Source organism: Lichenostomus cassidix, chromosome 3 (genome assembly GCF_008360975.1).
Source record: "Lichenostomus cassidix isolate B80296 chromosome 3, HeHo_3.0, whole genome shotgun sequence".
NCBI lineage: Eukaryota > Metazoa > Chordata > Aves > Passeriformes > Meliphagidae > Lichenostomus > Lichenostomus cassidix.
In genome coordinates, this window is record NC_139483.1 from 89,122,250 (window position 1) to 89,194,121 (window position 71,872).

The 71,872-nt window shown below is 42.0% G+C and overlaps 1 protein-coding gene across 4 annotated transcripts; it reads left to right on the forward strand.

The window, feature by feature from the left end:
- The first annotated feature begins 14,233 nt into the window (after window positions 1-14,233).
- Window positions 14,234-48,971, forward strand: GCLC (glutamate-cysteine ligase catalytic subunit). Of its 4 annotated transcripts, XM_085056654.1 has the most exons (17): window positions 16,341-16,378; window positions 16,489-16,540; window positions 28,377-28,489; window positions 29,323-29,505; window positions 32,054-32,194; window positions 32,939-32,997; window positions 33,088-33,224; window positions 36,838-36,912; window positions 37,783-37,899; window positions 38,726-38,864; window positions 39,429-39,541; window positions 40,221-40,313; window positions 41,035-41,139; window positions 43,233-43,314; window positions 43,412-43,515; window positions 43,608-43,728; window positions 47,290-48,971. In XM_085056654.1, exons 1-17 carry the CDS (start codon window positions 16,356-16,358, stop codon window positions 47,493-47,495), a joined length of 1,863 nt encoding a protein of 620 aa, XP_084912780.1. In that variant the 5' UTR covers window positions 16,341-16,355; the 3' UTR covers window positions 47,496-48,971. The 4 variants fall into 4 exon arrangements, with proteins under 4 accessions (XP_084912778.1, XP_084912781.1, XP_084912779.1 ...); XM_085056652.1 differs by lacking the exons at window positions 16,341-16,378; window positions 16,489-16,540 and adding an exon at window positions 14,234-14,532; XM_085056653.1 differs by lacking the exons at window positions 16,341-16,378; window positions 16,489-16,540 and adding an exon at window positions 14,240-14,532 and having other exon boundaries at window positions 32,081-32,194.
- Window positions 48,972-71,872: the final 22,901 nt, after the last annotated feature.

The window sequence follows — 71,872 nt, forward strand, 5'->3', positions numbered from 1 at the left end:
CTCAGATGCAGCAATTTGCTTCCTTCACAAGTATAAGTATAATATGCTACTGAATAGCAGCTATTGCCTTTATTTTATAGTAGGGAAAATTAGGTGGTATTACTTAGGGAATGATTAAATCAGGAAAGAAATTAATAATTTAGTGTTTTCTGATTGGTACCATATACAAATCTGGCAGCAGTGTTTACAGGAAGAAGTGTCCAGCAGTTCTCACCTGAAGTTCTTTATTTGACTTTGCAAGACTTGCACACAGCTGAAAATTTTCGCCCTTGGTAACACTAAGAGTGCCCATCATTAGAAAATGTTGACAAAAATAGCTGTCATTACTGAGAACAGGAAAAGACATTAAATACATATTCTTTTTGGAGGGGTTCAGTCACTGTTGAGAACATGATTGGATGGGAAACATGCTGTGTCCTAGGTTGACAAGACTACAATTGGTCCCTCAGGAAGCTCTTTGGTAGCAATGAATTTGATGAAGAATTTCCCATTTGGAAAGTTGAGGGCTGCACAATGTGAGAGACTCCTCAAATTCCAAGGACACAACAAATATGGGTTGGAAGTGCTCAGGAGGACCTATTCCTCCAGTCTGTGGAGGTTTCTCAACCAAGCAGAGACTGACAGATGTGCCAACCCCATGCAACAAAGCTGCAGCTGCTCTGCCTGGGCCAGCCTCATGCTCTTGTGAACGCTCCAAGGCAAGGATCAGAAGATGGAGCCAATGGATCAGCACAAGATGCACTTTTATCACAAAGAAATTATGAAAAGCAAGTAGCCAGATAGTTCTGTGCTCAGTTAATCTCAATTTCTTCTGGAGCTGGAAATAAACAAGTTCCATTAATCAGCATATCATGTGTTAAAGGCAATGAGAACACAGGTGTCTTAGCATCATTTTGGCACTGACTCCCGGGGAAGGACAGCCTGTCTCAGTGCAGTTCAAAGGGAGGAGGATGGTGTTATGAATCAAAAACATCCTAACTTGCTGATGAATGCATAAATGGCAACATGAGTGGTGTATACATAGGAGGCCTGCATTTTCACCTCCCCAGTTTTGTGAATCTTTGAGGATATTCAAACACATCACCCAAGCAAAAATAGCCCTGCCCCGAAAGAAAATTATTATTGGAAAGTCAATCCCTTTAATGTCATGAAATGCCAGAATTAAGCTTGCCTTTAATGTGACATCCTGTTGTGTACACATTATGATACACTTTTTTAATACAACGGTATTTTTAATACAACGGCATTTTTGATGCAACGGCATTGTGCTCCTTTCAAGATATTCCTACTTCATTCAGTACACAGGAACAGATGAGATTTCTTTATGAGATTCTAGGCAGGGCTTTTATTAGCACTGATCTTCTGCACCCTCTTTTGTTTACTGAACTCACTCCCAATACAGCTCTGAACAGGAAATTAAAACCATAATATTTTATGTAATTATTCTCAAAGTTCAAGTCAACTGCAGCTGAGTTCTGTGACTCAGTAATGCAAGACAGTAAACTAACAAATACAGATGAAGCAAGCTGTGAAAACCTAGTTTTCAGGTCTTGTGTCCCCAGGCTGTGTGACAAAGCCATGTCCAGCTGCATTTACTGTGGCAGTACTCCTACCCTCGTTGAAAGTTCTCAATGCTAAAAGCTGACCTTTCAGAGAGCAGCATATTTCAGCTCAACCCCAGAAAATAGACAATTTTTTACTCTCACTGGGCACAGTTACACCAATGTCCTCAGGCTGACTGACTGAACGTAGGATATGTTTGCACAGTACAGAATACTACAAAGAGTATCTGAACGTATCATGGGGAAATTTGAAATTAAAAGCTTGAAATTCCTTCTGATCTGTCCCAGGACTGACCACTGTATCCAATGCCTACATGCATGCATGAAGAAGAACAGACTCCTTGCTTCAAAGGAGATCTGTCCACCTGAAGGACAGATTTGTCCTTGAGTTTTGGTTAATCTGTCCACTTGAAGGTGAACCATTCCTCCAGTTTTCCAGGAGACAAAACATGAGTTATGCATCTGTGCAACCAGAAGCACCAGGCTGAGAGCTGCTTGTAAGGCTGTGGCAACTGCAACATGAGAACCTTGACCTTCTGTCTGCCAAGAGGTCCAACATGCTATACCAAAGGAAGAAAGCAGCACAAATAGCCCATTTGTTAAAAAATGAAGGGCAAACCATAATCCATTTAAGGGTTTCAGAGGAGAATCTGTTCAGGAAAACCAGCATGTACACTCTCTGTGTGGGTTAGCTCTTTCACCCATGACTTCTTAACATACCAGCTCTAGGGGAACTTCAAAAAACATGCAGGTTTTCACACGTAGATGCCCTCTTGAGTGCTCTGGCATATCCCACTGAGCCTCCAGCCATCACTGTAGAGGCCAAGGAGGTCCAGTAATTCCTAGGTTGTATCTTCAGCCCGGTGTGGATGTCTTGGCCACCCTCTGCAGTTTACGTCCAGGCATCTGCCTTGCTCCCCACTCCCACGGCTGTCGGAGGTTTGGCATGAGTTGCCCATGTGCTGCCATGCACCCGATGCTCCCACATGCCTGCCACTGCACCTGCCTGGCCAAAGCAGGGTGCCAGAGGCAACAGTGAGTCATTGCCATGTGTCACCCCAAGACATCGTTGCGTGAGGAACGTGAATTCTTGCTGTGTGTTGTTTATAATAGGGCTGAAGCTGTACTTCCCACAGAGCTTAAAAAGTGAGAAAGAAAGCCTCAGATGACATTTCAAGGGAGGATAGCTTGGGAGGTGCCTTTTCTTTTAAACTAACATTAGCAGAAGAATGAGGATACAAGCAGATAAGTGTCAAATTAATGATGAATCCACACATCAGATAACTGACCCAGTTTTGAAAGAAAATTGTACTCTATTGTTTTAGATTGAAAAACAGGACTGTTCAAAATTTAAGGGATTAAAACTGCCCCTACTGCAGCCAATGGAAATATTGTCTTTGACTTTAACAAAAACAGAAAATATTTTCAGTTCATCTGGAAAAAACTTTGAAATGCTGGAATGATTACTAGTTGCTGCCAACCTTCAGCTTTCCTCCTTTTCCTCCAACTGAATGATGTTAAATCTTTCATGGGCAGTATATTTCAATGCCATTTATTTATTTGCTGCCTTGTTTTCTACAGATTTTTGAGAGGAAGATGGAAAGCTGATCTGCTTCCAGAATTTATGATAGGGAAACAAAAGCTAAAAAAACAAACTGAAAAAAAAAAGAGAGAGAAGGAAAGCCTACCTAGGTTCCGTGGAACTGGCAAGAGAGAGTGATATCTCCTGGAGAGAGCTGAGAGGCAAGCTTACAAAATATGCCAATATTATTGACCACCCTCCCTCAAATCAAAGCCTTGTTGCTGGTGTCTCACTGACTGATCTGTGATACTGCAATCCCAGCTTTATTTACTTATACCCACACTGTGTAAGACAAATCCATAATGACAAAGATAACATCTACATGCAGGATGATGCTGGACTCTGCATGAACAGAATTTGGCATTTGTTACTCAGGAGTAGTGGCACTTTGCCACAAAGAACATTAACTAGATTTCCATTGCTATAAAGTTCTTGTTTACATTTTCTCCTCTTCCTTTCCCTAGACCCAGATCCAGTCACATCTTTTGCATTAGCTTTGGGCTCATCAGTGCATCATCTTTTGCATTAGCTTTGGGCTCATCAGTACATCCATGCTTTGAGTCAACTCCATGTGCCATCACAAATGATTCACCTTTACTCCAGTTTAATATTCCTCTCAATTCCAGAAAATTGAATTGGCTTGGTGTAGGGTCAGAAAACACAAGCCAGTGCAGGTAATGGGAGGTGGGCCAAGGCGGAAGGAGGACAGGGAGAAGGGCACAGAACCTCTTTATGTGGAAATGAGCTGTTAGAGAAACTCAAGCCCAAACGTGTAACTTCACCTGTGCAGCTTTGCTGCAGACACTTTAATTCTTTGTTATGTGTCCTGCAGGCTTCTCCTAATAGCCATCTGCAGCCTGACAATAATTATACAGCCTGGCTCATAGCACTGAGCAATAATGCAATAAGGTGAACATAAAGAACGCCAAAAGAAAGCTACCTTTTCAATATGTCTAGAGGCCTAAAATGTCCAGTAGTATCTACTGAGGTGTTTCCAAAGCACTTCGCTATCCCTTGAGAGCTGCACATGTCTCTTTGGTTGTAGCATCTTTGTCTTTAAGAATCTATCCCTCACCTCTCAACAATCTCCTCAGTCAACATATTTCTTTCTGCAACACAGACTGAGAAACAAGTGTGGAAACACCACCATAGACCCTGCAACCCATGATCCATGGCTACTTCCAACAATGGTGTTTATGCAGTGTGTGGATGCAGCAGTGAGACAGCAGCTGGGAGCTGTTCCCTCATATAACACAGTCTCTCACTGGGAAAAGGTAGAGCTATTCAGCTTGTATTCCACACATTTCTCAGTACCTGAAGCTCTACCCAAAAATACAAGCTGACAAAGAAATATTAAAATGGAATGTAAAACTATTCAAATACCTGAACTATTCAAAGGATGGCCAATGTCATCTTTCTTGATATAGCTGGTCTATTTGCAAACTGGCATTTCAGCCTCACAATTATTTGCTGAGCTAGCTAACAGCATGTTTTACTTGAGATGCCTGGAACATGTTTAGGCTTATTAATAAATTCAATCTTCTGTTACATGTAGTAATGCACAGGTTTCTACTTGGGATTTTGAACAACTGTGTCATGATATAGTTAAAGCCTTTTCCTTGGTGGAGTGCCACAGAATTATACAACTCTTATGAAAAGGAAGATAAGAGCAGACTGGAGTCATGGGAAATTTGAGAAGAACAAAAGTTTCTCAAGGGTGATCCATATGACCAAAACCTGCACACATACATACACTAAAAGATAGGTTATAACTAGCATTAGACTGAATTATTTTAAGCATGGAATCTTTTGGCTGTATCTGCTGTTCTTCCCTCTTGCTCTGCTGATGTGTGCCCCAAACAGCCTGCACTTAGGGGACCTTGCAGCCTTCTCTGCCCCTGTGCACCATGCATGGATTCGTGCAGGGCAAAACCCAACAATGCTGCCTTGGTGCTGCTACCCAAGAGCCGCAGCTTTGGAAAGAAACAGCTGGCAGCAGCTAATCCAACAGGCAAAAGCTGGGAATCCTGGTGTAAGCGCCATGGAGCGTGGGAGCGCTGCAGGTTTGGCGGGCAGGTGGTTGCTCTTTTACACAACTGTGCAAAGTACAGTTCTCGTGATAAAACATTACAGTTCATGACAGGTTATTTGGGGCAAGGGTTACATTTCCCTGAGTCTTATCTTAGTGCCTAATGCATTCTTTGGCACAAATGGAATTTGGACAAACATTAAAGAAGTTACGGATGTGAACAACTGGGTTACCACATGGAGGCTGTATTGCTGTTACTGGCAGTATCAGGAGAGGTTGGAAATGTGAAGCGTATAATCATTTACAGGCCTAGGAGAGAAACCAGGCAGTTATTTTCTATAAACGTCAAATCGTAAAACAATGGAACCTTGAGGGATTTGGTAATGCAAAGCATGGTTTGGGTTCCAGCTCTTACCTCACCTGCTCAGGTTTAACTATTTCTTCATACCTGAAGCAAAAATCTTCCTGAATGCATATATATATTATTATGCATATATATATATATTATCATGCATATATATATTATTATGCATATGTATATTAGAGAGCTTGAGCCAAAACAGGGAATATAAACAACTGAAACATGAACTTTGTGGAAAGCAAAGTGAGAAATACATACATGATTATATGAAGGTGTATCACTATTTCAAAAGGTTTTTACATATACAGCTTACTTTATCCTTATAGGTTTAATATCAGCTGGTGAATGGCCAAGAGAATATGGTTTGTCAGCCCTCCCAAGACAATAAGTCTAAGAAGAGGTGAGGACACAGCACACACTTCATCTACCTGTTCCTCTGACCTGCACAGGGAAATAAGTAGGTCACCATCTGAGTCTGACATCAGGGGTTTCCCAGGCAATATACAGCTGTGGCCAACGTATCCCTCAGCAGTCCTGATCTTTCCAACAGTCCTCTTTGACCCAGTGCTCTCCCTTCCACTTCTCAGCCATGTATTAAATGCCTTTTGGGGTTGCAGCCCACCAATTACGCAGTTTCATGAGTGCTTAAAGGCTGCCATAGGGCAGGGATGGCACTAACCAGTTCCTGGTTCCTGTTAGGTACATAGATGAATGCAGTCAGATGAGAGAGAGCAGGAGAAGAACTGTATCTAACATACCACTGGCCAGTTCACTGCCTGGGGGCCCTGCTGGAAGGGGGACAAGGCAGTGGGGCACAGCTTGAAGGGGATCTGTGTGCCTGCCTGCAAAGCCCTCTGCTAACCCACAGGCTGCCTCTCCTCACAGGCAGGCTTGTCACTCTCCACTGCCAGCATCCCTGGCAGGCTGTCCCTAGTGTTTCTTATGCAGTAATTCCATGGCAGACTTTATGGGAAACTGAGGCTCTTGCTCAAAGAAAACTGCATCAACCCCTAGAGCTGGGGGCCTACAGGTAAGATCAGCAATAGTTACTTCAGGTATTTAAATTAAGCCTTCTGTATCCCCCACAAAGCAGCCTGACACCTCTGCTCCTCTGCTTGTCTACATGTACACAAGACCACTTGCCAGTTCCTTGGCGGTGCTACGAATAACAGCAATATACTACAAAGTGCTGTAACTCTAAGTACTAGGCCAACTTTTAAAATGGTATCAATTAGTCCACCTAGAGAAATTCCACAAGAGGTATTTTCAGTATCTTATGTTTAATTTCTCTTTGAAACGGAGTCTCCAAAACATTTGTAACTTGCCTCTGGAAGAGAGACCCTGAGAAGTACTGACCAGGTGGAAAACACCTAGGCGGTACGAATGCTGTTAAGAGTAACCTTCAAAGAGTATGTCATAGCAAATTCTGAGTTTCTCTCTAAATGCTCTCTTTTGCCAAGGTTTCTTCTTACTGTTTTTTTTTTGGCACTCGTCTCTGTCTAAATTCTTTTAAAAATCACCAAACAACCAATTTCATTCACAGAGACGAGGGGAATGAATTTCTGATAATTTTCAAGTTTTCAATGTAACTTTATACACCATATAAAATCAAATATACAAGATGAAGTAGAAGAAATGAAAATACTTTGTAATTAAAGATTTGGAGATAAACTTGCAGCTGAGGAAGGCATAATTGATTTCTGGAGACTATTCCATGTGTGCTTACTACTGGACTATTTTCTCCACTCTGGTTACTTAATGTATCCTGTTTTTTCACTACATCCCCCCAAAACTACTTTGGGGTCTACAAATAGATTAGTCTACATTAGCTATCAAAAGCCAGAGCAACTAAGGTGTGGTTTTCAATAGAAGTTTGAGATTGCTTTTCAATTGTTTTGTAATGGCCATTACTAAATTATACTGTTAAAGACCTGTAAGTTATTATTTTTCTTGCCATGTGAAGTGTTGTGTTAGTTATTAAGGAAAATGATGTAGTAGTTATTAGAAAAATACCAAAAGCTATTTGCTCACTGCCTCAGGCTTTCTAACTAGGTACAGTTCTTAAGACTGAGCTATGCCTGAGACTCTGTATTTCAGACAAAAAAGTCAATAGAAGGAAGCTTACTTGTAATCTTTTTGTGACCATCACTGCTTCAAATTGACAAAAAGATTAGGTGTTCAAATCAAGTAAGTTTTTGAGCTTTATTCTGGATTTATTAGGAGGTTGAAAAGTTTTCACTACAAGAGTTTTTAAAACTCTTACCAAATCCAACTCTGCCATCTCGTTTTCTTCCAGAAGGCCAGGTTGTTAGCTGCTACTGTTTTAGCTAAGGTACAAACAACCTGTATGTATGGCGCTTTAAAACACAAGAGGATTATTCCCATTCGGTTCATTGTTACCTGACCAAAAGCCTACACAATGAGCAGTCTTGTAAATATTGACTGCTCCCACCAGGAACCATAACTTACACTGCAGTAACAATATTGAAGGATGAAAGGAGACAGAACTGCAACACACAAGCTGCCAGACAACGAACAAATACACCAAGAGAGGGGGAAAACCATATCTGGTCTTGGGAAATTTGTGGTATTTCCAGTTTTGCACATTTATTACTGTGGCAGTTTAGAATCTTGAGCTGGATCTGACCTGAAGGAATGTGGGTATGGAAGAATCAAATTCATACTAGGTATCTACACAGCTCTCAGATGTCTGTTTTCACTGGCAGGGAGACTTTCCTACATTAAGGCAGATAAAACTGCTCCCAAGATGGGAAAAGCTTGTGGCTCTAGGTTGCTGCCTGGCAGAGGAATATGCCTCCAAGTAGGACCACCGAGCCCAGGCCACCTGCCCTGGCACACTGCAAGACAAGAACACCAGACAGTGCTACAGCCCCTCTGCCTTTCAGTGGCATGGGGTGTACATGGCAGCGCAGCTCACTGGCTCTGCTTTTATTTCCCAGCCTGTAAAAAACTGAAAGCTGAAAACTGGTGTTAAAATAGATATAAAAGCTGCTACTAATGCATCTTACTCAGGAATTCTACTATTTTTTTCACTAAGGATCAGTACCTTATTCTTAGCTGCTAAACTTCTCTATGTAAAAAATATGCTACAGCTTGAGTGTGGCAAGAAAGATTAGACAGTTGCTAAAGAGAAAAATGTGACTTCTTTATTCTTCTTTTCAACCAACTTTTAAATGCTCCAACCCATATTCAACTAATATTTCTGTGTTTGTGTATTCTTTTCAGGAGATGTTGATGATGGAGTTAGGACTTTTTGGTGTATCCTCCTTCAAGAGGATACGTGTGCAAGAAAAGCGCACACACCTACACTCCTGCCTGTGGTGGGAATTCAAGTAACCAAGGAAAACAATCACTTTGCTAAGTTGCACACTCTGAATTTAGGCTTTTGTAAAGCTTAATCATCAACAAATTCTTTGGAAGGACTTTGCACTCAGCCCCAGTTTAAGGTAGTGTCTCTACTGGTTTTTTTATGTCTAAAAAAGCATTTCACTGCTTCCGATACAACGAATGAAGTGATGCATTAAAGACAACTTGGCATGCAGAGAGGATGAGAAGGTAGTCAGTCTCCAGCTTTGCTATTGCGCACCTGACATTCTTTTATTTTATTTTACACACTTATCTAGTAAGAAAAAAACCCCACTGATCAGCCTGTGGTAAAGAATAGAAAGACTATAAAGAATATAAAAGAATAGAAATAATATAAAGGGTCTCCATCTTAGAAACATTGGGAAGAAAATAAACTGGAAAATAATTGGGAAGTTCTTGCTTTCTTTGGAATCCTTTGTATCTTGTGGACATGATCAAAGAGCCTTTCTCTTTTGGAGAGATTTGGACACAGAACTGGTAGGAGAGTGCACCTCCAAGGGAACTGGTAGTGGCAGGAGAAAAGGTGAACAGGATGCAAGAGGCATCAGTCACCACACCAGACCACCCTGACAGGAGCAGCTCAGCAATTTGCACACAGAATAATTCACACACTACAACTGCTATTACTACCAACAACATTCATGGCATGATTAGATATGTCCAACTCAGTCAAGGCACCATAATCATGTCCTGCACACAGACACAGCAAAAGAATATGTGGGCTACTCACAAATTAGAAATTTGAGTTCCTTGAAAAAGGAACATGCTAATACAAACCAAAGTGGTGAAAAAATGTGATTATAGTCACTTTTTACATAAATGCATGAAACTTTATAGACTGAAATACACAATTTATCCTTACTGAAGTAAAAAACTCCAACCCTCAAAACCAATTGTTATCAATGAAAATTCACCTAAAAAATCCTAGAAAGGCACCACTTACACTCATGACATAACTTAATGGTACTACAGTAATTTCTACATCAGGCAACAGCAAGGAAAAAAAATTTAAAGCAATAATGATAAGCCACAACAGAGTCCTTCATACATTAATTGAGAAGATAGCTCGGAGAGAAATCAGCATTATAAGTTAGACCAGAATAAGTCCCCATTAGGCATATTCCTCAACGCAAAGCAGGAAGACTTTAGCTGGAAGATACATCAAAAGATGCTTCACTTGAATCTTTTCAGTGTCCTGACTTCCTTCTCCTCCCAGATAGATAATTCAATCCAAGTTGCTAGTCAGCAAGACTTTCTTCATGAAGAAATAATTGCCTGAGCACAAATCTTTCCAGTGCCTCAGGAAATATCTGGAAGCCTCTTCACTCAAAAGAAAGTAGTTATTGCATCTGCTGCTCACCTGAGTCAATTTTACTGGGCACAAGTGCACATCATAAATTATAGACCTGGAAGCATAAAAATTAGATTAATTTTTTTTCTACCAAACATACCATTCCAAAACTTTGAAAGTGGATTGTTTCATCTGAAGTCTTTTCATTTTACTCAGAGAATAACACAATATACAGTAATGCCAGCTCAACAATCACCTTGAACAAAGCTGCTTTAAAATTTTTTTTGCAGATGATTCATGAAGTAAAACAAATCTTTCTTTATTCCTTCTAATAACAGCCTCATCACAAGATGTCTGCTTGTTACTTATTACTTTTAATGACAGCCAGTAAAAGAAAGGATTCTGTAGGAGTGGCCTCATCTATGAGTCTACATATCTTTCATCTCTCCCAGAGGGTATATTCTCAGAGAGCCAAGCTACTCTATTTAGATTTAGTGGCAGCTGATGTGAATAGCTTTGCAGCTATACAAAATACAAAGTGAGTTATCCTCTATGGAGAAAGGCAGGAACACGTGAAACAGCTCCTTGCTGTGCAGGTTGCAAGTCACATACTCTGACCAACTTAGCATCTCTAAATTTCAGGCACAGCAGCATTTTCCCTCAACAATCCCAACTGTAAAGCATTTCCAGATCCCTACTGATCTTCCGCTAAATTCTAACAGTTCATGTCTTTCTAATGATTTTCAAAGCAAGGATAAATGAGGTTTCCTATGATTTTGTACCTTTAGTACATCTTTATTTCTTAAAGTATTTTTGTTTGCTAGCATAGACATTTCTGGGTGCTGTCATGCTACGTCAGCACTATCCTAAACAAATAGCTGAATCTCACCTGGAAACAATTTCTCCATCTCTGTAAAAAAAATTAAGTTTGCTTTTTACAACTTGATGCAGACAGTTTGTGTTCCTTGTCATACAAGGCAAGGCTTCTCCATTAAGTTTCTGTTCTAAAACAGAGCAGTCAGGAGAACAGAATAGAAAGGCTGAGTTTTCCTCTGGATGTACAGAAAAACTAGCCAAGTGTTGGGGCTAGGGATATAAGTATGGAGTAAACTAACAACATCATCCAAAGTACAGCCTCTATGTTTAGAGAAGCTTTTTTTCATATTAAGTGTCTTGGAAGTAATTATACATGATACTCAGTGTACTGGAAATAATTATACAACATTGTGTGTGTAGGCAGATATTATACAATGGTGGTTTGTCTTGAAGTCATGTTTTAAGTAATGTGCAAATGAACATTTCTGCATGTGATGCTGTCAACTTTAGAATGGCTTAGTCCTCCACTGTGGATCACCCCACACTGCCAGAAAACATACATTAGAACTGGAGGGGAAAAAGCTTCAGCTGAAGGTGGTGAACACCTCATAAACAGAGCTGACTTGTCACACTGTTATGCTAGAGGTTATTGTGTGAGAAAAGAGTTTACATCTTTATCAGTTTTACTGGTGCAGAAGGAAAGTATCTTGAATTTTTGTTATAAGCAATGTATCAGCTCTATAGCTGATAAGACTAAGCACACAGGACTGGAAGTAGAGCAGATACTGCTCTATTGCTACTTCCAGTGTCCACTAATGTTAATCTAATATATCTGTGGCTAGCACAGGTCTTTCTCGTGAGAACATTCCGCTGTGTTTTATAAACAAAGATAAAGTTTGGATGTTTTTTAAACAGTATCTCGAGATTTGGACAGTTCAGGCCTGGCCAGTCAGGCCTAGGGGGAGGCTTCTGGCTGACCAATCTGGGCGACCTCTGAAAAGTCTATAAATATTGAAATCAAAATAATAAACTTCCTCTTTCTTGCCTGAAACTGAAAACTTTCTTGCCTGAAACACTGAGAACTTGGGTCCTTTTTTCTGTTAGCGGCTAAACAGCGACATATATCCACTAATATATCTCTATTGCTACTTCCAGTATCCACTAAAATAGCACAAAAATGAGCTGAGTTCAAATATTGAGAAAGACAAGACACAGAAAATGTGCTCTTGAATTGCAGGTCAAAGAGTAGCATTAGTGGTCAGTTTAAGAGTACAGACTGCATAATAGCAGCCTGCAATATAATAAAGCTGATCTTAATTTCAAAATAATGTGTATGTTGCTGGAAATGTCCATTATACACCAGCACACTTAAAGCAGCTGGGATCATACCAAATACCCAATTCTTCCAGAAAAGTTTCTCAGCAACACAGTGTTCTTGCTGTCAACCAAGTGAACTGAGAGCATGGATCCTAAACAATACAGTCAGGTTGGCCCAGATTCATGAGACAATGCTCACTTTGATACAAGGTTTGCTCCAGACCCAGACTCACTGCCCCAAGAGCCGGAAAGGGGCTAAAACAGCTGTTGGTTATCAGGTGCTACTTGTCACTGCCAGGACTCCTCAGGTGCTTCAGCTCCAGCTGAAAGCTGTGGAAAAACTGAAGCTGGGGGGCAGGATGGTGGCACCAACATGGAATCTCAGTATTTTGGTGCAATTGCCCTCAAACATTCAGGGCAGTGCATGAAGGCCCTTTGTCCCTTCAGATCTGAAATAAAGTACAACTTGGCTTTCACATGAGGCATGTGCCTCATCAGATTCCCATTGCCAAGTGTGAGACTTTTGGCCTCTTAATGTTTCAAAAATAGAAAAGGCTGTGGAATTGTTTTAGCTAGAAGGAAAGATTGTTTTCTTGTCCCTCTAACTCAACCAGCCATCTCCAGTATAATAGTACCAACACCAGCATTGCTTTCCATCAGGTCAGCCTTTACAATGTCAGCCAAAAACATGAGCTTTTAAAAAAAAATCTTGAGCTCCTAATTTTAATTACTGCTTGTTTTTCTTCTGTCAGTGCTGCCCTTTGTATAGAAACTTACGTCATTAAAATACTTTGAGTTGTTTTACTTTAATATTTGATATTTTCCACTAACGCATTTTAGTTTTGTTCTTGTAATATCTTGGGGGCTTTTTCTATCCTTTAGGCACCTCATATGTTGGAATAAAGACAATTGAGCAATTCTTGTCAGTGTACTCATCCAGTTAATCAAATATCTAATTTCAGTTCCTCCATTAGTGGGCTATATGGCAATTTAAATACCTTACTAATTCTCAAAACCTTAGCTTCTCCTACTCCATACCAGCCCTGTTTGTCCCTGAAGCCTACAAGTTCTGTGCATGTAACAATCAGAGTCCAGGACTAATGAATTTCTGCTTCTCAGCAATGACACTTTCACATTAATGTTCAGTGCCTTCTGTCTCTTCATTTAGTAAACACCTACCACTAACAGGCCTTCCTTCTACCTTTTATCAAATGTAAAACACAGGCCTTGACATGCCCCTGCATCCTCTTTCCTGAAACCATGCTGTTCCAATTCCCTCCAGAACAATTCCCAGGTAACAAACTAGTTTTTAACCTCTTCAATAGCTGGGCCTGTGCTGGGACCACAAGATATAGGCTCCGCAGCCGGAGAGATGCAGAGGAGGTGGTCTCTGTGGGATGAGGTGTGACCTCTCTGCATCACTCTGCCCACTCCAAGCATCATTTTTTTCCCCGTGCTCTGATCTGTAAAATACACAGCCGCGTTCCCACACGGTCCGCGCTTTGGGGCCTTTCAGTCGGGACCTTTATTTCAGCGCTTTCAGGCCCACAAGGGTCCCTTCGCAGCAGCAGCACCCGCGCGGCCGGACGTGCCCGTCCTGCCCCGGCCGCCCGAGTGACACCGTGCCGCCGCCATGTCGCCTCGCGCAGGCGAGCGACACCTCCTCCCCCGTGCCCGGGGCGTGCGCCGCCCGTGCGGAGCAGCGGCGCTCCCCGGCGCTCCCGGCTCCGCGGCTCCGCTGGGGCTCTGCTTCCCGGGGGACGCTCCCTCCCCTCCTTGCTCCGCGGCCCCGCGCAGAAGGCGGCCGGAGCCGCCAGGCCGCGCTCAGCTCAGCTCAGCTCAGCTCAGCTCCGCGCTCGGCGGGGCGGGGCGGCGCCTGCCGGCGGAAAGTGCTGAGTCACGGCCTGACGCGCGGCCGCCGTCACGTGCGGCGCCGGGCTCGGTCCCGCCGCGGCACCGAGCGCACCAGCGGCACCGAGCGCACCCGCTCTGCTCCGGCTCCGCTCGCCTCCCCGGCCTCCCTCTCTCCCGGCCGGCATGGGGCTGCTGTCGCAGGGCTCGCCGCTGAGCTGGGAGGAGACGCGGCGGTACGCGGAGCACGTGCGGCGGCACGGCATCCTCCAGTTCCTCCACATTTACCGCGCCCTGCGCGACCGCCACAAGGACGTGCTCAAGTGGGGCGACGAGGTGGGTGAGACCCTGGCTGGCGCGGCCTCCGCCGCGGCCTCCGCGGACCCCTGGGGCGGGCGCAGGTGCCGCTGCGGTGCGGGCCGTGCCGTGCCGTGCCGTGCCGTGCCGTGCCGTACCGGCCGTGATGCCCCGGAGCGGGCCCTGCCGCTCGGCCGCGGTCGCCGGGCGGGAGGGGACATTGCGGGCTGCCCGGCGGGGCTTTGTTTACCTCGCGCACACACACGCGCTCGCCGCGTTTCGTTGCGCAGCACGGCTGCCCCGCTATTGTCCGCGGTTCTGAAACGCTACAACTTTCAGTGTTTCCGCCTGGCACCGGTCGGTTGCCCGGGCAGCCCCTCGGGAGTTGTATTCCCGGGGCGGTGATGCTAGGCAGCACTCGCTCCTTTCCCGGAGTTTGTTTATGCTCTCCGGATGAGTCTGAGCGAAGCATGTTTATGCCTTTAGTCCAGGGCAGTGCCTACTCAGGCTCGGTTTTTGGGAGGAAAGCGAGGGAAGCAGGACCGGGAATGGGCGGGCAGCTCTGCAGTGGCAGTTTTCTCCCCGCGCACCGTGTTCGTCCTGTATCCCTGTGGAAAGGAACCTGCCGGGCTCTGCTTTATCCCGGAGTTTCCTGGGGGTTTGATACGTGTCAGCCTGTCTCCTGAACAAGGATCAGGGTGATCGCTCGGGTCATGACTTGAACTTTGTTACAGGTGCTTTGTGCCCGAGGATCGTAACTTGGTCACAGGTCTTAGGTGTGTTGCCTTGTAAACCTGCGCGCAGCTGTGCCACAGCCTGACAGCACTGTGCACGGAGCAAAGGCTGCCTCCTCTGTTGATCAGTTCCCCAGGAGACAGGCAGCAGCTTCACGTGTGCTGCACTGGAAGCTGTCCTTTTCCGTTGGTGAGGTCCAGTGTTGGTCACTTGGAGGTGTCATAGATGTGGCTGCAGGGAATTTGGAAGAGCAGAGTAGGGTATGAGCAATGTGGGGACTTGGCCATTTCATCTCTCTCTCATGCACAGTTTGCTTTCTGAGCGGCAAAGGCATTTGTGAGAAAACTTTATTTAGGTAACAGCAGCTGTTCACAGATGCTCTTTGTCAGGGGAAAATGCTGTTCACCATGTGCACCTTGAGAGAACTTGTCTTTTCAAGTCTGTTCTTTAAATGAACCCCTGTCGAAATTCACTTAACAGCAGGGCAGGTGTCAGCACACAGGAGCTGCTTCCGTGAGTGACTGGGGGCTTGGTACTAAAATCTGTTCTATTAAAGTATATGTAGGCTACACCACAGGATTTTGGACCTAGAGTGGTGTGGACTCCGGAAGTTTAAATAGATCATCTATCCCTGTCTGATGTTTGTGTTCCCACGTGTCTTGTATGACTGAAGTGACACTGACAAAAGCACCTCACAGTCTTGAGTCCAAGAATAGAGACAGAGTCTTCCTGTTGCTCTGAGACTTAGCTTGAGGGTTTGCTCATTAATCTTTAAGAGATGGTACTCATTTTCCTATGGGTGTTAGATTTTAGTTGTCCTTGCCTTCTCAGAGTGAGATTTCACAAGATAGCTAAGGCTGATCCACTAGCAAGCTTCTCTCCCTGTTTCCCAGGCTCATATTTCTGCTGCCTGCCTTGTGTTGATACTGGCCATCTGAGTTCAAAAAGCAGCAAACTCCCAGCAGAAAACTCTTCTTCCATTCAATTTTTAGGGCAGTTAGTTTTCTCAGCACAGCTTCCTTCAGCTCCTTCACTGGTAGACCCAACAAGCTTTGCTTAATGTGAGGAAAGTAGCAGGAGTGTGCAGAGGAAAGGATCAAATACAACCCGCAGCTTAGTAATCTTAGATGTATGGTGAGACTGGACTCAGGTAGCCTCATTCTTGCTTTGGCCTAGGGACCATACTTAAGAAAGTGTTTATGCTCAGAAAACAGTTATATTAAACGAGATTCAGTGTTCTTCTATGCTCCATCATGGCAGGAGGCAGGATTTTAAGAGCAGTATCATTTACAGACATGATTTTGATAAGGAGGTAAGAGCTGTATTAGAAATGTCTGTGACCTGTGAAAGGTCAGGTAACCTGGTTCATTTTCTACTTCTTCATTTTAGTAAGTGCTAGTCAACTCAAATGTGGCAACTTTGTTCTACTGTGTTATGCAATTATATATTTTTATGTAACACAGCATTTAGGAGTGTGTTAATGGACCAGGTACTTGTAGCCAGTCTGCTCTTTTGCAAACACAAAACCATACCTCTGTCCGTAACTTACTTGAGCTGTGCTGTAGACAGACTAATGCAGAGGGCAGTACATTTATTTTCCATTTTTCCTCTCAGATATCTAGTCATTAGAAAGTGGCGCCACATTTATATGCAGCAGATGAATCAACTAATTGGACAGTTTTCATAAAAAGCCTTTTGAGCACTTTGACCTTCATGTGTGAAGTCGTAGCCTGAGGGTGTTTAATTGTTTTAAAAACCTCTTGAAGATAGAAATCAAGAATGAAGATGACAGCCCTCATGTAACAGTAGAGATAAAATCAGAATAAACAAAATTACTTTTGTGTTCAAGAGATGTTTCTGCAACTGTGTTTAGTGAAAAATGTATTTTGTAATTTTTTAAAAATTGTTTATGGGAAAAAAACCAACTTTAGTAGCACGTATTGAGTTTGTCTTTCAGGGCATGTGTGAATGCTTTAAAGGTTGTTCGCCATCTAGGTGATGCCATCGTGAAAAGGAAATACTGTGTTTGCTCATTAGTGTGGATGCCAGCCTTCCCTTTGGTTTTGTTTACTGCAGGATTCCAGTTTCCCGTGCATGTTGTAAGACTTGTTACAGAACTATAGGGGTCCTTTGGGGTGCTTGTAGCCTCCTAGGGTCTCCATTGCCTGGGATTGCAAGGGAATGAAACTCTAGGGAATCGTGCTGTTGCTTGGGTGCCAGACAGAAGTGTTAAGGCTAAGTGCTACCAGAGCACGGTGGTGGCATCTGTTTTGAAGGGAGTGAGACAGCCTCACAGCTTACGTTGCAGGGTAACATTCTCTAGTGCTCCCATCCTCTCTCCTGGGTAAGGAGCTGGAAAGGTCAAAACACTGGTTCTGCTGCCTTTTGAAAAGTCAGCTCTTTTATTGCTTGCAGGGTTAATAGAACCAAAAGTTGTTGTCTTTTTTGGGGTAAGTTACTTCTGCACTGTTTTCCGCAACTGTGAAGCCTTTGCAGTGGTAAAAAACAAAAGCCTATAAAATACAAGCGTAACAGAATAAGACTTGCTGTAAAAAAAGTCTCCTTCAATCTGCAGTTGCAGGTAGAGGTCCTCTGCCTCTTCATCATGCTTCTACCTCATTTAAAACTGACACTTGACCTCCCTGTTAATGCTTGACTTCTCCTGACTGCGGAGAATACAAAACAGTGAACTATCTTATTATCCCTCATCAAACCCCCCCCCTTACTATCCTTGAGTTAATGCACACAAAGTTTGGGCAACAATTACATCTGCTGGTGAGATCCTGTCAGGCAGACAAGTACGATCTCCTTGTGTTCTTGTCTTCCATCCAATAATGTATGCTTAACTTTGGGGTTGCATCATTGTTTATTTTTTATTTTTATGCAGCAGAATCAAAAACCTGCAGCTTTTCAGTACTGTGTTTCAGAACTCCAGAAGAGTTAGCAGATACTGTGTGAAACAATTCCTTTGTGCAGCTTGGCAGATACTAGCCTGTTCTGCTGCTTCCCGGCTTTTGTCCCAAAAAAGCTCTCTTCTGTGCCAGTGCATTGTTGGTCTCCTGTGCTGTTCAGTGCCTCTTGCCTGCTGATTGCATTCCTCTGACAGACATTGCTTAAATTTCACTTTGGAGCTCTATGCAGACACTGGGATCAGACAAGTGGAATGGCTGGCCCTTGGCAAGGCTCACTGCTGCTGCTTTGTGCTGGGCATGCACACAAGTGTACGAGTCACAGCATTTCACACTGAACTACAGATACATATGTGTTCATACATGCATGTAACACTTGTCTTCCATGGTCTGTAAAGACTAAGGAAGAGCTGTTTCAGTATAAGAAAATTTTGAGAAAAGCATGCCAGAGGGAGATCCCATCAGAAGGAAGGGATGTAGAAAGCAAGCATCGGCAAAACATGACAGTTTTGTTTTAAAGTACATGTGAATGAAATAGGAATCTGACTTGCTCAGCCTTGTTTAATGAAATTGGACATAATGACCCTTTTGTTGTGTGTGAGTCTTGTTCCCATCAGTGTAGGGACCTAACTCACAATAAGCATCTTCAACTTTTTAAAAGTTGTTTTCTTAATGGAAACTTGAAGTGAAATTTGGAGGCCTTTAAATCAATTTGATAATGCTGTGTATGAGGCAGCATGAAAAATGTACCACTGCACTGCGTGCAAGTTGAAATCTGACTGAATTAATTCTAGTTTGGTTTTAGTTGTTTGTTTTCTTTCCTTCCTTTTCTTTCTCAGTAGTTTTTAAATGTCTTTTGATCTTTCTCCTGTGCACTCAATTAATTGCCCTCCTTATCCTTTAGTTTGTTAATGATACCTTGTAAATAACTTGAATGAGGACTCAATTGAACATGGCTAATCAGCACTTGCTCGTGCAAAAAGCAGAGCAGCCCTTCTCACGTGCTATGAGAGGCCACAGGTTTCTTACCAGAATGTCCCAAAGGTGTTTCTTCTGACTAGAAGATACGTGAATCTCTTGAAAGCTTTCTTCTTTTCCTTAATGAAATGCTAGGCTGTGAAAAGAGCTGCATTTCCTTTTGAGTGATTTTTCCCACGGAACTAGCTATCGCATTAATGTCTTGTTACAGTTTATAGCCTGTTATATTTTTGGGTTTTTCCAGGGCAGTAGCAATGTGTAAATCATATGATCAGAGATGTTACATTACCGCAGCAGTTCAGATTGGTAAAATTATTGCTGCATGCTAAGGAAATGGATTCGGATTCAGATGCACACAGTTTGAGGCTCCAGTTTGTCTCTCACCCATTTAAAACCAGGAACAAAATCTAGGGCACTTTTTAGCAGTGGTGAATGTAGCTCACCAGCTGCATAAAGTAAGTACAGGTACGGTCCCTGAAGTATACAGATAACGTTTTTGTCATTTCTTTGCTAAAATACTACCAGGGAGGCTTGGTGAGAGATAGATACATGTGCACAAAAATGTTCAAAAACAGATAAGAAAGAACCAGTACTGATGAAGGAGTAGGTTCAGAGAGCATCATGGTGTGCAGAAAACGTAGTGTTCTTTCCTCATTTTACAAGAAACTTGGCTAACCTAATGGACCAGAAAAACAGATGTCCTTTTAAGATGATTACTTACTTTACAAAGCCTAGATGCCCTGTGGAACAAGATGCCACATGATAGCTTTGAAGCCAAGATAGACATTGACTTGAATGGACAACAAAAACAGACTGTTTATTACAGTTTCTTTAAACTTCACATGCTGCAAGATGTTTGTCCATCTATCCAAACTACTTAGATAATTGTACAGTGAGTTGTGGGGTTTTTTTAATGTTATCTGAAACTTTCTAGCTAGCTTTTTGTTTTATATGTTATAAAGAAATGGAATCACAAAAAATAGCTGCTATGTTTTCCAGAGTGTCAGTAATACGTGGTCTTTTAAAAAAATTAATCCAAGTCATTATTCAGATTCATCATCAGTACTATGACAATCTCACTTTGTACAAACTACTGCAATATACCAGTGCGCAGAAATTGCTTTTTTTAAAAGCTTTTCTTGGTAATCTTGTGCCTATAATAAAGCTATGGTAGCCTGGAGCCTTCCAAATTTTTTTGCATTCTTGTCATTTTAAGACAAATGCTTTTAGTCTCCCCCTCCCCCAGCAAAATTCCCCAAACAGAATGGGTTTTTGAATTTTTTTCATGCAGAAATTCCTCATGATGGCCTCTGCCAAATGTGGCATGTGCGGATGCATCTCAATGGGAGCTGTCTTAATCGATGTGCTCACCCGCTGGCTGCTTGGGGGGAGGCAGCACTCGTGAGTTATTTGGTTATTTGTCACGTGTCTTCTTGTTCACCCTTTCTCTCTGAGCTTTGTTTGGCTAAGTAAAGGGGCAGTGGAATTATTTGTTTGGAAACAGATTTAATGCTTCCTTAATACTTTTTATATGGATACCTGCTGTTTCAAATAGTGTTGTTTCTGAGGCTGGGTCTGAAGGTATGATGTTAGTGCATCAGCTTATGCTGCTTGACAGCCATGAGCTTGTATATATGCAGCCTCTAAAATGAATACACTAATGCATGGAAATACAACTCTTTAAATCTTGACTTGAGCAAGATAGGTTCCTTTGAAGACTCTTTGTGTTTATTCCTTCCTTGGATACTTTGACTGACTGCCATGAAAGTACTTTTTCTGCTCGGTTTTAGTCCTGGCATCAGGGAAAATCTAAACTAAACCCTCTAGCTCTCGAAACATGCGCAATGTGTTAACCCCATGATGGCTGGTAATTTTGCTTCATCTCCCTCTGCTCAGCTCTCCCATGGCTGGGTGGTAAGATGTGTATAGGTAGTAGTGCAGCACCAGTGACCTACCTGAGAGCTTTACTGCCAGATGCACTGTGCATGTGACAGTGCAAGACTCAGTTTATACTGAGATGCTCTTTGAAAATTTAATTTTGTAGTTAATGAACACTAGTTTGGAAGTTTTGGGGTTTTCTGTTGTGTGGGATTTTGTTTGGGTTTTTATTTAGTTTTTTCTCTGTTTGTGTTTGGTTGGTTGGGTTTTTTTAAGGGCTGTTTTGTTGGGTGTTTTTTTAGGGTTTTCTTTTTTTTAGGAGGTTTTTCTCCACAGCAAGGTGAAGCTGGTCATAACTATTGACCCACCCCCCAATAAACATTGATGTCCTCCTTCCCAATCTCAGATTTTAATAAGAGAAGCTTAAATTACCTACTGTTTGTATATTTCTTATAACAAAATATTCTGTTCACAGTTGTCAAGTGGATTGCTGTGGTTTTTATCATGGGATATTTTCTATTGTAATTCCTCTTTTCCCTCAGGACCTCTTCTTGCTGTGCAGATGCCTTACTTTAGTTAACAGTATGAAAAAGGGTGAGTCAGAAGGATGAGTACAAGAAAGATTTTCTTGTTGGTGTTGCATATTTGGTTGTTCAGGTTTTGTATTTTTGTTTATGAAAAGGTGAATTAGAAGCTTGCAGCATTTTGTTTCACAGGTGAATAAAGTTGTCTTTGCTGTAGAAATCTAAAGTTAACAATATCAGTCTTTTTAATAATATTAATCTCAGGTATTACAAAGCACAGAAGTCAAAGATAAGACTTTTTTTCTGTAATTTCTTTAGAATCGTGCAAATGATTATAACGTTTTGACTTTCATTTTCAATAACCCAGCTTCCTTTTAATTTTCAGTAACCCAGCTTCCTGGTCTGTGGTGTGTGCAGAAGGTTCTCTAGTCACGTATCATATGCTCAAAAAGATCTGCAGCCCTGATGTTGTCACATGGGAGGGGGAACAGGCAAGAGCACTTAGCTGGGGCTGGTTGTGTTGACTGAGATGAGAGCCTCTGCATCCTGTTTGTGTTCTTTATCTGTGGTAATATTTAATGTGGCGTAGAAGTTCTTTTTTATAATTGTCAATGTAATGTAAAACATGTGCTTCTGGGACATGCTTTCTGTGAGTTAATTTTATTTAGAGCTGGTGCTTTTTTCATTGGATTGCCACTTCCAATCTGCTTGATCAAATTTAAGGATTTTGGGAATTACATATGAATGTTGGTTCTCCTGTTGCAGATTTTGGAAATTAGTTCTGTGGCAAAGAACATCCATGGTAATGTCATGAGTGTGGAAATGCCTTGCCTCATGCCAGTGCGCACTTCAGGGGTTTGCTGGCTAGAAACAGGTTAACCAGCCTCTGTGGCACTTCCAGACTTGTTTTCCTCTGAAATTTGCTCCCTCGGGGCTCAGACTTACTGTAAGACAGTAAACCTTTCATTAAAGGTACATTAGCAGCTGGTTATTTCTGTGGCTCCATGTTTTATCACAGCAGTGGTGAGAAGATAAATGCATTAAAAAAACCCACCTTGGGTGTTACGCTCTACATCCATCAGAAGTATTTGTACCTACAGAAAATAATCTGCTTTTTCCATCTAACACTGAAAACTTGTGGCAGAGGTTCTTTAATGAACAGTCAGATTATTAAAACTTTGTTCTCTAGACTGTCATTTAAAGATAATGGTATTTTAATGATGCATTAACTGACGAATAAATATATGGAAGAACTACTGTTTTTTCCACAAGTGAGCTTAATAACTACTGAAAAGGGTAGTTTTCTGCTGTGTACATAAGTATATGAGGCATACTGCATGAAAATACTTCAGTATTGGTAGTGGCTTTTGTTAACAGTAAACAAAAGCCATGAGACCTCATTGGATGTTCAGGAAATATTTTCAATTTCTCTTAAAGCTCCAGGCCTGAAGGAAGGTTCATATGAGAAGACTGCTAACAATTGCTCCAGGCATGTGTAGTAATAGCTGTCCAGTGGAAGGAGAAAGAAGCTGTCATTAAGATTGTTCTTGAGAAACGGCAGTTGTCCGTGAGTCACCTGTGATCAGGTTTATTTAGAATCACAGAATGGTTTGCGTTGTAAGGGACCTTTGGATATCATCTTGTCAAACTCCATGCTGTGGGCAAGGACATCTTCCATTACACCAGGCTGCTCAAAGTTCTATCCAAACTGGCCTTGAACATTTCCAGGGGTGGGTACTCTGCATCTGAGATGGATGGTCAGGAGTGGGGTTCAAGGCTAATGCATGTTACTGTTTCTCACAGGTAGAAAGTGTGCAAACTTTGTTGCTCTTCTCTCAAAAAATACTTCTCTTCAAATCATTCTTCTAAACTGTTTTCTTCTATTATATAATCTTGGCACCTTACTTCTGAGCTTACTAAAGTCCAGACTCTATGTTTGCATAGGCAGAAGTGCCTATTTGTGTCAAATATGTTGCATATTAAAAGGATTTTAACATTTAATGCTACAGCAGAGGCTTTATGCTCAACTATTAGATAGGTTTTGTTCCCTGGTAGTTAGCGTGATGGTCTTAAATTGAGTGTGCAAGGACAGGTTTTCACATTGGGAAGCAGACCACTACCAAAGCAAGGATTTGGATGATGATAGGATGTTGATATCCAGGTATTAGAAGGATAAATTACTTGTCAGTAGAATTGCCATGTTAAAGTTTAGGGCTTCATATGCTTCAGTGATCTTAGATCTAGGGGGAGAGGCTAGCATAGCTTGGGGAGAAGGATAACTGATAGTGGGCACAAAGGACACAGAATTTACAGGCTACAAGGACATTTGGCAGAACTCCCAAGATAAGTGAGAAACTAACAATGCCAACTCAGCAACTCTGCTGAGATCAGTCCCAACTGGGTAAAAGGTAATTCCAGCAGGGAGAAATTCCCATCACCACGGTCCACTGACTCCAGAAACCCACCAACTCAAAAGAAGAGAAGGACTGAACATGCAGATTAATTAGTGTGAGAAGCAAGAGAATCATTTAACCAATAGAAGGTAGAATTAGTAAGAGAGCTACATAACTTGTAGTCAATGAACCATGATTTCTTTGCTAAAAGGTACACATGGTGCAAACTTTTGATGACAGAGGAGCTAGCAGCCTTTTGTGGGTTATCACCTAGCTCCTCGCTTTGCACAAATTAGAATAAAGAAATATTCAGCCTTAAGCTGAGACAGGGGTGATTCAGATAAGACATGAGAAAAAATTTCACCATTAGGGTGGTCAGGCATTGGAATAGGTTACCCAGGGAGGTTGTAGAGTCACCATCCCTAGAGGTGTTGAAGAGGCATCTGGATCTTTCTCTGGGTGATGTGGTTTAGTGATTTAGGGCACTGTTGGGTTGACAGTTAGACTTGCTGATCCTAAAGGTCTCTCTAACCTTGACAATTCCATGATTAAATAGAAATACCCCATCTTGGTGTGTAAATTGGCACTGCACACTGGGCACCAAGCCCACATTTGGGGCATGTGTGGCAACTTTGGTTCTCCTTGTTTCTCAGAATTACTACTAATGGGCTGTTTTGCTGATAAACCTTCATTTTTAAGAAGCATGCTTTATGCAGAAAAGGTATGTGTAATTATGGTCAAATAACTCAGGGATTCAAATGCAATTTCAGACACGTTTACCCATTTCCAGAGAGCTGTCATCTTTCACTTTGCCACCAGACAAGTCCAGCACAACTGTTTGAGTTAATGGAGAGTGGTTGCAGTTCTCTGCAGTTGAGAGGCTTCAAGGTCTCACTTGTATTTACAAAAGACATAAAAGAATTTTCAAAAGCTTGAAATTTTCTTGGTAGCCAGCTGTGAGTAAAGGTCGTAGTGAGTGAAGTAACACCAATTCTGGGTGTTGTTCTGCTAGCAAGCTAATGGAGCATACTGCTTCCTGAGAAGATTCAGCAATGGAGTGGAATGGAGCTGGCATGGAAGATGGAGTTACATCTGTAGATGCAGTTACACTGCAAGGCAGTAGTTAAGAAGAAGGAAGCCTCTAAAGAAGTTTTCCCTTGTGTTGGCTCATGGTAGTTCTGTTATACTCAGAGTATTTGCTTTAACTAAGAATGTATTTTCTTTTTTAATGCATTTAACTGTGAGCAGTAATTTGTTATAGGCTTGGTTGGGGGCGGGGGAAGGGATTTTCAGTTTTTGCTTTGCAACCTTGCTGGCCAAACTAATGTTCCTTTGCCTCATAAGGTACCACAGAGCTCCTGCGAGCCAGGCAGACCAGAGCTGGTCAGAGAGATTCCCCCACTGAGATTGCGCCGAGCATGTGTGCAGGGAGAAGCTGGGAGGCCACGTCTTGTCTTCAGCAGCCTTGCAGCATGTGCCTGCCAGAGGACAGAGATGTGTAGGGTTTGCTGCAGGATGAGAGCACTGACTGGAAACTTGGGTCCAAAGTGGCCACCTTCCTTACCATGACAGGGTGAACTGTCCTCTCCTGGCTCTTAGCAAAGCTGCTGGTCAGCCATCTGCACCAGCAGTTTGATCTGATGTGTATTTTGCTTCTTGCTAAGGAACCTAGTTAAAATTACAGAGAAAAGTGAACTTTACAGAGCTCAGCAAAATAATGGATTATGAATGTTGGGTGAAATCCCTCATATTTGGCCTTTGGACTGGAATCTCTGCCAGGCATGCTGATTCTTCCAGCTTGGCTGCATTTCTCTGAACTTTGTTGTGGATAGAAAACATGTGAGAGGTCTGTGAATGATGACCTGAAGTTGAATGTAAAAATGTGTGAACTCTGAATTTGTTTCTTTCTTCGTAGCTGTAGGCTAAATCTTTTGATGAGCCTAAATTACATTCTTTAAGGATGCCCATTCAGTCAGTCCCTCTGTTGTCAAGATACTCTGTGGGTTACTTGGAACTGTTGGCAGCTGTCTGAAGTTTTTTCTTTTCTCATTAAAATTAATAGCAGATCATCTGTGTGTTAAGACAGCTTTGAAGATTTAGTCAATGTTTCTGGAGGCAAAAGTAATAGTTGCTTCTAAAGCTAGATGTATAAAAGCAATATATTCACTACTGTACTTGAATTATGAAACACTTTGATTTCTTTGGGTTTGCCTTCTTGGCTTAGTGTTTCTTTAGACTTTTGGCTTATTTTCTTTTGTGAAACTTACAGTTCGGTTAATAGAGAAGTACAGTGCTCTCCCTACCCACTCATTACAGCTACATTTGGAGGGGGATTTCTAGGACAGGAGGCCAGTCACAATAGCATACTCATGTAAAGGTGGACAAATGTTCAACTTTGGGGTCTCTCAAAGGCAGCTGCATTTCCTGTGCTCTCCCTTCTGCTACCCACTCCCACAGGCACTGTGGGGAGAGCCCAGGCATGGGGTGAACTTGATGGCCGTTCTTTGTCCATCTGTGTAACTCACACCTGTGGACTCATATATCCCCTCTAGTTAGGCCAGCTCCTAGTGAGAATGATGCTTTTTCAAAGCAAGAAATGATGTTGAATGTGGTAAGAAACTGGAAGTCCCTTTTTCTTTCCAATAATCAGGGCCAAGTGGCACTGGAGAGAGTGGTGCTGGGTAATAATTAAATCCGTGCTCAACTGTGTTGTAGTTGACTGTAGTCTGTAGTTATCTCAAGTAGATTATTGTGGGTAATACACGCCAGTGACAAAATATACTATGCAAGGAAGTGCAGTCTTGCACAGAAACAAGAAATAATTATTTTCTTCTCTAGGAGATTAAAATGTGATCTTAGAAAACATACAGCAAATGTATATGATTCTGGATGAGTCCCTCCAGAGTGTCTCTGATCAGATTCTGTAGAATTACAAGCACTCTTGGATAATACTGCTTGTGATTTAATCACAGAGGATTTCTTTTTTGTCACAGTAGCAAGCAATAACTCTTCTATGGACATTGAAGCAGCCAAAAAACATGAAGACCACAAATCTATTTACAGTGTGCTGTAAAACATGGCACAAGTTCCCTGTATTTTGGCAAGCTGTTTTCCTATATTCATCAGACTTCTGTACAAAATAGAAATTGCCATGAGTTGGTATGCTGCAACTTTAACATGAGCATCTTGCATTAATCTGAGCTCCTGGGAGTGGAGCAGCCATGTTTGTTAAATACAGAGGGATGTGGCTCTAGACAGTGTTGGAAAATGAAACTGAGGAGAATATTGCGCCTCTGACAAGCTCCAGTTGAGAAATTGCAACCTGAATTTTTAAATACAAGTTGATATTTGAACTAGATGACTTATGGAAGTCTTGGAGGCAGCAGTTCAAGAGCCTCCAACAAAAGGTACTGCCTGTCACCACTGGTCCAGCTGGGGTCTGAAAACCACTACCCTGGTAATGCATTTCCATGTATGACTTCTCTTCTTACATGGTAGGCAATGCATGGCACCTGGGGGCTGCTTTGTCTTACACTTCCCAAAACATTGCTAAGCATCCTCTGACAAATTGGTGTAAGGAAATAGAGTGTGTCTATAAGTAATAAAGGTCCAAGCAGCTCTTAGGTTACTGTGCTGTGCTGGGTAGCACTCTGAAAGTCTTTAGGGCTACTTTGATGACACGTGTGCATGGAGATTAGAAAGTTTGAGATGAGGGTGTTCCAGGTTTGGCTGCTTTCAGATAACATCTGCTAGGGGATGCAGCACTGCTGTCACAAGTGGCTTATTGGATTTAGTGTGGGTTGCAGCCTGGGGTAGGGACAGGGGCAAGGAGGCAGAGCTCTGGGGGCAAGGTATGCTGCTGGGCAGGAGGGGAAGAAACCGGCAGCAAAGATGGATCAAACGGGTGAACACCACTGTGCTATGCCAAGAGCTGGAGTGTCTGAATGACAGGACTCATGCTGTCTCCAACAGCTGTGGGCTTTCTGTGGTGTAAATGAGACAGAGTGCTAGTCTTTAATAGCTCCAACAAGTGATTGGTGTAAATGGATGTCTTCTGGAATGACTTCTGGTTTTTTGTTTGTTTGGGGTTTTTTTGTCAGCAGCAGAGACTGTAACTGATGGGATGACAGTGAAATGTTTGTGGCTTGCATATAGTTTGCATGGGGTTTTAATTTTTTCTTGTCTAAAAAGAATATGGAAGCAAATAAAAATTCAGGATTTTTTTGTGAAATATCTCCAATTAGAAATGGAGGGAAAGAAGTTTCAAGGAATTTCAACTCTTTATTCAAGATGAAATAAGCCTGCAGCCATCTTTGCCAGTATTGCTTACTGCATTTATAATTAGTGATGGTTTTTAAACTTACGTAAAGTTCAGTGTGACATTTTTTTTTCACTTGATGCTTAAAATTGCATGCCAATGTGTTTGTGTCTGTTTAATTGTTTGTTTTGTTTTTATTATTTACAAGGTGGAATATATGTTGGTAAAATTTGACCATGAAAATAAGAAAGTGCGCTTGATACTCTGTGGAGAAGAAGTTCTTCAAACACTGCAAGACAAGGGGGAGAAGGTAAACCCCAAGTGAGTAGCTGTTTCCATTTTCCTTTTTTTTTTTTTTTTTTTTTGTTTATCCTCCTGTAATGATACTGTGCAAAATCTTGTAAACCTGTCTTAACATTGAAGTCTGCTGTTGGTAAAACTGTAAACCGTAGATACCGATATTTTCAGATAAATCTGGAGTTCAGGAAGTGAAAGATTTTGAGCACACTTGCAGGCAGTCCATGCACTTTTTGTATTATGCTTTGAGATAAAGGAGGATGTAATGGTGAGCCCACAGAAGTTGCAGTTTGGGTACTTTTTTTGCCTTGCACTTATTTTGTGTCTGTGTGTACACAGTAATCCATGTCCTATAACATATACATGTGTGTGCACTTGCTCCCGTATCTCTTGACTACAGGAGCAGGTGAGGTCTGTATAGGGAAAGCTTGCTGTCTGTAGGAGCACTCTCCCATTTTTGGAAGAACTAGGAATGTAGATGTAAGAATGGTAGGGAAGCTTTTCCCTATCCTCTCCTATGGAAAAGCAGCAGTGATCTGTATTTTCCAGTTTCAGTTAAAACCCCAAGAAACAAAGCTTGAGACAGATACTAAGGGTGATTGCAATTTGGTGTAGGCAAATCCTGCTTATTGTGCTACACAGCAGCAACAGCACTATTACTGCCAAATTGTGTCTTGCTTTCTTTTGACTTCTTCCTGATGCTGAGGTACATTGGAAGGGACTTTGTGTTTCTCTATCAAATAATCAACTATAGGAGATTTTTCTTGCACATGGTATTAATTTCTGAAATTCTCACAAATAATTCATCTTTTTTGAAGTTGCAGAAATATTTAAATGTTGCTATTCTTTTATTATAGCCACCCAACACTCTGGAGACCAGAATATGGAAGTTACATGATCGAAGGGACTCCTGGACAGCCATATGGGGGAACCATGTCTGAATTCAACACTGTGCAAGACAACATGAGGAAAAGACGGCAAGAGGCTGCTTCTGTACTCAAAGAAAATGAGGCTGTTTGCACAGTGACATCATTTCCAAGGTGAGATGGTCGTTGAAATGTAAGGCCATGATTCCCATTCTCCTTATACACTTTTTCTCCCTTTTACCTATAGCTAAACTGCTCAATGAAATAGAGAAAAATATGATTCAATTGAAGTTATTTGACTTGATGTTCCAGTCATGTTTCCTAAAATTTTTATTGCAACAAGACAAGCAAATAATCATCTTTTATATTTTTAGAATGCTTCTAACCTGTGATGATTTTGTATTAGGTGAGAATACTGAATATTTGTAACATGAAGTGCTACGTGTAGAGTAGTCTGCCTTCTTGAATAGATTCAGAAAATTATATAGAAAAGCTTTCTCTTTACCTATTTTGCAAGCTTTGATGTTTATAAGTAGCAGTTTTGCAAAACATGGCTTACCTGATGTATTTTTAATACTACCTTTTCACTAAAGTACAGGCAGGCTTCTGGTAGTTTGGACTATCTGGACTTAATACTCCTCTAATACAATACTTAATGGATCTAGAAAGGAGAGCATCTCTCCTGGGTTAATAATACCCTTATAAGGCATAGATTTCATCCTTTTTTATTGTTGTAAAGAAATTCTTGAAGAAATTAAATTTAGGATGTACTTCATTACCTAGGAGAAACTCTATTTTGTGACATTCCTTTCAAATGTAGTTCTAGACCAAGATTTATTATGTTCATTCTAACTAGCCTGGTTAGTGAAGTGAATGAAGATAGTTATGCTTATAATGGTAAAAAAGTTGCTCTGCAGTAGAAGAGAAGCAGCTGGCCTTACTGGCTAGTTTCTTGTGTAGTACAGAATGCAGTGGCCCAAAATTCTTGCTGAGAGCAGCAGAGGTGCCAAAATATGACTTAGCAGCAAAGCTGCCAAAATGCCTGCGTAATGCCCTGTGAATGCTGTTTTAAGAGCACTCTGTTGACAAAATGTGCTTTCACTTCATTGGAGTTATACTAGATGTAATAAGAGCTTGTTTAAAGTCCAGTGGTTAAGTAGTTCTCAGTGTATTACAGAATTGGATTTTTTCCCCTGCATCCTTACAAGTACATTATGTCATTTAATAAGTTTTATGTACAAACATTTTGGACCTGGTCTTACGGGGAATAAAGGGAGAGGAGTTCTTCATCACTTTAACACTGATGAATACTTTTTATATCACTGTAGGAACAGTGAATTGTACTTCACTGAAAGCCAGTAAATAGTAAAATGTAGTTTGTAGTCATTCCAAACATACTTGCATCCCTCAGAGATTGCTCTCCCTAGGCTAGCCTAATTTAGCTTATTATTTCTACCTTTTGCTATATTGCCATTCAAGTCCCTGTTGGTTTGACTGGAGTTTCACTAGCATGTATTTCTGAGGTTTCATGGGGTTGAAGTTTTTTGCCACATTGTCTCTACAATAGCATTTATATATGCCTGTATGCATCTGTGCATGTACACATGTATATAATAAAACCTGGGCATTTGAAAAGACAAAAAAACTTGTTACAGTGCTGACAGAAGAAAGGTGAAGAAGTAAGCTTATTCAAAGTAAATAACTCAGTTAAAAATTAACAGTTTGAAAATGCTTATATATTAAAAAATTCTAGCTTAGATGCTAAATGAGTGTCCCTAGTTTCTAAATTTGTGAGACCTCACTGCTGAACTTTCTTGAGGACTGGAGGGATGCAGGTTACAGCTTAGCACTTAGGTAAGTAATAAAGCTGGGTTTACAAATTGTCCTACAACTTATACAATGAAACCAGCAAGACGAAGCAATATTGAAATACGTGTTGAGCATATATAATATTCTTGGAAATTTGAGTGTTTTGATATTTTGAGTAGTTTGTAATTTTATCACCTAACTTTTTTTATCCATCCAAACAGTGGAGCCTCTCAAGATAACGCAGTATTTGCCCTTTTTACTGTGCAACATGGAAAAACTAATCTGCTACTTTACCTGAATCTTGTCAAATGTTCCTTTGTCTCAGCTGTAGTGAAAGTTTATTCTTGTTTCAGGTGACCCTGAAACTTAAAATGGAGTTTCCCAAAAGGGAGGGGTATATTCTGATTAGCTTGCATATCTCTCAGCATTTTTCACCTAATGGCTGCAATTTTTCTTTGCTTGTGACATTCCTCTCAAAGGGGTTTTCAGAGTTCTAGAAGTGTTACAAGACGTAGGATATGTGTACCACTTGAAACTACCTCTAATTCTTGTGGAATTCATTAGGTATATATTTTAAAAGGGGTAGATTGTTGAGAACAGAGCTGGATAAAGTACTTCGGTAGTCAACCTGTAGCCTCTAGATAAACTTTAAAGCACAGAATGCAGCTGCATGTCAGTATTAATAACAAGCACTAACACACTAAAATGTGTGTGTACCTCACATAGTATTGAAGCTTCCTGCTTCAGCCAATGAAAATACCAATGTTTGCTGTCTAATGATAGACTAGTGAGGTTTTTTTTTAAAAAAGGCCATGTTAACCACCCCAGAAGCTGGTTGTTGTCTAGCTGTCTACTAGAATCTAAATCTCTGATCATCTGACCATTTTAAAATCACAGTCTGTTTTCATTACAGCTTGGATCTCATTGTTGTGTTACATAGGTTAGGGTGTCCTGGGTTTACACTGCCGGAATATAAACCGACGCCAGTAGAAGGAGGAGCTTCAAAATCCCTCTTTTTTCCAGATGAAGCCATCAATAAACATCCTAGATTTAGGTAAGAATATTTGGGAAGTTTGAGAAGTTGAATATTTTGTCTATGCCTAAATATGGTAGATATACCTGCAAATTCTTTACATTAGTGGAATAGAGAGCACTGTAGCTAATTGCTGCAAATGCCATAAGGACTTCAACAGAAATGGTTGTGATGATGTGTATTTTCCTTTCAAAGTGTCTTAAGAAAATAAACTGTTAAGTTCAAGGAACTTTATATAATAGTTCATGTTATTATGGGGCAAAAAGTGTTGATTTTGCTACTGCAAAATTGCTTCCAGTTTGAAATCCTGTGCCTAAATGCTTCCATCACAGTTAATCCAGCTCTTGCTTAGGTATGTCACAGTGACATCTCCGTACTCAGTAGCTTGTCCTAGTTATTCTGAAATGGACCATGTACTTCTCACTGTAAAGTGAGACTTTGGACAATGATAATCACTCTGTTTAAAAACCAAGCATATACCTTTTAACTTTCCCTTGTGTTCTTCAGGTCTGTAGCCTTTTCCTTCTGACTGTTTTATCAGCATAGTACTGTAAAGTCTATGCAAATAAGACTACTGAAGAAAAATTCACTGTTGGTATCTGTTACAGTCTATCTGAAAACTAGGAAAAGAAGCATCCTGAAGGAAAATGCTCAAAATAAATAGGAAGTTAACATTCTGAAATAGTAAAAATTCTTGAGAAACTAGCTGCAATAATATTTGCAGAAAATTTCATATAAATCAAAAAACCTGTCCTTTTGTTTTAGTACACTGACCAGAAACATTCGACACCGAAGAGGAGAGAAGGTTGTGATAAATGTACCAAGTGAGTAGATTCAGTCTTGTTTTTGTTCTTTTTCAAAATAAATGTAAATGTCATGTTGTGAGTTACTGAGTGCCTGTATTTTCCACACAGTATTTAAAGATAAGAACACGCCATCACCTTTTATTGAAACATTTCCTAATGATGATGGAGAAGCAGCAAAGGCATCTAAGCCAGACTACATATATATGGATGCTATGGGTTTTGGAATGGGAAACTGTTGTCTCCAGGTAAAGTGCATCTGCTTTCAAGTTGTTACTGCACATTATCTTCTCTAAACACTTCCCTTTTTAAGACTTGTCTTATGGTCTGCTTTCACTTTTTAATTCAGCTGATGCATTTTACATCAGTGTGGGAAAAGGGGAAATAAGAGAAAATCATCAGGCATCAGTTCAATAAGACCGGGTGCTGGATCCTGCACTTTGGCCACCACAAGCCCATGCAGCACTAGTCTGGGGGCAGTGTGGCTGGAAAGCTCCCTGGTGGAAAAGGACCTGGAGATGCTAGTTGATATCCAGCTGATCATGAGCTAGATGTGCCCAGGCCAGGGCAGTGATTGTACTCAGCACTGGTGAGGCCACACTTTCTACAAGTGCCTGAAAGGAGGTTGGAGCCGGTGGGGGGTCAGCCTCTTCTCCCAATACATTTTCTCTTCCCTGTGCAGTGAAGGAGGGGAGTGATAAAGTGACTTTGGTGGACATCTGACATCCAGCCAGGGTCAATCCAGTGCACCAGGTTTATTTGCTTACATTATGTTTATTTTCTGCTAATAGTCAAATGTAATTGGATGACTTGCTGAGAGGGTTTCTTGAACTGGTCAAACCACATTTGATAAAGCACCTGCTCCTGAAGCTCCAGCACTTTTTGAGTGTGAAAGGTCATCTTCCACTCTGGGCATCTTTCAGGCATGACCAAAAGACACTGTGGAGATAGAACTGAGCTGTCTTGTAGGAATGGGAGAGGCTTTTTAGTTACTCATTTTAGGTGTTTTCCTTCTGCCCTCTTAGAATAGCAAAAGCAGGGAGTGGCAAGAGGTTGTAGGAATATTTTAAAAAATGAGTAGCTTTTTGCTTTTGTATAATTTTATTTCATTTGCAAACATCATGTACTCCTTTATAAAGTTTCTCATTCTTAAATATTTTTAGCTATCTGCTAGGGAGTTGTCTTCTCACTGCTTATATCAGAAACTTCAGCTATCTGCTAAGGAGTTGTCTTCTCACTGCTTATACCACAGCATGTGGGTAGTTGTCTTCTCAGACTCTGTTCTGGGAGATATTTTTGATTCTGTTTTCTCCCATTTGAACATGCTCACTTTTTACTGTTTTTAGTAATTTGGCTGAGTTATTCCTGTGTTATAGTATCTTCCCATTAAATCCAGGTGCTGAATGTTAAGAGTGCTTTAATCCTTTCATTTTCTGTTTGTTTTAAATGTTTCTCTGTCATAGCAACCTGATTCTGGGCACTGACTAACACCTTAGGTAATCAGGTATTTGATTCCTGATAAAAGTGGTGCCTGTTGTCACCACAGTCCTGCAAGAAGACCTAGGAGGAGGCTAGTGTTAACTCTCTATGGGATTAAAGGAAATTCTCCAGTCTCTTGTTTCATAGCAGTGGCAGAAAATGTCATAGAAAGCACTCCCTTTGAGATTGAGAAACTACAAAAGCTGTATAAATAAAAGTTCTTGACAGCTGCTACATACGGTTTCTTGTCACTAGGGCAAACTAGGGAGAGTCTGATGAGATAGTAAAGTGTACATAGTACTGTGTGGTTTTACAAGGTGTTAGTTTGGCATGATTTGTTTTATACCATCTCTCTCTCTTGCTTAAGATCAGTAAAAGAAATCCAGCCTTAAATCAGTCATTGTATGAACTTTAAAAAAATAATTAAATTCGTTTTTAAGGGAGTACTATTTTACTATTACATTACTGTTAAGTATTGTTACATTTTATTATTACATTCTGGTAATCAGTGGCCAAATTGAAATTTGGTAGTCCTGTTATCATCAAATGGAGAATGAAAACAAGGCTGGCAGCTGCTTCTGTATAAACTGATAATTCCTGATAACTGACTAGAAGAAAACATGTATTTCCCACCTATTTTTGGTAAGGTAGTTCGTAATATATTTGCTTCCTTTTGTGTTTCGGGGATGGTCCTGTTGGTTTGGTTTTTGTTCCTTTGTTTCTTACAGCACACCAAGCTACAACTTGGTTTGATGTATTTCCAGAGTTTAACAAAATGTCCTGATGAGCTTGGGCTGGGATAGCCTGCACTGGCAGTGCCTGTAGCCCTCCTGGAGAAGACAGCCGTGCCCTTTTCCTGTGAAATGGAACGTTTGGCTAGAAACCATGTTGAATCTCAGATTTAATGTAGTTGGGAATAAACCTAAAAGGAAATGGGAGACAAATATCACTGTCTGGGGAAAGAGTGTAGGTGTCCTGTTCATCCACCCCCACTTCAAGGCTGGCTCCCTAGTGCTGAATGTCCTAAATTAGTGATGAGAAATCATACTTAGCTACTTCTCTGCAAGGTAATTAAATAATCTCACCTTTGAACAACTGGGTTTTTGTTTGGTTGCTTGGTTTTTTTCTGAAAAAGAACATGGCACTTGAAGGATAGACACAGAAGGAACATTTTCTCAGCAGCACAATGGTTTTCTAATTTGGGATGTTTTAATGAATATTGGCTGAAGATTTAAAAAGACAAAACAAACACAGACAAATCCCATATTTCCCCTATACCACCATCATCAACACCCCCCCAAAAAAATCTATCACTGAGACACCAGTGAACTTGGGAGTTTTTGAGGGATTTGTTGGTTGGTTTTTTATAAAGTCTTACTTGAGGTGCAGTTTGGTTTAGTGGCAAGCTGAGAGGAACATTTCTCAGTGTTTTGTGGGATTCTAGTTATTATCCTTGGAAGAGGAAAGCCTGTGTACAACTGGCATTCTTCAGGACAACAAGCAGTGATGTTGATTTGGAGCTGAAGCCTTGTGTATGTTACGATAGTGGTACAGGCGTACATTCCCATCTGAGTTATCCTCTCATCTGTGAATACATATACTGCTAAGACAAAGGGAGTTTTGGGAGCAGCACTGGCTGCATTTTTTAAATTCATAAAGTGTTGGCTTGCAAAGTCTAGAGGGTAGGGTCTGCTACTAGAAATGTGTCTTCTGTTTGATGCTGTTCTGAGTAAATTTCACAGAAATATTACAAAGGAGTTACCTATTCCAGTGACCTATCTGTGGCAGGGCTTCCAAAGCATTAATGCCTTCTGCAAATAATATTTCTTTTCTATTTTTTGCTGTGTTCTGGCCCCTAATACAGAAAAAATGGGACTTTTTTTTTTAATGGAAGTTACAGTAGATGCACAGATATTCTTTTTTCCCCACAGTTTTTCAGGATCAAAGGCATCTTGAAATGTTCTTTAAAACAGGATTAGCGTCACATAAAACAAATGTTAAATCTACAATAGAGTCTGACTGTTGTTCTAAGTAAGTAGGTTCCTGGCTTATTTCCTGAAGGTGCATTACTCACCTATGTGTATTTCTAGATGTTAACTCAGTTTTCTTTGATTCTCGCAAGTCGAAATCTTTTAATGAACATGGAAATGGCATGGAAAACAGCTTGTAATATAAATGCTACTGACAGGTGAGGCAGAAACATGTCCAAGACTTAGGGGGAAAACTCACACAAAAAAAAAAAACCACCCAAAACCAACCAATCAAACCCTAAAATTTTTGGTATTTAAATAATTTTATTATATATTTGATTTTAAATCTAGGAAGACTGTGCTTGTTGTATGATTATAGAAATTGTGATTGCAATTGTACATCTTCCAACAGGTAACATTTCAGGCTTGCAGCATTTCTGAAGCAAGGTATCTCTATGATCAGCTAGCTACGATTTGTCCCATTGTGGTAAGTAATGGACATCTGTCAGATGAACTCTCCCTTAGTGGCAAAAACCACTGTGTGGGAAAAAAAAATGTTGATGGCAAGGTCACAAATTGGGTACTCTGGGAGAAGACTCCTAGGTTGCCACATGAGTCATGTTAACTATTTAATGTGCAAATGAGACCACAAAACAGATGATATCTGTTCCTTCTTGGCCCTTGGTCTATTTCTTTTCCTCTGTTCTCACTCCCACATGCATGAGACTCTTGTTGAATAGTTTTGGAAATAGATTTGGGCAGTTTTTCATGAAAACAAGGCAAGCTTGCTCCTTAAAACAATTTTTAATTTTTCAGCTCTGGTCTGGTGTTAGAAAGGGCTTCAGCTTAAGGTGTTTAAATCTGTCCCTTTTATAAGCATGTTGTCATAAACAGCTGTTTATAACAGGAGTTATAAAAATAAAGTATCTGTCTGGTGTAGATGATGAGTAGATCCCGCCCTGAGTGAGGTATGTCCCAGCTGTGTTACTAAGGTGCTTGGCCAAACAAAAATAAACAAAATAAAATGATTGCCAGGTGAACTTTGGAAGTGTGCAAGCAAAATACTTGTTGATTTGTCTCAAAAGTCCTTCTGCCGTTGTCATTTTTGTGTTCCTTAAATGCTGATCTGTAGAGGTAAAACGTTGGGAAAGTGTCAGATGCCACTTCAGTAATGCTAACCCTTCACCCAGACATTTTCCGAAGGCAGCAGTTAAAAGATTGGTTATACAGGCTTTGGCTGTACTTTAAACTGAAGTATACATACTTCAGTTCCTTCTGGACCAGCATGTTCCATTTCCATTTTGCTTTTGGTTCCTTGGCCTGTCCTTTGTTCTCATAATAGGCTGTTTCATTTTAGATGGCATTGAGTGCTGCATCTCCATTCTACCGAGGCTACGTGTCTGACATTGACTGTCGCTGGGGAGTGATCTCTGCCTCCGTGGATGATCGAACACGGGAGGAGAGAGGGCTAGAGGTAAGTCGTGTTAGCTAGTAGGTGTCTGGGTTTTGTCAAGAAAAAAAGGTAAATCTCGCTGAGTATAAAATTCTGTTTCTGCTGATCACAATCCCTAATGAGGGAATGTGGTGGTCTTTGTGGTAAATATAGGAGAGATGGTATAAATGCTCGCCTTAGTTGGACAGTTTGTGTTAGCAAATACATATTTTTAATTAGGTATGGAGTCCCAGTCTTCCACAGCTGGCTGAAAAGAGCACGCTGTGATGAAACTTTCCAGTATGTGCTTGAGCCCAAAAGGCAAAAATTGCTCTGGATTAAATAGCAGGTGCTGCTGAGTACCCTAAACTGGAACGATATGAGGACAGCCAGGTGTCAGAACTTGAAGGGTTTATCTAAGCAAGAATTTTAATTCAAGGCACTTAAAATATTACATAAAATAGATAATTTTTAAAATTTACTTGAAATATTTCTTGAACTACCTATTTTAAGGGCATCTCTAATAGTGTGCGCATAGTGAAACTGTGTTGTTATGTGTCTAATGCTTTCTAGGTGCTTGGGGAAATTATATATTACATTAGGGAAACGTTTCCACTTGTAGAGAATTCTAGTCAATGTGTGATGTCTGATTTTTTGCTCAGATACATACATCTGCAATCAAAATAGTTTTAATTCCAGAATCACTTTATATTCAGCCTATTTCAGACTCATGCTTTTAATAATTTTAATTGAGACTGTAGGGTTTTTTAAATCGGATAATAATTCTCAACATAAGTGTCATTAGTGAGCAAAACTTAGGTAACATTGTTAACAAGCTGTTAAAATATTGTATTCTTAAATTATATAGCCACTGAAGAACAACCATTATAGAATCAGTAAATCCAGATATGATTCCATAGACAGTTATCTATCTGAATGTGGTGAGAAATACAATGACATTGATTTGACAATAGACAAAGATATCTACGAGCACCTGATAAAGGAAGGTAAGTGTTTGCTTCGTTATGAGCAGGTTAAGATTTACGTTTGCAGTGTGTGGGCATATTTTATGTTTTTGTTCTTGTTTGTTTGTTACAATCATTGTGCAGCCCTCAGAGTGATTCCTGCTCAGGAAGTATCTGTGTGGAGTGGTCTTGAGAGTTTTTCTTAAAAAGGATTCATTTGTAACAGAAACTGTCCCTAATGCATCAAACTGAGTTTCTGAAGCTGGAATTAATGTTTTATTTTTATGGAGAGAGCAGAACTGCTTTAGGAAACATGGCACAGAATGCATCAGAAAAAAGGAAGAATGGCAGCCACACCAATATTCAGCTGCCATTTCCAAACAAGAACCTATTGGTTTTTGGGTTTTTTTTTTTTTTTTGGGTTTGTTTTTTTTTTAATAATTTCCTTCCTTCCTGAAGTCATCATTTAAGCTTTAACAGGATGTGGTGGGTTGAGGTAGCATTGCAGAGTTGGATATTTTCAGTCTTGTAAAAAAAAAAAAAAAATCGTTTCCTAGAGCCTGTTTTGATATGTGTGAACTGTTTGTTTCAATTTTCATTTTGTAGGTATTGACCACCTTTTGGCACAGCATATTGCACACTTGTTCATTCGAGACCCATTGACTTTGTTTGAGGAGAAAATACATCTAGATGATGCAAATGAATCCGATCATTTTGAGGTTATGTCTGATTTAGAGGAATTTAATAAATAAATATATATATATGTATACATAACTTTATAATGCTACTTAATTGGAGGATTGCTATATTAGCTAAGAATTTTTTTCATTAATTTTTCACTTCAAGTAGTTCTTTAGCATATGACTTGCAGTTATAAGCCCATTTATTTATTAATTTTATCTTTTATTTAGAAGGTGATGGCTTATACTTTAAACCAAATGAAATACGAAGAGCCTAAATTATAGCTATGTATGTAAGTGTTAAGGGAAACTGTCAACTTTTAAGGCTTCCTAAAAACTAGTTTGTATTTTATTTATATAGAAATCTCACTCTTTTACAGTTTTATGAGGTAATAGCTATGGTCATATTAGACCTTTTTAGTTTGGGATGAATAAGCCGTTCATGAAAAAATAGTCAGCTGCATGCCAGTCCCTTAGTATCTTGTACATAGTATTCAACAAAAATAGCATGAGGAAGTACAACGTATTTGTTCCTAGGGCAGTTAGTTGTACTATGGGCTTTAGGAAGTTATGGCACTTAGTTTGGGACCACATCTCTAATGTGATAGGCTGTTCCAAGAAAAATACTAGGACTCTAGTTATCTGTTTATTTTTCTTTGATTATATTACAGAATGATGTGTATCTTGATTGTGACAGATTATTTTGTGTGCTTTGCAGAATATTCAGTCTACAAACTGGCAGACAATGAGGTTTAAGCCACCACCTCCAAATTCAGATATTGGATGGAGAGTGGAATTCAGACCTATGGAGGTAAGGAAGACATCAGTATGTACAAGAGCACATTTCCTGTTAAGTGGAAAAGTACCAGGCATTCTGCCATCCAGTATCAAACTGCTGTTACTTGTGCTGTGTTTTCTTCCCTTTGATTTGCTAGATGCAAGCAAAGTGGGCAGCAGTGTTTAATCAGACATGGACTGTGGGAATGGAACTGACAGGGGAATCCACTGCAAGCACAGCAACGCATGCTGATGGATTTGGGGTGATGGGGGAAGGAATTAGGCTTGTATTAAAGCAGCAGTAAATAAAGCCCCATTTGGCTTCTGGAGACTGTATTTCTCCAGTACATTTCCTGGTACTGAACAATTCCACTGTCACTGTTTTGTTTTTTCACTAGTGCTTTTATTCTATAGCTGTCTGTTTCTAAGCTCTCTGAATTTAATCCTTTTAGAGTGAAAATTTAAATGCTGCTATACTTCTGTAATTAAACAAGAGAGCCTGAAGGTGCAGGTTAGCACAAGGAAAGACAAGTGTGCTTTGGCATGAAATCGCAGGGTTGAGTTTGTTGAAGTGTGTGCGTGAATTGTGCGCTGGAAGTCACTGCTGGTGATTCCGTGTGGGCATCACCCCCTCAGTGAGCACAGTGTGTGTGAACACAAGTACCAACATGAGCATCTGAGTCAAACTGTTCTACACTGTCCTTGCATCACTGTTCCCACTAAAGTAATTGAATCTCTAATCCTTTCATGTCTAGGTCCAGTTAACAGACTTTGAAAACTCTGCTTATGTCGTGTTTGTGGTATTGCTAACCAGAGTGATTCTGTCATATAAACTGGATTTTCTCATTCCTTTGTCCAAGGTAGGTGTGAAAGATCAGATCTATTAGAACTAAATGTAATGGATTTGCATCAGGTTTGCTTTTTATTCCCTGCAAGCTAGGAAATAATACTTGTGCACTTAGAGAACAGTCATTTTTATCTTTCAGTCAGTTTTCATCTGTACCAGTACTTTGAATTAATTTCAACTCTGCAGTATTAAACAAATATTTTACTGCTGTGTCATGGAATTAAACTTACAGACAAATGCTGTAGGAATTTCTGTGATGCCTAGCAGCGTCTAAGTGCTGCAGAAACATTGAGAAATACCAGTGTCAAAAGGCTATTTGGAGGCTGGGAAAGGGCATGTTTCCCTCATTTTACATGCAAGGAGAAAATAACCTGTGGAGGTCAAAATAAAAATTTAATTTATCTTAACATGAATGTTGCCTTGTGTCTCATGCTCTTACTCTGTGTTTTGTTTGTATCTGGTGGAAAGGGAAGGGAGGAGTTCGGTGGGCTTAGCGTTACACAGTATTTGGGTGGAAGCAAATACTGCCGATTCTGGTCACAATTGTGACTTGTCCTTAGACAGACCAGCCATGCAAAATGTACTTTTTCCTTCATCTTGTCCTCACAGCTGCTGAACTGTTTTGTGTGAAACTGTCCTTGCATGTCCTTTCTGAGGCACTTGACCAAAAAAATGTCTTTTTAGATGGATATTCCCGCAATGTTATAGGTAACTTTAAAAAAGGTCTTTTAGTGCAGAAGGCTTTTGACACTGTGCTGGAAAATCCAGCATAGCCATAGTATCCTGTAGCTTTTCGTAGATGTTTTGAATTAAAATGGAGAAAAATACTGAAGTTGTAAATTTACAGTAATCATACCATATATTTGGTATGACTTCTAAAAGGGGATGTCAGGGAGTTCAGACTTTGTAAATAATGCAGCAGTTTAGCACTCAGATGACATTATTGCGTTGTTATTTGGGTGTCTCAAAAGCACAACATTTTTAACTACCAGTTAAGAGTGAATAAGAGATCAGGTGCTGAAAGAACCTGAACAGAATTGTAGGGCTGGGGGGCTTAAAATTGCTTGAGCTTGCCAAGCAATTTGGCAGGTAATGCAACACAGAATTGCACAACCATTGGTAAGCCTGCCTCTTTCAAGTAAAATAATAGGGGGTTATGGGGCTAATCTCACACTAATCTTGGCTGTCTGATTGAATGTGGTTGAATACTTGTCAGCTGGGACTGGAGTTCTTTCAAACTTTCAAAACTGCCTCTTGTGTAAATAAGTTTCATAATATCAAATTAATTGAAAACAAAGCTGTGAAAGGTAAGTAGTAAGTGAAGATTTTGCATACCTTTAATTAAAGGTCAGACAAAGAATTCAGCAAATCATATCTCTTTTTCTGAAGACAATGTGTTAAAGCTAATGTCTGAAAGTTGTATGATATTAATTCCCTGAGAGCATACCAACCAAAGAACTTGGACAAAATCTTCCATCCAGAAAGACAGAGCAATGCTCATGTCATTTGCAGAGCACATGTACTTTGTAGTTTGCAGGACTTTGGAGAAATGTGAAATTTAGAACTTCTTTGCTAGCAATCTAAGTTTTAATATCTAACAGATGTTTGGGAATGGAATAGATACAATTGCCATACAAACTTACTTGAATGGTGTTCCTTAAAGTTTTTTTAATGGAGTGGGAATTCTTCTAAAGACTGTGATAATTTTGTTAATAAAAGCAGCATACTATGGCTAGGGAAATTGAAATTTTCATCTTCCGTACTTATTTAAATTGCATCTAAATACGCAAAGAAGCCTGCCAGATGGGATGTAACCTGTTAACCATAAATGTTCCTGTGTTTTCATCCAAACTTAAATTAGCATAGCGTGTTCTAACATGATTCCATTACCTTTTCTGCTGGAGACCCAGTTTCATACAATGTCGTCTCTTTGTGGGCTTGTCCTGGACACTGGAGAATGAAATAAAAACGTCACAGCTTGACCTTGTGTGATGAAATAATGAGAAATATGGTTGATGTTTCAACTTATAAAACCAAAATGTGACTGTTTGGGAGAATCCTACTTTTCTAAAATGTCACAGGTCTCATAAATACTTCTTTTGCCAGGTGGATGAAAACATGAAGGTGGCCCAGAAAAGAGATGCTGTCCGACAGGGAAAGTTTTACTTCAGAAAAGATATATGCAAAGGTATCAAATCAAGGCAATCTGACTAACACTGTTGGGGATGTTTAGTGCATGTCTTGCCTTTTAACCATTTTTTCCTTTCCCTTTGTTGCCCATGAAGGTGGAAATGCTGTTGTGGATGGATGTGGCTCTGCACAGAATGGGACAGGCACCGACACAGAAGAGTACACCCTAATGAGCATTGATACAATTATCAATGGGAAGGTCATAGCCGCTTCTACTTGGAACATATTCTGTTCTACCCTCCCAGAAGCCAGACTGAGTGTGTTTTACGCTGATTCTCTTCTCTTACACAGGAAGGAGTCTTTCCTGGTTTGATCCCAATTTTGAATTCCTATCTTGAAAACATGGAAGTGGATGTAGACACGAGATGCACCATTCTAAACTATCTGAAGCTAATAAAAAAGAGAGCCTCTGGTATGTTTGACACTTCTAGACATTGACTTTCCTGGCATTTTTCTACTTTCAGTTGGGTAGAACTAATGGCAGTTGTGGATATCGTGTTAGGTGTTGAGTCATAAGAGCAAAGGACTGGAATATGTTCTCTGGCTTAATTCTTGTCCTGTCTCTTTTTGATTTTTAATGTTTAGTGATCCATTTCAGAATTTCAGTTAGGTGTAACTGATACAGTGACAATCATGGTTTAGAGGGTAGCATATACCCCGTCCTCAATTTCTCTTTTCAACACCATTTACTGCCGCCTGTGCCACTGTATTGTCCTTTGTAGAAGTTAAAATATATACTAGTCCACTTTGCCCTGACACTTAAATGTTGAAAGAATACTTGAGACTGGGTCTTATAGCTTGCCTGGTATTACTGATGTGACTCCAAAGCTTGCTGCATCAAAGCATTCGTAAGTCTAAACTCAGGTCTGCTAGACCATGGGACCTAGGCTGCAGCTCATTATAGAAAGTCCTTCTGTAAGTAGCAAAACTCCTTCGAGGCAGAGCAAAGCAGGCTCTTCCACTGTTTTTCCCGTGTTGAAATGTTTTTCAAAGCAGGTGTATAATGACTGTTGTTATTTCTTCTTAAAATGCAGCAGTATGGTAAGTAGTATAGTATAGCAGTATAGTGCTACATCTGCAGCAGCTTTTTAGCTTTTTCTGTATAAATCCCCTGTATACCTGTGTTGCTGTAAATTTTGCTAGATGGTTAATTTTAGTCTCATAAGTCAAGACTTCCTTTTTTCTTTACTCTCCTGCCACCTTCAGCCCCCCCGCCCCAGCACCACCCCCCCATTTTAAAGTGTTGCATTCCTTTTTAATTCTTGAAAATTGCTGTAGAAGCTTCTAGGTAAAGACCTTTCTAAAGCTGAGGTGAAGTCAGGACTTTCTCTTACCTGATAATTCACTACTTTAGCAGTTCTTCAGAATGGTAGTAAGTTTTTCAATATTCCCTTGTCTGTTGGGTTTTTTTCCCTTCAGAGAAATGCTGCTGAAAAAACAAGGAATGCATAAGTCTAGTATAGTGTTTTTCCTAAGGCCTAGAGACCTAGGTCCAACCCCAGCAGCAGGTGTTCCTCACCAAAGGAAAACTTTGCTATTTGGTGCAAAGTTGCAGTCATTGCGAAAGTCAGCTCTTGTATTTATACAGTCCTAAAAGCTGTGAGAGTGAGGTAGATAAGAGTCTAGGGTTTATAGTTTAGCTCTGATGAACTGAAATGACTTTTAAATGAGGTTTTCTTAAGAACTAGAATGCACAGAATAAAAAGCATTAGGTATTGTATTACTGTGCCATGACGTTTCTCAGCTGTGAGCTTTGGATTATTCCAGTTTACTCTTAAATCGTATGTTTCTGATCTGCAGCTTGTATAGCATGAGTCATATCCACAAAGAATGGCCATTTTTCAGATTTCTCAAATGGTGAACACATCATTCATGAGTTAAAACCACTGACATCTTAGCTGCTGTGGCTGTAACCTTGCCCCAGCATCATTCACGTGAGCTTCAGTCTCATCATCTGCTGCAACACAGCAAGGTATTACCCTCTTGGCCTCTGTCTAGCTGGTGTGTGACTGCCACCACTCAGGGAGACTACAGATTTGCTAGGCAGGCAGCAGCTGCTGACCACCACTAAATATTAATGAAAGCAGTACTCAGGTAGCAGCATCAAATGCTCCTTGTCCCAGCGTACTCTCCTGGCTCCTGGCTGCCTGCGGTGCACTAATCACAGTGCCTGATGAGCTTTCACAAATGTGATTTCCATGATCTTTGCCATTCCTGAAGCAGTTATACTTTTGGTCCCCCTTAAGTCATACAAGAAGAAATTACACGGTTCTAATGCTCTTCGAAAAAAAGTTATTCTGTAGTTTTTCATTTTTAAGTGCTCTTCACAGTTATTCCATGATACACCTTCTAGTTCCTGTGTTGTAGGATCATATTTGTCTCCTCACTTGTCATCAGCATTTATAGTTGTGCAGACTTCTCCAGTATATTGTTGCTCCTGAACTTGCAATTCCCTTTGTCTTGTCTCTCCTTGTGCTGAAATTGTCTCACATCTTTTGTCAGTCTGTGGTGCTGTATCCCAGTATGTACTTTTGAGAGCTGCAGGCTGTGCTCACAGTGAAGCTCTGCAGGGTACACTGGGACAAGGAATGACGAGGGACTGGGCTGCCTGGCCACTAGGTGTCTGTGTTGGTGTGCACTGGACAGCTCTCTGGCTCCTCCAGCACTGACACCTGCATGGCTTTCATTTCCAGCATGAGTCTCTGCTGTGCTCATCTCCTGACTCCAGTGACTTTCTTGCAGGCTCGCTGCTTCTTGTTGGTGTCAGAATGTTTTCATGTTGAGTGTTTAGTGCCTTCAACAAGTAAAGCCTCTAGGGTAATTTTTTTTTCTGCCCTCTTATGTAGCAGTGTAAACTCTGACCTCATTCCTTTAAAACATTACTTAAAGTTTTTGAAGGACATTTTTATTTCTAATAACCTTTTTTATTCTGCTTTTCTTTCCTGTACTTCTTGCAATTTTTCTGATTTGCCTTCGTGTACGTCTGTTCAAAACCACTGCTAGGGTATTTTTAAACAGTGTTGTTGGATGGTTTTTACTTTTTATTTGTGCCTTACTCCATGCTTTCTCTAACTTGATTCCTCTTGCTTTTTATAATATTCTTAAACCAAGGATTTCTATAGTGGAAGCCCTTAACTCTTTCTACTCTCACAAAGAAGCTGATGTTCCAGTAGCCAGCCATGGAAGTTTTTTAGGCTCTCAAGCATCCCATTAGCCCATCTTAGTGTCTTACTGTCAGAGTTACCTTAAACTTGTAGTAGTTAAGGTTTGCTTGCACATGCTGCATTCAGGAGCAAGATTCAGCAGCCTGGACACACTGGTGTCCAGCCAGCCCCCAGCTGCTACTTTGTAGGGATTCCAGTCTCCTGTAAGTGGTGTGTGTCATTCAGTGACCTTCTATGGAGGTGCTTCTATGCACCTGCTGGCCACCCAAGAACTGTGTAGCAAAGCAGAGGCACTGTGTACAAACCAGAAGTTGGTATAATTTGGAACCTGCCTATTTTGTGCTAGAATAGCTGCCAGAGGGAGAAAGAATAGTGAGCCAAGGTAGACTGATCAAAACTAGCAGCTCAGTTGTATAGATCAACTACAAAATCATTTTATATAAATGTGGTAGTGTGGAGTGTCTGTTGGTTCATCTCAGCCAGATTCTCTATTAAATGAAATGTTTAAGACCCTTTGCTATACAATCTGCTGGTAGCACCTGTTCCAGTAGTTACTTCTCTCTGCACAATACTGGAACATCTGAAAGTTTGAAAATCACACCAGATAAGTGGCTTTTAGACCATCAGTGATACGTCAGCTTAATTATGCCTGCAGTGTAGGCATATTTGAAAACAAAAATGTGTAGAAACGTATTTCTCATGAAAGCATGGACTACTCATGAATTGTGCACGCAGTGCACAGAACTCTAGGCGTTGTACTGCTAAATTAGATATATAAACTGTGAAATTTAACTTCCTCTTGCCCACAGGAGAATTAATGACAGTTGCTCGGTGGATGAGGGAATTTATTGCACAGCATCCGGACTACAAGCAAGACAGTGTGATAACTGACGAGATTAATTACAGCCTTATGTGGAAATGCAACCAAATCGCACAAGGCCAGGCAGAGTGTCCTGAACTATTGGGTGTAGGATTTAATAAGAAACAAAGTGGAAACAAAACTGATTCTTTGTAATGAATGATTGAATGCTTCTTCAGTAATAAAAAGTTCAAGCCTTTTAGCAAAGCACTAGCAAAGATACTGTGAATCTGGTACAGTTTCATGGTGTGAAGACCAAAATAGGGATACTGCACTATAATATGGGCCAATCTGCCTAAATATTCATTTAAGGCATCCTGAAATAGGCATATTCTTATTGTTAAGGTTTATACAATATACATGTAAATAGTAAAATATTTTTATGATTAACATCAATGTATTTTAATAACGTTGTAACTAAAGTTATTGTGAATTAGCTTGTAACTTTTTTATGCTTAATATAGAAAGAAAAATTGTCCTGAACGGCTTTGTAAATGTAATGGTACTTGAACATTATATGCATTCCAGTTACTGAATGTTTACTGTAACTTTTTTAACCTGGAATGTGCTAAGTAATTTACCTTATTGTGTAAGAAAAAAAAAAATCCTTCTGGATCTACCTGAATCACAGATACTTCTTCCTTCCATTTGGATTTTGAAAGTATGTAAGAACAGACAAATCTATGTGCATCCCAGTTGTTAATCTTTACAGCAGTTTCTCAGTTGCCACAAGACCTGCATCCACTTGTAAACTGTAAAACTCAGAGGAGCAGATGTGTCTATATTCAGATAATACCAGTCAGCCTGCTGCAGATGCAGAGTTATTTTTCCCCCTCTGAAATCAGCTGTATCCTGTGTCAGTTCAGAAATCTGCCTGATGATTTCACAAAAAAGTAGTAATGGGAGATGTGTCGAAATAGAGGAGGAAATGAGAGCTGTACATACAGCTCTCACCACAAAGGAACCAGAGACACCTGCTCTGGATTTCAGCCTGCTTGCGTGCTCTTCTCTCAAATTGCTGGTGTTCCCATAGTCAACAATGACTGCAGCACAAAACCAAACTCCTGTCCATTCTTCCTAAAGGATGAGTTTCTCGTTTTGTCATTTTGTTAATAATAAATATTTTTGTCAGCATGTTTATTTCCTATAAGGTAATTTATGTAGGTGGCTGGGGTTACCTACATAGCTGTAGTTATGGACAACTTAATTCCCTTTAGAAAAGTTAGAAATTTTGGAATGCACTAATCCGGTGCTGAGAGTGATTGTAAAGTATTTAAATTCAGCCATTGCATCTGTAAATAAAGCAAACTTAAGGGGCCTTTTTGATTTAGCTTCTTAACTGATTTCTAGAAGTGAATTGCATTAGGGGTAGAAGATGCAAAGCTTAATGCAAGCATATATAAATACCTAAGATGTAATGATTTTTTTAAATAAACTAATGGAGAAACTGCAGTGAGAGGTGCACTAAGAAGCTTTTATGTACTGAATTACACTTCGTTCTGTGTTCACAGGTGTGCTTTAGAGAATAAAAAGAATGCTCTTTTTCTGCAGTGGTAAATTTGTTTTAATTAAGATGTAGGCATATGCTAATTTAGTTTCTGTAATACGGAAATAAAAATAAAATTTGCAGTATGTGTTGGTCACTTGGTCAGATTCAGAAAGGGAGGAGTTGTATACCTGGCAAGTACAACTCACTCGTACTTTGTTCACAGCGGAGCTTCTCAGGACTCAGGCAAATGATCTGCCACTCCTACAGCAAAGAAGTGCTTGCTGTTGTCAAGGTAGCGTCTTTCTGATTGCACAGCAAGAGCCACTATGCTTTGAAGACCCCTAAAAATAGTTTGAATGCTTTTGTGCTGGTATTGCATGTCCTTATTCCCTTCCAGTTGACATTGAATCACTCTTAGGGCTGACTATGTATCCTGTCAGTGAAAGAACATTTTGTCATGATGCCCTAAAAGTTGTGGCTGGAAGTTCCCCTGTGGCTTCTTGTGTGCATGTTTCCAGAAGGGATGAGTGAGATCAAACACAGAGCTGCTGCTCTTTTTTGAGACATGCATAGTTGCAGTGTCTAAGCAGCTTGCATTCACTAGATGAAGAGTTCAGGTATGTGATCCAGCCTGTTCCTTACAGGGTCGTGAAGGCTCTCACAGGGCGCACCAGAGTTGCTACAGGGAGAGGGGGCTAGCTTTGCCACTGTTTTTAAATGTAACTAAGGTGGCTCTGTTGTATCTGTGCCCACTCTAAAGTAGAGTAGCAAACCCTGGTCCAAGCCTTAACTCCTGGCTGACCTTTTGCAGAAAGCATGAGAAACACTTTAGGGGTATGAATTCAGGACTTTTGGTCCTGCAATCATAAAGTACTTTTATGGAGAAAATGACCTTTCCAACAATCACGAACAAAGAAAGGGGAAGACGCATGAGGCACCTGAGGTGAGTTACGATTGATTCCTTGCCAAAAGACTTTCTTTGTGTATCGGTTATGGCACTTTGTGCAATCACCATGTTGGCCCTAGTTCAGCCCCAGTAACAAGCTTCATGCCCTCCACTTTCAGCTAGGAGATCCCATTGTGATTTTCAGAGGTCTTGATGCTATAAACAGTACTCTGATGCCAGTTTTCTCTTGGGAGTCAGACTACTTACGTACAAGTGTCTTTATTTCTGGATTCGCATAGCCATGCTTTTATCATGGCCTACATCCTTAAAATGTGCCTCCTTTTGTGTGTGCACAGAGCTCTGCAAGCAAGCTGCCTTTCTGGGAGTGGTGCAGCAAGAGCCTCATACAGTACTTGGGTCCTGTAAAAGCAACCTGACCTCATGAAATGAGCATCATGCAGCTTGTGGAAGGTGTACTGAAGTTTCTTGAAAAATTACCTTTTGTTTGCAGGTTGTGGTTTGGGTTTTTTACTGTTTTTAAGTGGATTATATTTGCTGTGCTGATGTGGTTTTGCAGCAAATTGGAGAGGTACCTCCTGCTACACATGAAACTGGTCACAGGAGCAGTGACAGCTGAGGTTATTGCCGCAGTTACTTAGGTAGTGTGAGCTGAGTTCCAGCAGGAAAGGATTTCTACAATCCTTTTCCAAGAGCCAGAGTGGGAGACAGTGATTGCCTTGCTGCTGTGCAAGCCCTGCTTAGCAACAGCCCCAGCCTGGTGGGTCACCACCACTGTTCTAGCCACAAGTGCAAAGTGAAGCACTGCACAGGCTGCTGCAGGGGGTGGGGAGGGGAGGGGGAGGGAGGGGAGGGGAGGGAGGGGAGGGGAGGGAGGGAGGGGAGGGAGGGGAGGGGAGGGAGGGGAGGGAGGGGAGGGGAGGGGAGGGGAGGGGAGGGGAGGCCATCCAAGCCAGCAGCTGTCCTCAACAGCTGGGTCACTTCCCATTTCCCTCATGTGCGCTCCTGCAGCCTGCACGGCATCCCTGTGAGCAAGAGGATGGGATATTGGGTTTCTCCCCTTTGAGTATGTGTGCTTTATATTTTCTCCATCAGAATTCAGTACGCTGCAAATTATGAGTTGAACTGTGGTGTCCTTGGCATACAGAAGGTCAGGTGCGAGTGGATGCTGGCACCCCCTGGATATTCCCCCATGACAGCCACCACCTGCATCCCCCACTCCTCAGATGAGGTGAAATTAGCACTTAGCCTTTTCCTATCTAAAGCATCATACAATCAAAATTTTGTACTGACACAAAATAACCGAAACATCCACAGCACGATGAGATAGCAAAGTGCTTTCTGAATTCTGCAGAAGAAATCAGGGAGGAAGAAGAGGCAAGGAGGCAAAGGGAAGTTAAACAGCTCTCTTAAGGTTATTCAGTACCAAAGAAGTGAAACCCTCTGCAAGCCCTTCTGATTTTTTTTTTTTCTGAAGACATGCTGGAACCATGGGCTTACTCTGTCAGAGGCACAAGGTGCAGGTGCAAAGATTTGGTTCTGGATGGGACTGGCTGTGATAGGAGCCATGGCTGCTTAAAGCTTAGACAGAGTTAGAGCTCCAGGGGCTGCAGATGGCAAATTTAGGGCAGTAATCCACAACAAGAGCATCCAGCCTTGGATTTCTCTGGTTTGGATCCAGTCTGTTTGCCCTGCTGCTCATGCAGTGCTCCCTACACATAGGTATGACTGCACAATGGATTTCCATTGCTTTTTTCCATCACTTCACTGAGGAAAAATTTGTAGTGTTATCTGTACCTTCTTTGAAAGGTCACAACTCCTGTGTGTATTGGGTGAAACAATTCAGTGAATCTCATATCCTTGTGAGTGCCACAGCATAGCTTTTCCTGATGGCTATGGATCAGTATTAAGATCTTCCTGGGTTCTGATGTGTGGGTGTTTGCCCTTGCTGTGTCTCAGTGGCACTGCCTGCAGCTACTGAGCAAAGCCCTGGAGATGGCAGCAGCAGAACCCCAAGCTCTCCCTGCCACTGGGGCTAAAACCTACGGACTTCTGCTCCATTCTGCTTGTCCACAGAGTCTTGAAGTTTAGTGTGAATTACGATGTTTATATTAAAAGCAAGGTGCAGTGCCCCAGCCTTCTGGTTCCAAACCTTTCTCCTTTTCTTCTACATATAGTTGCATGAAATATAAATGTAATGCTATGCCTCTGAATTTACATCACCTCCTCTCAGGGGAAATATCTTGGTTTGTCTCTGGGGTCCTTCTGAACTTGAGAACAGCAGCATGTACACCAGTAGAGTTCCAATGAACTCGAGTACTAGGAATGTACTAGGAAGCCAGCAACACCTCCCAGTTCATGGGCTTGTAGCCGCACATTAAAAATTAATTTATTACAAAAGCAGAGCAGGGTAATGAGAAATAAAAAACAAACCTTAAAGCTGATGGCTCCAGCATGACCCCCTCACCTGTGGGGTCACAACTCCTGCCAGCAAACCTGCTCCAGCCTGGGTTCCTCTCTCCACAGGCCCACAGGTCCCACCAGGAGCCTGTGCCATTGTGGGTTTCCCATGGGTCACAGCCTCCTTTGTACATCCATCTGCTTCACTGTGGGCTCTTCTAGGGGCTGCAGGTGGATCTCTGCATCCCCATGGATATTCATGGGCTGCAGGGGAACAGCTGCCTCACCATGGTCTTTAGCACAGGCTGCAGGGGAATCCCAGCTTTGTCACCTGGAACACCTCCTCCCCCTCCTTCTTTGGCCTGAGTGTCTGCAGAGTTGTTTCTCTCACACATATTCTCACTCCCCTCTTCCAGGTGAGTGCTGTTGTGCAGTTTTTGCCCTGCTTCTTAAATATTATCTCAGGAGTGCTACCACTGTTGCTGATGGATTCCACCCTGGCCAGCAGCAGGCGCATCTTGGAGCCATTTGGCATTGACTGTGTCACATACGGAGGGAGCTTCCTGCAGCTTATCACAGAAGCAACCCCTGTAGTGTCCCCAGTACCAAAACCTGGCCATGCAAAACCAACACAGTGTTCCCTGGAATAAGACTCCCTTAGAAGTGGGAACCTGCTTCTTGTAAGATTCTCCTAGACAGGTAAAGTCAAGAAGGCTTTGCAGGCTACGGCATTCTCTGTCCATTCCCTCTCAAGTCGGAGGATTCACTCTGTACAGCAGTAGGAGCAGTAAATGCAAGTTTCTACAGCTTGTGTAGCTGTGGGTCCCAGACATTCTCTGCTCCCACTGCTTTGCCTGCAGCCTACAGCACTGCTTAGGCATGACTGCCCCAGCATGAGCACATTTCCAAAGAGAAACCCACCTGGTTTCTGGTAGGACTTTATCAAATATTTACTCCAACCATATTGGCAAGCTATATGGCAGATTGTTTCCTGAAAATGTCCCTAATTTATTTTACTTACACCCTCCAAACTAGCTGTGTAAAATAGGGGAGTGTAAAGTCTGTAAGGTGAGCAGCCCTGAACCCTGCAGAGCTGCAGGCAGCACTGCTGAGCCAGACTCCACTTTCTGGGGGTTTGCGGGTCCTCCTTGCTGACATACCACCATTCCAAACAGAAATAAGGAGGTCTCCACTAGCATCACACATGGCCAGAGCTGCTGGCAGATTCCACGTGCTGGCAGCATCCCCACAGAGTGCCCTGAAGCTGTGAGGAGTTCTGCTGCCTGCACCACTCACCCTGCCACCCCTGCCTGCTCTGAGGGCACAGGGATGGCAGTGACAGCATCTTGTCTCCCTTTGAACAAAGCAACATCTTTCCAGAAGAAAAGTGTAACTGTCTGTAATGCTGGCTATGAATTGAACAATGGGGCGAGATACTATGGCTTATGTTAAGCAAGAAATAGCTGTAAATTCTTTTCTCTCTTAGAAAACAATGTTAATTTAGTCACTGAATTATGTATCTCAAAGTTACTCATATGTTACACCCCTATGACATGACACAAAGAGAAAACTAAAACCATGCTTACACAGCGAGAGGATAAAAAGTGAATTTTCCTTCACTTTCCAGTGAAGGAAACTTAAGGTAATATCCAGAGCCACACTGTGCTCAAAAAAAGTGTTGGTGCATGATGGCTCCTCATCACTGACTTCTAAGAGTTTGTGTTCTGGCCAGAAAAATGCTAGTTTATAAAATATTTAAGGAACAATTGTTCTTACTCTGGGAAATGTCCAAGCCCCTATTAAATGCAGTTAGATCACAAGTAAGCAGATTTTTATCTGATGGTACAGGATGATGGGACAGATTTGGATGAAAGATTTTAAGGAGTGCTTTACTATTCAGTGCCCTGACTACAGCCAGTCTGTGTGGCACTGAGGAGTTGCCTGCTGTGGGTTGCTCTGGCAGGTCATTTTCAGAAGAGGTGGCTGGAGGCAGGAAGGAGGAAAGAATGAAGGAAAGAAGCCTATTACCATCTCTGAGAGGTTCCATTTTCTCCCTACTCTTTGGTTTGCGCTGGGGAAGCATCTGTGCCAAGATGACCTCAAGCTCTCCAGCGTTTTTCAGTTAGGTTTCTTCTTTCCCTTCAACCATTTTGTAGGTTGGGCTATATTCCTTCCTGTCTGTTCCCATCCGTGCATGCACAGGCAGAGCTGGACATCTACTCCTTGCCAGCTTACTCATAACATGGGCATTCAGAGGCCAAGAACTTTAGAGTGTTTTTCTTGGCACTGTAAGAGACTGGGACTCCTTGCCCAGAGACCGTCACACAGCTGCCTAATGAAAAACAGGAAAGCCTCCCAGCAAAAAAAATGCTCTCTGCTGAGGGGAAGCAAGGCTTGGCATGACCCACATTTCCTACCTTTCATCCAACTCCACAGCGTTCCTGTGTGTTAGTCACCCCTCTGGCACCAGCAATAGGCATCTGATTTTAAAGAGCAGTAGGACAGAGGACAGCATGGGGCTTTACTGGAGGCAGACCAAGCTGGCAGCCAGCTCTCCAGACCTCCCAGAGTGTGGAGAGCAGGAGATGTGCCTGTTGTACTCTGTCCCAGACAAAAACGGCACCACTGAGCACAAACCACTCCTGCCTGTAATTTCTCACCCCGGCAGGGTGAACCAGAGCAAGGCAATATAAACTCTGATATGATCCCTGGGCTTCGGCAGCAGGAGCATTGCCAGGAACATGAAATAAGCTTGGCACAGAAAGCAGAAAACCAGGCAGGGTCCTCGCTGGGGTGTGCTCAAGGCACGGGGATGAGGTGAGACGCAGCTCACTGCTAAGCCCAGCGCCAGCCCTAGATGTCCTCCTAAGGTAAGAGGCATAGCAGTGAGCTGGGAGAGAAAAGAGCTGTCCTCGGCAGAATAAAGGGGAATAGGAGCCAGAGCCACAGAGGTATTCCAGCGCTGAAAATCCTCTGTGGATTTATGACCAAGTTGCTTCTCATTAATTTAGCCCATGAACTCCTCCCGGTGGGGTCACAGAGCTGAGCACCAGTGATTCCAGTCCATCCCTGCTGTATTCCCACTGGGAAGGGGTAAAGGACAGCTAAAGTCAGTGGTGGAGCTGCCAGGGGAAACCCCAGCTGGGACCCCTCCAGGCAGATGTGCTGTGTAGATGCCCTACAAGCAGGTCAGACCTCTGTGTGTGTTTAAAGGGCAGTCCAGACCAGCCTGTCCCTTTCCAACATTTGTTTCAGCAACACAATTGCTGAGAGCTAAGCTGCCATGGTCCAAATTAAAACAAATATCACCCCAGTGCTTCCGGACGTGACACATCCTGAACAACCATGTGAGGTGAAGAGGTGAATTCCCCTTTTCAAATGCAGTTAGCTCTTGCTCTTAAAACAGTCATTTCTAGACAACAAACTTAACTCGCTGTTTTAAAAAAAATCTGTCCAGGCCTCCTCAGAGAATGGCACAAACCAACATATTTCAGATTTTTTTCTTTTTCCCTGTACTTCCAGTGCAGCCTGACTGGCACACATCCCACAGCTTCTTGTGGGGGAGGGATGCATTTCCAGAGATGCATGTGAAAAGCAGAGCTCCAGGAGGGAGTGCCCACATGACCCTGGAAATTCATTCTGACTTTCCACTTCTCACTCATCACAGCACATGTGGTGTCATCAGTGTCTGACCATTCCCACTCAGGCCACAGGGACTCAAAGAGGTGTCATGGTTAGGAGGGGAGAAAGTATGCAGGCATCCTGTTTCAGACCCTCCAGCTGTGACTGGCTTCCAGAAATGTGGCATGTTTTATCATGCAACTGATAAAGTGTGATGCTTGCCCTGAACACCAACACAGTGCTAGGACAAAACGTTTCTCATCCTACCTCAGAAAATAAAAATCCACGGAACAGAAAGGAAATTTACAGGATTACAACTGTGCAATACAAGTATCGAGGGAATATGCCTGCAGGCTGCTATGTTTCTCACTGACTGCCTTCCATACTCATATGTTTGTTCAAAGCTCTGTATTAGCTTTCAGGATATGCTCTCCTGGGGAAAGGAACACTTCCTCCAGGACCATGCTGTCCAGGGGGGATCATCTGCCAGGCACACCAGTTATCAGGACATCAGCAAAATGGTTCTCTGTTCCCAGTTCTGCTTTCATCCTGAAAGGGGAGGGAGGGGGGTTATCTTATTTTGTCCTGATGCAGCCAGCAGATTTTTGTTGTGTGTCAAAATTTTGGTGCCAAGCACATTTGCTGTTGCAATGACGTGCTACAACACCTCACAGATGACATATGGCAACCAAAGGCACAATGCTGATCTAGAAGTGCCCACGGATGATGTGAGGTGGTAAGTCTGAGGCTCTAATTGCAATTAAAGTATTATGTATTAAAGTGTAAAGTATTATGATAAATTTTATCATTGAACTGCACTGTCATTACAATTTTTCCTTGTCTGTGCCTAGAGTTTGAGAGAGGTGATATGGTGACAGCCTTGCACACCCATTTCCTATCTTTTGTCATCAACATATACAGAGCATGTATAGACTTGGTCTGTTCTAGCTACTCCCTTGTAAAAAACTTCTACTGGTGGAGCCCACTGGCTCAAAATCAGACAGATTGGAGTTTCTCTGATACGTGTCATTAAAAGACACCTCTGGGCTGTGTTCTGGGACAGGACAGGTGGGATGTGCCTCCAAGCAGACATTACAGATGGTGCTGAAATCACTGAACACTAGTGCCATGTCTTCATGGCATACCTCCAGTTGGAGAGCAGCAGCTATGACAAGTCTTACAACAGGAACTGGTGATTTAGCAGCTACTTGCAAAAACTCTTTCAATGGGACAGGCAACACTGACAGGGTTTCCAGTTTTGTAACTTGCCTGATGATTTCTGTGGGGATAGTAATGGGAAAAAATTTGAATCACATGTACCCGGCATATCCCAGCTACTCTGTCCTAATGCTCCCAGGAGCCCTGCTTGCTCCAAGAAGCAAAGCTAAACTCAGTCAAGAGGAACTGCAAAGATGTTTTCCACGGAAAAAGGCTACTACCTTCCTCATTAGTTCCCTCTCTGTCAGCTTTACCTCTTCCTTCAGGACCACAGCCTGCCTGTCCCCTCCTCTCCCCAGGTAGCCCATCTCAATGGTTGAGTCTCCAGTCTGACTGACTCTTTTGCTCCTGAGTAAGCTCTGTCTCCTGATTTTACCCTGCCTGCCTGCTCCTCTGCAGCTCCATATCAGCAGCCCTGCACCCAGAGGATGCAAAGTGGGAGCCTGTGCCTGCTTCCACTGCCCAGGTGGTGGAAGAGACACAAAAATGTGGGAAGCTGGACATGGGCAAGAGCCACACAACAGCCCTCTTAAAATGACTCATGAAGGAAGACTCTGCAAGGCTTAGGCAGCCTAGACTTGAGGACTGAGTGCACAAGCTACAAGCTTGTGTGTGGCTTTTTTCTGTCCACAGTTAACAAAAAAGAAAAGGAAGACAGAAAAGAGGGAGGTGCTAAGGAGCTCCAGTTTGTCCAAGCTCAGTTTATCTGGCAGGTCAGATTTCAGTTTGGGCAGAAGAAGGCAGGTCTGGCCTAGGAGTGAGTTGGAAATAGTCTGCAAGGAGACAGGCCAAGGAAATTTTACTCAGAGACAGGAGAATAGACAGCTGAAATGGAGCACAGCAGGACATATAGGAGTGCTGAGAAGCTAAGAATAATACACCAAAGCGTTACTCCACCTAACAAAGTGAGGAGAGAGTAGGCAACCTAAGAGGGGGCAGAACAGAAAAAGTCAGAGAATTTGACGATAGCACAGAGAGTTTAGCAGTGTCTGTGAAACCTGATGGTCCAGCTGATATAAGGCTGGCATGTAATTTGGGATGGAAGGCCTTTTTGTGTTTGCAGAATTTTATCTTTAAAAAAAAAACTTTAAGAAAGAATTCTCTTGATTTTGAGCCACTCCTTCCATCAAGTGATTGCCAAGGAATGCTTTCATATTCTTACCTCATTAGCTTTGGCACACAGCAAGGCAGGCAGGAACTTCTCTGTCTCGGACTACCGTGGAACCGGTTTTGGACATGCAGCTGGCAACTCTTTTCTAGGCTAAGAAAGCCCAGCAATTCCGTCTTCCTAAGAAAAGATGGGTGTTCCATCATCCCTCTTCTTCCTTCTGTGTGGCAGATAGAAACAAAAAAAGAACGAAGCATCTCTGAGGTCAAACAGGAATGGCCTCAGTCAAAATATCAGGACTTGGTGCTGAGGAGAGGGTGACGCTGGGAAGCAGCTGGGTCCAACATGACAAATGCTCACTGTTCTGATGGCTGTGAGCCATGGGACAGCAGGTGAAGCTTTACATTGCTTATGCCACTGATCCTAACATGAACTTAGGCTTTTGCAGACTTAAAGCAATTTTTTGTCTAGGTCAGGAGTGATAAAAGTCCATTTATGGTGACATTTTTTCCAAAATAGGTTGAGGCATCAGACACTTGCTCATTTATTGTGCTCTATGAGGGTCTGAGCTCCAGATTTCTCCCACATTTAATCTCTCAAGTTTCCCAGACATCTCAGCACACACCTCTCCAGACAGAGGGAAGCACCAAGAGACCTATGTAGGGCCAGTCACTGCCATAACCAGCAATGCCCATGTCCTAGATTGATTCAGTTTGGAAGGAAAGCAACAGGCTATCCACCAATTTCAATGGTGGTCACTTTCTGTTTTTTGCGAAGCGCTTATCTTCAAAGATCTTGTGAGATCCCTGTGGTTAGAGTACTTCTCAGAAAGTGGAAGTTATGTGGTGGTGCTTCTTGGGCATGAGTCACCTTCTCAGGCAACGCTCAAAAATCTCTGGCTTTTGGCCAGTCCATAATCTCTTCTAGAATTCCTGGGAAATTGAATTTTTCCATTTGAGCTTGTTGTGTAATCAATGCTACCCACTTACTCCATGTAGCACCGGTTGTGTGACATGTTGCAGTGGTCCTGGGGAGTTCACATAATCTTCCTTAAATGGATATCTTGCCCTCACACTTTAGAGAAGACATCATCTGCAAATTGCTCCTTCTCTTCCAATTCCTCTTTCAGGTTCCTGATCTTTACCAAGGGATCCCAGCTGTTGGGTTTCATGACCTGCTAACTGTGGGCACCACTACCCCAGCTCTTCTTATTCCTTTTCTTTCTTCTTTTTCTTTCTTCTTCTTCTTCTTCTTCTTCTTCTTCTTCTTCTTCTTCTTCTTCGTCTTCGTCTTTGTCTTCGTCTTCGTCTTCATCTTCATCTTCGTCTTCGTCTTCCTCCATTACTAATTGGTGGTATGGGCCTGTAATTCACCTTCTCCATTTTTTGTTTTCACTGCTGGGGAAATTACTCCAGTTGCTGTGGTTTGAGTCCCTGTCTCAGCCATGGTATCCTCATCTATAGTCCTCTGAGAGTATTGTGCAGTGGCTCAGTAGGCACAGGCCAGGCCCCAGTACAGGGTGAGAAGCTGCTGGTTTTCACTGAGGGGGGCAAGGCATCCTTCTATCAGTTGATGGGTCAGTTTGTCAGAGTTTATTACCTGTTGTAAACTCCTAGGTAATGGGAGGTGATAACTGCCCTAAAACCCTGCCCAAATACTCCCACAAACCTTGCCACCCAGGAACTGGATGCCTCAGGGCAGATTTCAATATCTCCTCACCCAAAGTTTGTTTTCTCTTACATCAGGATGATGCCAGATTCTATGAACTCCATAGTGTACCAACAATATTATTTAGTATTATTAACAGTACAAAGCAGATTGCATAAGGATGAGCAAATGGGAGACTGCATTCTAAAAGCATTCACATCAACCTCAAGCAGGGAGAAGGAGATGTATTCTTTCATCACACACAGAAGATAGCTCCCCCCACAAGAAGGCCATTAGTGTAAGGGCAAAGCACAGAGCCATTGTTTGTGTTAACATGTTACCAAACTCAGCAAAATAAAGAGATAAGGAGCGCAGCTAACAAACTCTGTGTCCCGCACACGAGCTTGCCACTTGATAACTACTATTTACTCTTTACTATTTACTATAGCATGCAATAAATATATATATATTACTGCCTTTATCTTGCCTGATGTTTGGGCACCAAAAAAAGAACTGTACTGGGTTGACCTTGGCCACCAGGTGCCCACCAAGCCACTCCATCACTCCCCTTCCCAATGGAACAAGGAAGAGAAAATAAGATGGAAAACAACTCATACGTTGAGATAAGACAGTTTACTAAAGCAAAAAAAAGAAAAGCGAAAGTTTCCCTTTGCACATAAGCAAAGGTAAAAGTCAATCTCTATTTCCCATCAGTGACTGATGTTTACACACCTCTTGGGAAACAGTTCTTCAGTACATGGAGCTCCCAAAGACAAACATTGTAGAACAACAAATGCCCCCCCACCCCATTCCCTCTCTCTCCCTTAGCTTTTCTATCTAAGCTGATGTCATATGGTATGGAATATTCCTCCAGTTAATCTGGGTCAGCTGGCCTGGTTGTGTCCCCTCCCAGGACCTTGTTCACTCCCAGCCCTTTGATGTGGGGGGAAGGAATGTGAGAGGGACAGTGCTGCTCAGCAGTAGCCAAAACACTGGTGTGTTAACACCGTTCCAGCTACTGATGCAAAGCACAGTGCTGTGAGGGCTGCGAAGGAAAAATGAACTTTTTCTCAGTCAGACCCAGTACAGATGTACCATTGCTTCCGAGGGTCTACATACACATAATCTCCACACAGAGTACCTAAATCAATCCCTTAACATGATTTTTAAAGAGTAGAGAGAGGGGAAAGGATGGAAATTCTCCATTCTTTTTATTGGACTTTGCTACCACAGAGAACAAAATAGTAGATATTTGTAAACCTCTGTATACTACACATTGGGCTGTGTGAGTGTTCTTCCTGCCTACTCAAAACACATGAAACAGAGCAAGACATGGCCAAGGCCAAAGGGGAATTTTCAGAAAAAAATAGAAGGTCTTTCATAATGAGGCAGACAAAGTAAATTAGAAATTGTTCTTCTGGAAAATAGGTGTCTCAGGGATAAATATGATTGAATCATCTAAACAAATTGTGGAAACCATCATTGCAAGATGAGGCCAAAATATAAAAGGGCTTTCCGAATGATCAGCCCAATTAATGGAAAATATGTGGCTAGTGCTTGGATAGTGGCATCCTCATCATTGTCATTACTATTATTATCTGGCTTAATATTCAGTCTTCTGGTTAACATTGCCTAGTTGCCAATTCAGTGTTCTGGTTACCATTGCCTGGGTGCCATCTCTGTCCAAGGAAAACCACAAACCACAGGCTGCTGGAATGAGGTAAATAAGTCAGGGAAGGAACATTTTGCACCAGCTGTTCCTTGTGTTCTTTCCCTAAGCATCCACATCTGCCAGGGAGGAAACAATGCCTCTCTGGTCTGACTGGGTTATGCTCTTAGAAAATTGAACATTAATTGGGAAGCAGGAATAGTAGAAAGGACAGACTTCACCTATCAGGCAGGCATTGGGAGCTGGATCAGAATTCAAGCAGTCACTAGTAGAGTAGAGGAAAAGAGAATATAGGCTACTTAGAAGAGGTCCCCAAGTAAGTAAACTCCCAGATTACCAGCAGTCACATGCCCTGCCCCAGTGGGAGCCTTGTCCATGCCTGGTGGCTTCTCCTGTGTAGTAGCTGTTAGTGGCTGAGCATGCAACTGAATTAAAGTCTTCAGTTTTCTGGGTGAGTGCTCCAAACACAGTAGCATTGCACAGGAGACAACTAGACCAGCTGCAGCCATGTTACTGTGCTCCTTGACAGCAGGGAGAAGCCTGGCCAGCCCTCTCGGCAGTCACACAGAACAGGTAAGTGCTTCTCCTGAGATGACTCAGGCTGCTCCAAGGGCTACCTCTCTAGCAGCCTTGACTATGCAGGATGTAAGGAAAGCCCCAGTGTTTCCTACTGACTTCACTATGCAGCAGCATTTTCAACTGTTCTGCTCCATGCCCCTGTTCTAGGTGAACTCAGTGATTCACATCCTTTTCCCTAATAACTTAAGTAATGTATTAATCTACCTTTACTTGCTCTTTCTCATGCCCCAATTACTTTCCCAATGATGTCTTATAACCTGATTTATAGGTACAGGGCACATCTTGGGCAACACTGTTCTAACAGCCTGTTAATATTAACTAGACAGTTTGATGGAATTATGGTTACTTGGAAATCATGGAATAGATACCTAGCCCTACCCATTAGGCAGAAAATATTTGGGGGTCAGATACAGTCCAAAGAAAGCATAAACGGCCTGTGCAGTCATATACTTGCACAGAAAACCCCATATGATTAGTTCATTCCCTGCATTGTCCTAGCTCAAGCTCCCCTGCACTCTGCAGGCATGGCCCAAAAGTCACACAGGCAGGTAGGATGCAGCCATACTAGTCAGAGGCAGGTAGAATTTAGCTGTACGGTGTTGTGGTTTAACCCAGCCAGCAGCCAAGCCCCACACAGCCGCTGGCTCACTCCCACCCATGGGATCAGGGATAGAATCAAAAGAGTAAAAGCTAGAAAATTTGTGGGTTGAGATTAAGACAGTTTAATAGGAAAAGCAAAAGCCACTCATGCAAGCAAAACAAAACAAGGAATTAATTCATTGCTGCCCATGGCAGGTGTTCAGCCATCTCCAGGGGGCAGGGCCCCATCACTCATAACGGTGACTTGGGAGAACAAACACAATCACTCCAAATGCCCATCCCTTCCTCCTTCTTCTCTCCACTTTATATACTGAGCATGATGCCATATGGTCTGGAATACCCCTTTGATCAGTTGGAATCACCTGTCTCAGCTGTGTCTCTTTCCAGCTTCCCATGCACCCCCAGCCTCCTCACCAGCGTGGCAGGAAGAGGAAAAGGCCTTGGCTCTGTCTAAGCCCTGCTCAGTGATAACAAAAATATCTCTATATTATCAACCCTGTGCTCATTACAAATCCAAAACACAGCCACATACAAGCCACTGTGAAGAAAATGGCACAAAGCCAGCACACAGATACAACTAAAGCTGGCAGGTGAGTCAGCCCCCTTGACTATTTAATAGATTAGTACAGATGTAGCTTATGTGCCTCCCCACCAACTTCCATTGGCAAAAACAGGTTATATCTATAAATTAGACATAATGACACCTTAACTTATATGTACCCAAATATTTTCTTGGTTTTGTCACCTGACTGTAAAGAACTAGAGGAATGTTATGCCTTTGTGGTTACATCCAGCTATACTTGACAGCACATCATGTACTGTACTGGACCAAAGGAGCCCTTCACAGGTGAGGAGGCTGGTCAAACACTGAAGCTCCAGGCAATGGAAAACCTCAGAAATTTATGATTCAACTTTTTGTAAATCAAGCAGCATTTGAGTCTCATATAAGAAAATGTTCTTTTTACACATTGTCTTCACATCCAAATTTTTCTAAAAGCTACATCCTGGCTTTGTGTCTGAAATAGGAAACAGACATTCTCATGCATGGAGAGGGTCTAATATCACTGCCTGTTACCTGTAATGCATGCAGGAACTGATTTACTTTCCTATTAAAGTGCAGTTCAAGTGCATAGCAACTTGGAAATTATGGAACAGAAGCACATAACAGTTGAGGTTGGAAGGGATCTCTGGAGATCATTTAGTCTACCCCTTGCCACACTTCTTCAGGCAAGGTCAGCTAGAACAGGCCACCCAGGACCATGTCCTCATGGCTTTTGAATAACTCCAGAGATGGAGACTCCACAGCCTCTCTGGGCAACCGGAGGCAGTGTTTGGCCATCCTCACAGTAAAAAAGTGTTTTCTTATTTTAGATGGAATTTCCTGTGCTTGAGTGTGTGCCCATTGCCTCCTATCCTGTTGGCAGGCACCTCTGAGAAGAGGCTCTCCCTTCTTCATATTGTCCTTTCAGGTATTTAAATCCAATAAAAAGATTCCCCCTGAGCTTTCTCTTCTCCAGTCCAAACAGTCCCAGCTCTCTCTGCCTTTCCTCATGTGACAGCTGCTCCTGTCCCTTCATCAACTCTCAGACACTTCATGGGGACCCAATCCATTAAAGTCATACCTTTCTTGTCCAGGAGAGCCCAGCATTGGACACAGCATGCCAGGTGTGGTCTCACCAGGGCTGAGCAGAGGGGAAGTGTCACTTCCCTCAATAGGCTGGCAACACTTTGCCTAATGCAGCCCAGGATACTATTAACCATTTTTGCCATGACGGAGAACTGCTATGTCATTGTCTTCTTGTCCACCAGGACACTCAGGGCCTTTATCTGCCATGTTGTCTTCCAGCTGATTGTCCTCTAGTCTGTACTGGAGCATGAAGTTATTCCTCCCCAGGCATAGGACTTTGTATTTTTCTTTACTGAGCTTAATGAGATTCTTCTCTGCCCCTTTCTCTAGCCTGTCCAAGTACCTCTGAATGGTATCAGCCATTCCTCACAGTTTTGAACTATCAACAAATTTGCTGATCTTGTCCCATCACCTATCATTAATGAAGATGTTAAGTAATAGCAGTCTCAGTATCAACCTTTGTGTACACCCCCAGCAAAAGGTCTCTAGATGGACTTTGGGCCACTGATCACAACCCTTTGAGCCTGGACATTTCCATAGTTGTGAGTCCACCTCATTGTCTACTTATCATGTCCAAACTTCTCTGCTTGTCTATGAGGATGTTAGAGGTGACAGTTTTGAAACCCTGGCTGAGGCCGAGGAAATGAAGCCACTCTTCTCCTCATAAAAGACCATGAGTTTGGGTAAGCATAATTTCCCTTTCATAAATCCATGCTGACTATTCCAAATCACTTTGATCAAACAAAGCTTTTTTCACTTACCTGAAGAAGACCTCAGTTATTAGTTCTTTCCAGGCCAATGATCTGTACAAGATACCCACAACTACATAGCCCAGGCTGGTCCATGGTCCATCCACTAGTACAAAATGAATGATCATTCAGCTTCAGGCAGGTTTCTAATGTAATCTAATGGACAGTGATTGAATTATGGCAGAGACACACACAAACACAGGGAGGAAAAGATCAGAAAACATATCATGGTTGGTGCAGGGGATGATGTTGCTTTTTGAGATTAAGCAGCCAGTCCTGTCCAGTCCTGTCCACTACAGCAAGTATTAGCTTCCAATGGGAAGAGAGTGAAAGCTGTTTCTGAGTAGAATTTACCCCTTTTGGATGTTGCATTTGAATTGTGAAATTACAAGAATAGGGAAAGCAATACAAACATCACAAAAAGCTTAATTTTGATAAAAGCTTTGGTCAATTAGCCTTGTCCTTAATATTTCCTTTCGCAGGAGGTGTAAGGAAAGGCAAGAAATTTCAAAATACTGCAAGAAAAGACAGTGGTTATTGCTCTACAGACACATGTATTTCTACACAGCTTTCTAGCAAGGTGAAATAGCCTGCAGTGTGTCCTCATTTTAAAGTCTTTTTCCACTACCAGAGGACACAAAAGTGTGACTATGTTGCAAAGTGCTTTAAGTGGTTTCTCTTAAATTACTCTCACCTTCCGGTAGTTAAGATTAGCTCACAGTTTAAGATTTTAGGTGAAAACCATTCTTTTGTTCTGTTTTCATAGCAAAACCAAAATTACCTCTTGCTGCAAGCTAAATTTCTTGTGGATGCTGGAAGAAAGAGTAAGAAATCAAGCACAGGAATATGCAGACAATAGAGCTCATTCTTGTGCTCTTGGTAAAGCCCTCTGTGGATGACAAAAATATATATTTGTACTTATCATTATATGTTTGGCTTCTTCAGTTGCTGCCTGGAAATAAATATTGCACTAGCATATCTTTGGCAGTATTGTAAAAAAATCACAACAGCAGCTCAGGAATATTTCAGTGTTAATAATACCTTGAGCTTGTCTAACTGGCTTACTCAGTGACCTCAGAGCAAGAGCTGAACTGTACAGCTGGGAGGGTAAAGGGGAAAACACGGCTTTCAGGAGAAGAGCGAGAGTACTCTGGCCATGCCTGGCTGTTTGTCATGGCTGTGGAATAGTTTGCTAGTAAGGATGGGAAGTGCCACTACCATCTTCCCTCAGCAAAGCATTAAAACTGTTTCCCCATGCTGCCAATGCCACTGTTTTTGAACCTGCATTGAAAGCAAAGAGTATCTGTTCTTATGTATTAAAAAACATAGTTTGCTTTATACATAGAAAGAACAAATCTATTTAATTTTTCTTCATTGTCAGACATGGCTCTCTTTGGGCTTATGGCCATTCATGTTCAAATTCCAATTGTTTGCCCTTGTGTTTCCCAAGTGTGGTCTTTTTAAAGCAGTTGTTCCTCTCTAACTGGATAGCAGCAGAAATAAATCAGCTTCCATGTGTTTAGAAACAAAGGAACAATGAAACATTCAGCCAAGCTTGCCTCAACAGATTACTCTTTTTTTTAAATATATTTTCAAGGCCATTTGCAACAGGAAAACTGCCTGAGAGCTCAGAGGATTTGGGAGGAGGTTCTCCGAGCAGCAACTGTGACTCTCCTGGGAGATTAGGGGCCAGATCCTCCCCTCACTTAACCTTCTGGAAGTTGTGCAACTGCCCAAACAGAGCTGGAAGAATAATTTGATCTGTTTTCTTGCAGTGGTATGCTGAGGGTAAATTACTGTGATTAATGAGTTATGTTTGTCAGCTGAAGTTTGGCACTTGGGCATATGACAGTGGCTCCAAGCTTCTCAGCAGAATAAGCAAAATTCAAGCATCTAGAGACTCTGCTTATGGTTCTGGAGGGAGGTGAAAAAGCTAAGTGGGACCAGAGCTGCCAGATGCCAGGATTTTGGGAGGGAGTGTAGCCATGGCAGGCAGCCCATGGCTCCGCTGTCTTGCTGCCATAGGCAGCTGCCCAACCTTGCTTGTACAATCCAGGAGTCCTGCTCCGCCTTTCTCAGCCTGGGGCAGTTGGGAAAGGCTTGTTATTTCCACCCCTGCAGCCAACAGGTTTTACATGATCATCCCGTGGACTGACAGCAAACAGGCAATGGAGGCCAGCTGTCACCTGGGAAGCTTGTCAAGGCACTTCTGTTCAATTGCCTGGATATACGCTTCCTTAAATAGTAGGTGGCACTTACATGCAGGGTCTCTTCTGTCTCGAAGCACATAGCTCTTAATAAGGCTAGAGCCATGTTTCGGACCTTGAAAGTAATTTCCAGTTGTGTGGTCTGAAACCCAGCAAAATTATTAACCACCTTGCTCTAAGACATGAAAAAGTGGCAGAGATAGAGGGAGGAGGGCATCACCTACATGCCTTCAGTCAGGAGCTGCAGTTAGACACAGTGCAGACACATCTCCCTAGCACTCCTAGTGCATGCAGAAAGATCCCAAATCCAGTTCAAATTGTTGAAGGTAATTTCACAGGCAGAATGCAATCATGTGGGCTGGAAAACAGCCAAGACAATGATCAGCACTGTATAAAAAAGGCACCAGGGATCAGTACTGATGAGGGCTATCTGATGAGCTGCTGCTGGGCTTGGAGCACAGGGCGCTGTGTTTCCCACCATGCTGAGCAGCTCTCCTACCATTTGCCCTTTGCACAATGGCCAGCTGGAGAGCTGAGCAGAAGTGGTGACAGCCCCTGGCATCTTTCCCGTCAGGTTTTCTACCTTTCCTTGGCTCGAGGAAGGTTCGTGTGTTTGGCAAAGCCAGAGAGATGGTTTACCTTCAGATGGTTGCACTGCTGGTGCTAGCAAATGTTTCCAAGAAAGTGAAGCTTACAGATTCTGTTGCTGTTTTAAAACAAGATATTGTTCTGGGTTTTGCCACTGATATTTCAAAAAAGAGAATGTTACAATGGATTTTATATGAATGGATGTATTCTTTATAGTTTATTTAAGCTGTTCAAAATGTCATCTTTTTTCCAGGCAGCATTTCCTCATTACTGTCTCTTCAAACCTCATCTGATTTCTTTTTGCTCCTCGGCTCTCCCCTTAGGAAAACTTCCTTTTCTTACCACTGTTCCACCAGCTTTCAGTTTTACTTTCTGACCTTCTTTTTTATTCTTTTTCTCAGCTAACTAAACTGAACAACCAACACCATAAATATTTGTCATTTTGGTGATACTATATAATGTAAAAAAGAGGGAGGTACAGGAAGGAAGTACATATTTTTAGAAGAAAAAGAGGATGTTCTGAAAGTACCTGAAGACAGAGGCCAGCAATGCTGGTATTGAAAAAAATGGCATATGCAATGGGTGAATGCTTTTCTGATCTGGATTAATCTGAGGAATGAAACATGGTCTGAGGGAGCAATTTTGGTCCTGACCATAGGGATCAGTCTGTTCTTAATTTAAGATGACAACATGACCATGCAAATACAGTGTGAAAAAGAGACTTCTGTGCTCCTCCAGTGAACAAGGCCCAAACATCCCCATGCTGGTCTGTAAGGGGGCACTCAATAGTCATGGCTAAAACAGCACAGACTGAACAGACTGGAAGAGACATCAGCCAGTGGACCGTCAGTGTGGGGAGAAAATACCAAGCAGAGGTTCATGTTACTAACACAAAACTGGCCTGCAAATGGGCAAGACCAACAGATATGGTAGTGGATGAGGTTGGAAGCAATTTGGGTCCCAAACTTCTGTTCAGCTCATGTTCATTCAGCCCCAGCCCACTACCCTTCCTGATAGGTAAGCACAAGTCTCCATAGTAGTATAGGCTGAGATGCTGTGCCAGGTGTAGCATCATGACAGCCACATCCAGCACTGGTTGCTAGAATTTAAATAATTAAATTCAAATTGCAACAAAAATCAGAACTATCTATACATAAAAAGAGACTTGTAGCTCTCTCACCAGCCAAAGCTTCTGCTAATGATACCTACTGTACAAATACCATACTCAGAGACCAGACCCTCTGGCTCTGAATAATGCCAACTGATTTTCTCCCTTAAGCTCCAGAAGATTTGCAGAAGTCTCATAAGATACCTCCTCTATAGTACTTGTTTTCCTTTCCAAAACCATGCTCAGGACGTCGTCCTTCCTGTCGGTTCTGGCAGCCCTGTGCTACCTTCCAGTCTCATGTACTCCAGAGAGATGCCTGCTGTGGCCTGGGCCACTTGCCCCGGGGCAGGGCAGGGCACATTTACACCTCAGCTAAGGCTAAAGCAATGTGAAGAGGGCATGGCATAAATAATTAGTCCTTAGAGATCTGCTGGGCTGTTATCAGTACCTCAAGCTGCCCTTCGGGCACCTCCCCAGGCACTCCCAGAAAGGAGGGAGCACGAAACAAGCCAAGCCCAACCCGCCCGTGCCTTCAGCCAAAGCCTCTTGGCCTCGCCAGCAGAAAAACCATGCCTTGAAGTACCTCAGGGAGTGGCCCACGGCAGCACATCCTGAGGCAAGAGGACGAGAGGCAGGACTGGCTGCGGAAAACAAAACACAAGCTTCCCGGCAAGGGCTGGGCCAGAGCCGGCACCTGAGTCACCCGGCTGCCCTTGGATGCTCCCTGCAGCACGGTTCCGCTGGCCAACGCTGACCCACAAAGCCAGGGTGACTCTGCTCCCAGCCTGCATTCCTGCCATCTGCAAATTCACTCCTCTGCTTCTCTGCTTACAGTTGCTACAGAATGCAGAATGTTGTCTGGTAGATAAAATTGAACTGAGTACAGATTTTGGGGTTTTCCCCTTCACAAGAGATGGTTTTTTTTCCAGACAAAATAGCATTTAAAGGGAAATATGATAACTACAGGGGTTTTAAATAGCTTTTACCCACAGTGATATAATTAGACATAATCCAAGAACAGTTTGCCACACAAAATCCGATTTTTAGTTGCTGTCTAAATCAACGTGAGGCTCATTCCTTCTGCTGTTAAAATCAATGGCAATTTATGTTTAAGAAGAAGCTGGGCCCTGGTTCTGTAAAAATGTAAACCTCTGCCCTGCTCTATTTAGAAAAAGAAAACCATCACACCTACACCAGGTTAGTTTCCCTCTCTCATAAATATATGTTTCTAAAGAAGGTTAAAAAATATTTCACTCTTTTGACTGAAATACTTCCTTTATATCACAGTACCCATAGAGATGGATCTGTGACATTTCAGCAACTATTTGTGAATTTCCCAAGTACATGGGACTGGACAGCTCTCATGTAGGTGGTGGTTTTTCATGCCTGGGTGACTCTGGGTTCCCTTACACTGTGCATACTAACAAGTCTCAGGAACATTTCTGAGACTCTGGGAAGCAGAGTCATTGTGTCCCACCACCTGTGGACATGCTGCAATTTGCAGGGGCCAGTCATGGCACTAGTTTGCTCTAAGGCTTCACCAACAAATAAAAAAAGCTATTGAACTCAGAGAGGTCTAGTCAATACCTGCTAATGTAGAGCTATTTTCTTTCAGTTCTTGTTATATGAGATCTGACAGCATGGTTTTCTTCCTCCTTGAACATTCAGTCAAAAAGACGAGCTAATGTAGGGAAATAAACCTTTGGTGTGGGAAGAAAAGAACACAAAAGAATAAAATCAGAAAATGTAGTCTGGTTTTGAGATATTGCAGGCATTTAAAGCAGAAAAAGAAGTCAGTATTTTCAAATCTGCTTGAAATGAGGAGTAGAAATGAGAGGTCTAATCCAAGGTACCTTTCTAGAAAAGGAGACCATCAGCAGGAACAAACTGTGGAAAGCATGTAGCACCCATGCCTATGTCTGCAGAGACAAATGACACTGCAGTTCCATGATACCTTAATCCAGCACAAGTGTTCACTTAAGATGGAAGAGGTGTTTCATTCTTCCCCCTGCTCCCAGGCCTCAGTCCCATTCTCTTCCTTGCAATTGCATTTGACCTCTAAAATTCTTCTAGTCCAGCCCCCCTGCAGTAGGCAGCGAACTCAATCAGGTTGCTCAGAGCCCTGCCCAACCTGACCCTGAGCGTTTCCAGGAATGGAGTATCTACCAGCTCTCTGGACAATCTGTTCCAGAGTTTTACTCAGTCCACAGCTATAAGCTTACAGTCATTTATTTCAGCCCCTTCTTAGCCTTCCAGTTACCAACATGCCCATGAAAGTTGTCAGCTTTCAAGGGAAGCAGCCCACCTTACTGACCTGTGGTCTGCTTGATGCATTCTGGGGATTACCAGGAATTAAAACTACACATATACAGTCCATCAGGCAATAACTGAGTTTAAATAGCCAAGCTTCATTTTCTGTTTAAGCTAAATCATGATGAATGTTTACCATGCCCTACCCAGGCAGATTGCTGGCACAGTTCTGCATGTGAGCTATTAGGTGTGTGATGTTGTGCTGCAATCATCAACGAGGGATGAGTATTTTATAAAGCCAGCATTACACATAATTCACTTCAGATGTGTAAGCTTCCCCTGCTGATTCATGTCAAATCAATCCTACATACTGTAGAGTACAATGGTGCAGTAAAAAACACTGATAAATGGGTCAAACAGAGGCACTAGTCTGTGGTGCTAATACACACAGAGTGGAGTTCAAAGCCCCTCAGTGCCTGCGTGGCCCATCCTGCCACCCCTGGGGACAGTCATCCTTTAAAGCCCCAGCACTGGGAATGCTAAGCTTCCTTGTCAGAACAATATTCCAGAAGAAATCAGATGACTGCAGCTTTTAAGTCAGTCTGGCAGAGGCTAGGGCTGAGGAAAGGGTAAGGGCATGGCAAGCACCTTGAAATAAAACACAGGGTCCAAGTATAAAAAAGCTAAGTGTTGGAAGCAGGAGGGGTGATTAGTAGTCTTGCCCACAGGTCACTTCCCACGGGAGCTCCTTGTGGATGGGGCAGGACCT

What these genes read in the sequence shown, in the direction of transcription:
- GCLC (XM_085056652.1), top strand. Translation starts at nt 14,383, where the DNA reads ATGGGGCTGCTGTCGCAGGGCTCGCCGCTGAGCTGGGAGGAGACGCGG. An exon ending in ACAGTGACATCATTTCCAAG is followed by an intron (nt 29,506 to 32,053) that starts GTGAGATGGTCG and finishes TTTTCATTACAG; the next exon opens with CTTGGATCTCATTGTTGTGT. An exon ending in ATACAATTATCAATGGGAAG is followed by an intron (nt 43,516 to 43,607) that starts GTCATAGCCGCT and finishes TCTCTTACACAG; the next exon opens with GAAGGAGTCTTTCCTGGTTT.